At 33.3% G+C, this 72,089-nt stretch overlaps 2 protein-coding genes across 2 annotated transcripts; both read right to left on the bottom strand.

The window, feature by feature from the left end:
• Positions 1–35,950: 35,950 nt before the first annotated feature.
• LOC110699120 lies at positions 35,951–36,340 on the bottom strand. The gene has a single exon (XM_021876612.1). It carries the CDS (start codon positions 36,338–36,340, stop codon positions 35,951–35,953), a length of 390 nt encoding a protein of 129 aa, XP_021732304.1.
• Positions 36,341–39,069: 2,729 nt separating this feature from the next.
• Positions 39,070–41,015, bottom strand: LOC110699119. Its single transcript, XM_021876611.1, has 2 exons — positions 40,644–41,015; positions 39,070–39,609 (listed from the first exon to the last, which is right to left on the bottom strand). The coding sequence occupies exons 1-2, from the start codon at positions 41,013–41,015 to the stop codon at positions 39,070–39,072; spliced, it is 912 nt and encodes a 303-aa protein (XP_021732303.1).
• Positions 41,016–72,089: the final 31,074 nt, after the last annotated feature.

The raw sequence follows: 72,089 nt of genomic DNA, 5'->3' as shown, positions 1-72,089 counted from the left end.
CTTTAATCATTGCCAGATTGCTAATCAGTAGAATTGTATCACTATTACTCTTGTTCCAAAAGTGCAAAACCCTTCTTATGTTAAAGACTATAGGCCAATTTCTTGTTGTACTATGGTTTATAAATTTATTTCCTAGGTTATGACTAATAGACTTACTCATGTTGTTGGTTCTATGATTGATGATTCCTAGGCTGTTTCATTCCTGGCAATCATATTGGTGATCACATCGTCCTTTCAACTGAGCTTATTAAGGGGTATCCTCATGTTCACATCACTCCTAGATGCATGTTCAATATTGACTTAAGGAAGACCTATGATTCTGTTGAGTGGAGTTTTTGCAAACTGTTCTTGCAGATCTTGGTTTCCCTAACATGGTGATTGGGTGGATTATGAAATGTGTTACTTCTGTCTCCTACTTAGTTATGGTGAATGGCTTTCTCACTAAGACTTTCCATGCTAAGAAAGGGCTTAGACAAGGTGACCCTATGTCTCCCTTTTTGCTATTTGTATGGAATATCTATCTAGAAGCTTATTGGAAATGATTGTGAATCCTGATTTTAACTTTCATCCCAGATGTGAAAAACATAAGATTACTCACATGATGTTTGTTGATGATTTACTTCTCTTTGCTAGAGCTGATCCCATCTCTATTCATCTTCTTTTTCAAGCCTTTCAGAAATTTCTAGTGCTTCTAGTTTGGCTGCTAATCTTAATAAAAGTGAGGTCTACTTTGGTGGTATTCTTAAGGCTAACAAAATTATCTTGCAGAATATCCTTGGAGTGGCTAGGGGTTCTCTTTCTTTTAGATATCTTGGTGTCCCTCTGTCTTCTAAGAAGTTGACTACTGTTCAATAAAGGCCTTTGGTTGAAAGAATTACTTCCAGAATTGAGTCCTGGACTGCCAGGAATCTCTCTTATCATGGATGGCTTCAGCTTATTAAAAGTGTTTTGTTTGGCATTCAATCTTATTGGTCTTAGATTTTTATTTTTCCTAAAAAGATCCTTAAGGAGATTGAGTATAAATTTAGGGTCTTTCTTTGGACTGGTAAGAGTGTCTATTCAAATAAAGTCCTTGTATCTTGGCAGCAAATGGCTCTTCCTAAGGTTTGTGGTGTCTGGAATATCACTATGCTCGGTGATTTGGATAAGGCAGCCATTTACAAAGTTCTTTGGGATTTGGCTCAAAAATCTGATAATATGTGGGTCAAATGAGTTCATATTTACTATTTCAAGAACAAAAACCTATGGACTACTCGTCTTCCTAATAATTGTTCCTGGGTTCTTAAGAAGATTTTGGAGTGTAGAGAGCTTATTGATAGCATTGGTGGATGGGATGCTTTTATGCATATAGGGAAGATTAGTATTGCCAAGTTGAATGCTAAGATTAGACCCCCAAGCTCCTAAAGTGCCTTGGAGACTCCTAAGAGTCTTTTCATTGCTTGGTTAGCTTTGATGAATAGGCTAGTTACTAAAGACAGATTGCTTTGTTGGCATATTCAATGTGATCTAGTTTCCTTTCTTTGCTAAGCTCCGAATGAAAGTGTCTCTCGCCTTTTCTTTGACTGCTTTTTTCTAGCAGTATTTGGCAGCAAATTTTGAGGCTTCTGCAGTGCCAGAAATCTTGCTAGCAGTTTGAGGTGGAGCAACAGTGGGTTCTTCAGTTTTGCAGGAAGCTACTAAAAAAAGGAAGGTGTATCTTATGTGCTTTACTAAAGCTGTTCATTACATTTGGTTGAAGAGGAATTCAATGATGTTTACAGGAAGTTGTAAAACTGTTGCTACTTGTTTTAGGAATATAATTTTCAATGTTGCATGTAGATGTAGTTATGAAGAGAGAAAATTTCCCCTCCTGTAAACTAGTTTTTGTTGTTTTACCTCTTTGTCTTGTCCTGCTGTTTTTCTACAGCCGAGTCTAGGAGAAGGCTTTTGTTACTGTTGCTGTTGCAGTCTGTCTGTTGTTTGTATGCAGGTTGCAGGTTGTTGTTCCTGTTTCCTTGCCTTGTTCTATTGTTGTCTGGTCCTGGTTTCCATAACCCTTCCAAGAAGGTGGCCAGAAGCCTGAGTCCAGTTTGTTCCTGTTTCTCTCTTGAACCCTTCCTAGAAGGTGGCTAGGGTAGTTACTAGAACTGTTTTTTATGTTTGTTTGGCCCGTTTTCTTCAGTTCTTGTGGTGTTTTGTGCTAGTTATAACCTAGATTTTCTAAGTTGTAACTTTTCTCTTTGGTAATAAAATCATTTGTTTACCAAACAATAAAAAAAGTCAAACACCTTCAAATAAATCGTTTTGAGTAAACTGAAAGTCAAACACATTCAAACAAAACTTTTTGAATCAAACGTAAGACAAACATATTTAAAAAAAGCGTTTTTAATCGAATGAAAGTCAAACGCATTAAACGAAGCTAATTAATTCAAATGAAAGTCAAACACATTAAAACAAATCATTTTTAATCAAATGAAAGTCAAACATATTCAAACAAAGCTTTTTTAATCGAATGAAAGTCAAATGCATTCAATGAAGCTAATTAAATCAAATCAAAGTCAAACACATTCAAACAAAGATTTTTAAACCAAATGAAAGTCAAACACATTCAAACAAAGTTTTTTGAATCAAATGAAAGTCAAACAGATTCAAACAAAACTTTTTAAATTAAAAACAAGTCAAACACATTAAAACAAAGCTTTTTAAATCGAATGGAAGTCAAATGCAACAAAGCAGAATGAATCATATGAAAGTCAAAAACATTCAAACAAAACTTTTTGAATCAAATAAAAGTTAAACAAATTTAAAAAAAAAGTTACACACATTTGAACAAAGTTTTTTGAGTAGAATTAAAGTTAAATGCATTCACCGAAGCTAATTGAATCAAATGAAAGTCAAACACATTCAAACAAAGTTTTTTCAATTATATAAAACTCAAAGACATTCAAACAAAGTTTTTTCAATTATATAAAACTCAAAGACATTCAAACAAATCTTTTTCAATCGAATGAAAGTTAAAAGTATTCAACAAGCTAATTGAATAAAATGAAAGTCAAACGCATTCTAAAAAATCTTTTTTGAATCAAATGAATATCAAACACACTCAAACAAAGATTTTTAAATCAAATGAAAGTCAAATATATTCAAACAAAGCTTTTTGAATCAAAATTAGTGAAACACATTCACTTTTTGAATTGAATGAAAGTCAAATACATTCAATAAAGCTAATTGAATCAAATTAAAGTCAAACACATTTAAACAAAATTTTTTGAATCAAAGGAAAGTCAAACACATTCAAACAATGGTTTTTGAATCAAATGAAAGTCAAACATATTTAAAAAATACGTTTTGAATCAAATTAAAGTAAAACACATTTAGATAAAACTTTTTGAATCAAATGAAAGTCCTATGCATTCAATGCAGCATTTTGAATCAAATGAAAGTAAAACTCACTAAAACAAAGCTTTTTTAATTGAATGAAATTCAAATGCATTCAATGAAGCTACGATCCAATTTTCATGGGCAGTGAGGGTTGCCTGGCCTTGAAGTTTTGCTAAGCATGGGCATCACATTCTTCAGGCGATGGGAATCCAAGTTTAGTTGAGTGTTGTCCTGGTCAACCGCCTCAAGAAATGCTTTGTTGAATGCTTTTGACTTTTTGTACGATTCAAAAAGCTTTGTTTGAGTTTGTTTTACTTTCATTTATTTAAAAAAATTTTGTTTGAATGTGTTTAACTTTCATTTGATTCAAAATGTTTTGTTTGAATGTGTTTGACTTTCATTTGATTAAAAAACCTTTGTTTGAATGTGTTTGACTTATATTCGATTTAAAAAGATTTGTTTCAATGTGTTTGACTTTTATTTGATTATAATTTTTTTGTTTGAATGTGTTTGACTTTCATATGATTCAATTACTTTCGTTGAATGGTTTTTACTTTTATTTGATTCAAAAAGATCTGTTTGAATGTATGTGTTTGACTTTCATTTGATTCAAAAAGATTTGTTTGAATGTGTTTGACTTTCCTTCGATTCAAAATGCTTTGTTTGAATGTGTTTGACTTTCGTATGATTCATTTAGCTTCGTTGAACACTTTTGACTTTCATTCGATTCAAAAAGCTTTGTTTGAATGTGTTTAACTTTCATTTTATTTAAAAAGCTTTGTTTAAATGTGTTTGACTTTCATTCGATTCAAAAAGCTTTGTTTGAGTGTATTTGACTTTCATTTGATTCTTAAAGCTTTGTTTGAATGTGTTGACTTTCATCAGATTTAATTAGCTTCGTTGATTAACTTTCTTGTGAATAAAAAAGATTTATTTGACTGTTTTTTACTTTCATTTGATTCAATTAGCTTTGAATTAAATTTGTTTGACTTTCATTTGATTCAAAAATCTTTTTTTTTCGGTAAATAGAGATTTTATTACCATAAGGAGAAGAAAGTTAAAACCTACATCAAGCTAATTTGTAACAACCCCAACACCAATAGACCGCAAAGGCCACCAAACACCAAAACCAATCCCTAGCTCTAACCTAGCCATATTTTAGGAAGGGTTCTAGGAAGAACTAGAAACAAAAATACTGGACTCAAGAACTTAGGCACCTTCTAGAAGGGTACTAAGAACCAGGACCAGACAAAGAAACTAAACATAATACAAAAAGAATCTATCAGCACTATTACACCTACAAGCAACAAGGAAAATAATATCCTAATCAAATCAGTTCCAGTTTTGCAACTTCCCATAAACATCAAAGCATTTCTCTGCAACCAGATGTTGTAAACTGTTTCATAGAAACACATAGCCATAATTCTGCTTCTACTGTCAGTCTTCCTGCAATGTTTAGCAATCGAGTTCTGCTTCTCATAAAACCTAAGCACAGGTCTAGAGAAATCCAGAATCTGTAGCAGTGAAGACCAAATTCCATTAGAATACATGCAATCAAAAAATAAATGCTTCACTGTTTCATTATCTGCAGCACAGAAAAAACAGTAAGGGTCACAAGTAATCTTCCATGAAAGCAGTCTGTCTTTAGGGACCAATCTGTCTAGAATAGCAAGCTTGGTGATAAATAAGCTCTTTGGTGAAGCCTGGTTGTTGCAAATAACTCTCTTCCAAGGAACTCTAGGTCCCTTAGGTTTGATGATACAGTACAACTTCTTCATTTGTATTTTTCTATTAACAATGACATTATTCCAACCACCAATATCATTCACAAGCATTCTTGAGGCAAGAATTTTCTTCAAAATCCATGAAGCTTTCTTAGGAATAGGAGTAGTCCAAATATCCTTTTCTGCAAAATAGTAGATATGCACCCATTTTACCCAAGGATCATCAGACTTACTAGCCAGATCCCAAAGAATCTTAGTTGTAGCTGCCTTGTTCCATTCTTTAAAGGAAGCAATATTCCATCTCCCATAAGACCTAGGTACGTAAGCATAAAAATTTCCAAGCAACTAAGGCTTTCTTAGTGGGGTTACTTTTCCTAGTCCATAAAAAACATCTAAATCTGGACTCCATTTCCTTTATAATCTTCTTTGGCAAAATGAAAATCTGAGCCCAAAAGTCTCGAATGCCAAAAAGAACACTTTTAATCAACTGTAATCTACCAGAGTAGGAGAGATGTTTGGTAGCTCAAGTATCAAATCTACAAGTAACTCTTTCAACTAAAGGCCTACACTCATAAATAGTAAGCCCTTTAGAAGAAAGGGGGCCACCAAGGTACTTAAAAGGCAAGGAACCATTAGCCATTCCCAGCACATGCTCAAGATAAGTTTTCTCCTGTTCCAAAACACCCCCAAAATAAGCATCACTTTTATCTAGATTTGCACACAACCCAGAAGCTCCAGAAAATTTCTGGAAAGCTTGAAAAAGAAGCGTAATAGACTCCAAATCAGCACTAGCAAAGACCTGCAGATCATCAGCAAACATCAAATGAGTAATCCAAGTTTTCACACCTAGGATGAAAATTAAAGTCTGGATTCTTAGTCATGTCCTGCAAACATCTTAAAAGATACTTTGTACATAGAGCAAAGAGGAAAGGGGACATAAGATCACCTTTCCTTAAACCTTTATTAGCCTAGAAAGGGACAAAAGGGTAGCCATTAATCATAACTGAGTAAGAGACAAAAGTTATACATCCTATTATCTAGTTTATGACCCTATTAGGAAACCCCAACTCAGCAAGCATTACGTACCTCTAGAAAACTCCATTCCACAGAGTCATAAGCTTTCCTAAGGTCTATTTTCAACATAAATCTGGGAGTGACAAACTTGTGAGAATAGCCTTTTATCAACTCTGTAGCTAACAGAATATTATCATCTATGTGTTTGCCTGGGATAAGCCCTGCTTGATCTTCATTGACAATAAGTCCTATAACCTTTGCCAATCCAGTAATAATGACCTTAGAGATCAGTTTGTAGACTAGTGTACAGCAAGCTATAGGCCTGTATTCCTTCACATAAGAGGGGTTCTGAACCTTTGGAACAAGGGTAATAGTGGTGCAGGTCCAGGACATCTCTAACACACCATTATCAAAGAACTCCAAAACAGCTTTATACACATCAGTTTTAATATGGTTCCAAGCTTGTTTGAAAAACACAACATTGAACCCATCTATACCAGGGGCTTTGTCATCACCAATACCAGCTAATGCAAGATCAATTTCAGAGTGAGAGACAAGGGCAGTAAGAATATTAATATCATAATAGGATAACTAATTCCCAGCCCTAATAGCAGCAATGTCAACAGCTGGTAATGTATTAGCAGCAGAACCTAAAAGATTTTTATAAAAACTGAAAATTTCAGCTTAAACCAAATCAGGATCTTTGAGAAAAGCATCATCATTCGTGTAAATGGATTAAATTCTATTCTTATTCTGTCTTTACTTAAGAATAGACAAGAAGTAGTGAGAATTAGAGTCTCCAAGCTTGATCCAATCCACTATTGATTTCTGTTTCAAGATACTCTCATAAGTATTCATCCAATATTTCACCTTCTCAATTCCAACAGATTCTTGAGTTTGAAGTGAAGCATTAGTAATATCATCAACTAATTGAGATTGAACCTCAGCCAAAGAAAGCCTAGCCTCTTCTAGCATGTAAGTGACCTTAGCAAAATGCTTAGTATTCAAGATTTTAAGACCAGTCTTGACATATTTTAGCTTCTTCCAAACCTGCAACATAGAGCTACCAGTAACAGGAACATCCCAATGAGAAGACACAACCTCTTGAAATTATTTTTGAGACGCAAGGCAATTCAAAAACCTGAAAGGTTTGCCTTTCCCACCAACAAAATGAACTATGTCCACAAGAACATGGCAGTGATCAGAGAGAGAAGGAGGAAGATAGACAGCCTTAGTTTGACCATATGTCCTCAACCAAGCCTCATTAACCAAACCTCTATCAATTCTGGAAGCAGTCCTATCCATACCATGACCATTATTTTTCCAAGAGTAGAATGAACCTTTACTCTTGATCTCAACAAGTTCTAAGTCAAACACAAAGTACTTGAAATGCTTAACCTCATAATCAGTAACTGGATTTCCATTGAACCTATCCTTAGAAGCCAAAATAGAATTAAAATCACTAATACAATGCCAAGGCAATTGAATATTACCTAAAGCCTTAATGCCACCCCACATAGGAGACCTATGCTGAATAGAGTGAAGACAATACACAGAGGTACTAGCAATTTGGTGTTGTTGATCCTTAGCAGTGATAACAACATGAATAAATTGCTCAGCAACTGTTATTACATCAAGAGAGACATCATCAGGTTTCCAGCCAACCCATATCCTTCCTTTAGGAGAGAAAGAATAGTTGCAAATCTAACTCCAAGCCTTACCAATTTTTTTTCCCACAACTTCAAACTTATGCTGTTTAACTTTAGTTTCTAGAATAGCAATAACATCAGTTAAGTGATCACTAAGAGACTGCCTAACTGCAGTTACTTTATTAGGGTCATTAAGGCCCCTAATATTCCAGGTTGTAATAATCATGGTACCAGAGGGGGATTACCATCACCCCTGATAGAAATAGAAGCCACCTCATCAGCCATTAAGACATTATAAGCATTAACCCTAGTAACCACATGTTGTGATTGCCTAGAAGTCTGAGACTTGGTCTTTTTTCCCACTAATCTCCACCCGTCATCAGAATTGACCAATTGATTGTCTTGAGCAGGAGTAGTCATGGGTGGATCAGCAGGTTTAGTTCCATTTTGTTGAGTAGTTACAATAGCAGACTTAGTTTTAGGCTTCAAAAATTGCTTTTGTATCTGAGCAGCTTCTTTTGAGTAGGAGTAGCTTGTTTCTTAGTAGCCTTAGGAGCAGAGCAATCATGGCCAACCTCATCATATTTCTTACAAATTGGAGGCCTCCATTCAAACTGAACCTTTAGCTCAATAGTATCACCGGTTGGTCCCTCAACCCAGACAGAATCAGGCAAGACCTTAGTCACATCAATTTCAACAAGAATCCTATCAAATGACACCCTAAGGTTCCTAGAAGTACACTCATCTGCACAAATGGGCACACCTAATAAACTACCAATTTTACTTAGGGTATTAGTTACCCAGCAGTTCAAGGGCAAATTTGGGAGCTTAACCCATAGAAGGATTGTTCTGAGCACTTCAGAGTGAAAATAAAACTTCTCACTCCATGGTTTCATAACAACTGGTTTCCCATAAAACATATGTGGCACAGAGCTCAACAATGTATTTACATTAGCTGCAGAATGCAAATTGATGATAAAATAACCATCATCATGCCAAGAGATTTCTGGTTTTTCAAAATCACTCCAATTCTAAGCTATAAACCTATGAACAACAGCAATGGTTGGGTAATACCCCACAACATAGAATATTAGAACATTACACCACTTCTTATTACAATCTAGCAAATCAGCAGTAACCAATTTAGCAACAGGCTTACCTTCTTTAAGAATAGAGGCAACATAGGATAAAGCAGATCCTTTTGCAGCAAGTTTCCCTCAAAACAAAGCCACCCATCTTGAATCAGGAGGTGCCACATAATCAGGATGTTCATGCATATCAGTATTTGGTATGGAAACACTCGATTTTGGTAACAAAGTATTATCGAGATTAGAATCCAATGGAACATTAATCGGAGAAACCCTAGGTGTACTGTTCGATTGGGTTCCTTTAAAATCGAGCCAAAATTGATACCCTAAGCTGCAACAATGATTCAACATCACTACGGGGTAACATTCCAGCACATGGATGAACTAACCCAGGAGCTGGGGTAACAAGCTCTTCGGTTTCATCAATCAAAATTGGGTTAAAAGTAGTTCTAGAATTCCTTAAGCTTTCCAAAATTTTATCAATAGGAGCTATATGAGTCTGTTTTGCAGCAGTTTGGGGGATAGGAGTAGCTTGCTTGTTTTTTCTTTCCATTGTTAATGACCTCAAGGAAGAAAAACCAACAAAATCACAAAACAATGTAAGAGAGAGAAGAGAGAAAATTCAACGCAAAGATAATGCTTCTACTCCTCTTAGTTAATGACTTTGACTTTCATTCGATTCGATTCAAAAAACTTTGTTTGAAGGTGTCTGAATTTCCTTTGATTCAAAAAGATTTGTTTGAATCTGTTTGACTTTCGTTTGATTCAAAAATATTTGTTTGAATGTCTTTGACTTTAATTTGATTTAATTAACTACATTAAATGCATTTGACTTTCAATTAATTTAAAAAGATTTGTTTGAATGTGTTTGAATTTCCTTTGATTCAAAAAGATTTGTTTAAATGTGTTTGACTTTCATATAATTCAATTAGCTTTGTTGAATGTATTTGACTTTCATTCGATTTAAAAACCTTTGTTTGAATGTGTTGACACCTAAAAATGTCTCCCCAAAACCAAACCCGACGATGAAAAACGTTTCACTGCCATTATTGGTCAGGTTGATTATTTAATCTCTGGAGTGCTTAAATCCATACTTACATTTAATACATTTCATAAACCAATCCATTTCCTAGCTCATTTCCGTACACCATAACTTGTTTTTCTTTTTTTGTGTCCACATCATAAAACTGAGAGAAATTGATTTGTTTTCCTAATAATTTTTACCTGATTATTATTTGGTTGGATAGACCCTGAAATAAGCTTTTCAACCATATATCAGAAGCCCAATTTCGATTTAAAAAGAAGAAGGTATGAGCAAAATACTACACTCGGCCTAAAACCGACACCCTTCTTCTAAAATTGTCATATCTTAAAATATACAAATGATTTGACTTGATTCAAATTGGGTTGGAAAGTAGACTTGATATTATTTCCTATGATATATTACATTCCTTATTCCAATTTACGGATCAAAAGTTATCATGGTTTTATAAACGCATAAAAAAACTAGAATTACCGTGCACAGTGTAAGAACGCCGCGTCACAACAAAAACTAATGTGTCCCGGTGCCTATTGTCGTGACATGGTACGTGTTGCCGTGACACAGTATTTCTTAACGTGTCACAGTGCTTTTTCCGTGTATTATCCACGTTTTCTCGCGCGGTTATGAATCTGGACACGATTTGAAAATACTGTACACCGCTACACGGCATCGTGTACCATGCCACGGTGGAAAGTACCGTGTCACGGTGCCCATCCTGTGACACAGGATTACTCTGTGTAATCCCTAAATGCGTTTTATCTTATGTAGTCTGTTTTCTGTCCCGCGTCACACTAATTTTCCCCGTCTCACGGCATATTTTGCCGTGTTCCGGCGTCCTCTTCCATTTCGCATCAACTTCTGCTGTGTCACGGTGCCCAAAAACTAGGGTTTTATCTTTTGTAGGGTTCCGTGTGAGCCCCTACTTATTTCCTTTATGAATACCTTTCTCCTTCCTGTAGTTTGGGGAATCAACTAATTCTCTCTTCCACTCCTTTAACCAAAAAATCATTATCTTCTCTCTCTCTCTCATATTCTAAGCCTTAAACCTATATTCTTAATTACACCATTCTTCCCTTAAGCACTCCAAGGAGTCCATACTCGACCTGAGGTTCAGTCCTTAAACCAAGGTGTAAAAGGTACAAATAACTAAGGGTTTGGACAAAATCAACTCTACATTTATTTAATTTAATTTCCATTTGATTTATATTTTTATTGAAGTTACTAATAATTTATTCATGATGTAGAAATTTAAAGGAACGCGCGGAATGTGAGTAATTAATTTATTAATTACTTATTTTATTTTAACATTGCTAGTATCATGATTAGGTTTATTATTATTATTTTAATTTGACTAACGATATTATTGTTGAATTGCTTCCATTATTAATATTTATTCTATTATTATTATTGATCACCATATTGAATGTTTAAAGGGAATATGTAATTGAAAATCATGCCTCATAAGATAATTTGGACGACCGATTTAAGTTTCTTTTTAATCTTACTATTAATTCAAGTGATAACGATATTTTAGAATTATGTGTTGCATTAATATTCAAATAATGTAGCATACTATTAGTTTGGAGAAAATTGAATCTTTGTTTGCATGCCATTGAGATCGCAAGAATAACTTTTCATTAAAAGAATTGAGTAGAGGCCAATACGGGCGAAATTGACTCCATGGCTCACTTCGTACCATCACCCCCGATCCTCCTTTCGTGGTTCCAAACCATATGAAGTTAGTATCTCATGAATTATGAATGGGGTGTAACCTTTACGGGCTAATTGTCGTTGCCTTTAGTTGTCTCGTATCGTAGTTTCCTTTTTATAATTCGTTAACGGTTTACAAGTTCCTTAAAAAAACTTGTTGGCGGCTCCCTACTTTTCTTGTCCCTAAATCGTGTCCCTAATCGTATGTCAATTCCCACTTCCTATGAGTACCAAACATATTCACCACATGCTTTAACGTAGGAACATTTCAAACGACGCCTATAGTTTGGCGACTCCATTAGGGAGGATTATCGGTTTGAGTGATCGGTATTTAATTAAGATGAGTGGATGAGACTTGAAAAATTCTTGAAAAGTATTCTTGTGATTAATTTGGCATTTTTGCATATGTATAGACGTTTTAACGTTGTATTTCAGGTGTATCCAGTAGGAAAAATTGGATAACCTAGTCATGGACGAAGAAAATAGAGGCATCAGTTACAATTCCTAACTTTTGCGCCATGCTAGAGTTTTCCGTGTCACAGTGCTGGGCACCGTCACGCGGTGTTTGGCAACGTGACATGGTAGATTCTGCCGTGTCGCAGTAGTCTTGAAATCCTTCAAGTGGCTTTATTTCTCTTTTCACAGTCAGCTTCCTTTGATTTTTCTAAAAAAATGTATGTTGTAGATACGTTATAGCCCCGGGGGATTTAATCTCTATCAACCCAAAAACTCTCATGGCAATAAGGGTTCGTCCGAGTTTTTAAATTAACCCAAACCATGGAGTTGAGTTTGATTTTATCATGAACTCGCGAAGTCGCCTGCTGGCATACACCCTCATGAAAGGCTGCCTTGCTAACGTGTCCAAACTTTTAACCATGGTACCTATTTGACACCAAATAAAACTTGACCATAGTGGAACATAGAACTAGACCTTAGGTTGTGAACTATTCTTCGCATCATTGGTGTGCCTCAGTCGTATGCAACCAAAAATATCACAACTAAGCTAACTGCAAATAAACGTAGTTAGGGAAGTCGAGTTCGAATCCACAGGGAAAAAGGGACAAATAACTGGAAACCTAAGTGGAAATACTCTAGGACGGTAGTAACCTAAGTAACGAGGGGGGTTTTCACGAGTAATGATGATAAATGAACTAAGTAAGAACAACGAACGTAATGAATAGGTAATCAATGAGAAGAACGGTCTTGGTTATGCGAAATCCACTAATGAACATACAAATTGATCATAGAAGTCTCCTCAATCAAGCTCTATTGAACACCTTGTTGTAGAATTCCTAGATTCTAAATTCTCATAAATAGTTAGAAATAGCAAAGCGCTCCTTTCTAACCCTTTCCAATGCACAATTCAAGACAAGCGCTCTAAATTATCCACAAGAAGAAAATAAACGGAGAAATCAACAAGGATTGAATAAATTAACACAAGCGGTCTAATTTCTTCAATAATATTATTCCCTCTTCAAGTTATCAACCAAAAGCATGCATCAATAACCTAAAGTTGCTACTTTGGAAAGATTAATTAGATGCAAGCGAATCCAATAATTCTAACCTAGCAATTGATTAAAGCAAATCATGAAATTAATTCAAGGAACAATATATATTCAATAGATATTAAGAGAAGAAAGATCTCACAATTCGTAGCTAAAAGCTTCAATCTTTAACCAAGAATCCGGAAGATTAAGCTTCCATGGATTCTAATTCCAAAACAAAGAATTCTGAAAATTCCAAGAAAACCCTAGAAAGCTTTTTTTTTCTCAAGACTTAATTCTCCTTTTCTCTCACTTCAAACTTAATTAAAACTAAGCTATTTATATGTTTCTATATTTTAATAACATAACACAATAATAATAATAAAATAATATCCAAAACACGAGCCAAAACAAAGCCAAATTGCTGAAAATTAACCAAAACAGCCCGAATTTCTGCCAGAGCCGCTGCCAGCTGCTCTGGACCCGCTGGCAGCTGCTCTGGCAGCCCCTCACTCTGGTATACCCGCTGCCAGCGGCTCTGGCCAGCTGCCAGCGGCCCTGGCAGCGGTTCCTGCTGTTTTCGCCTTCTTTCCTTGCTTCTTCTTCTTGCTTTGCTTCACCTTTTCCTCAAGCTTTCTTCCTTGCTCTTCCATGCTCCATCACAACTCTCAAATCACGAGCCAAGGTCCATCCTTCTTACATAACTCTTCATTGGTTCCCGAGCTCACTCACTCACTTATACTCATAAATCCCGCCTTTTGCACATAAGTGAGATCACAGCCCAAAACTCACAAAAGCTAACAAAAGTACATATAAAGCATCAAAACACACCCTAAAATGCTTCTCTCAACCCATGATAAGAAGGCTTATCAATCATTTTGCCTACGTGTCCTATGTGTGTATATTTGATCACTTTAATCCTAACCTTAACGATCTTTATTTATCTATGGTGGATTATTTTATGACTTCCAATGGACCGTACTCAATTACAAATTAGCGCAAACTCTAAAATTGTCAAAAAAAACCTGGTAAAATCACATAAAAACCTGGAACTAATTACCGTGCCATGGCAAAAAAGCAGCGTCACGGCAATCAATACCGTGTCATGGCGCCCTGTACCATGCCACATTGTAGGTTTGCCGTGTCACAAAAGTTGCGCCGCGACACGGTGCCTAAGTTTAAGTCCAGTCAACCCCTATTTTGGTCTTCCGTGCTAATTTGGTCCGCGTGCCAGTCATTTTGGTTACTGTTCACATTACTAGCCATACGATCAAACCAAAAGTCTTATAACATCACCTACTCACTCACGAGTCAAGTATAGTCCACACACTGTCTATATGTTCCGACTCGAGTAGTGCACCATGTCGTTTATGATCTTATACTAGGTTCATGCACCCTTTTTTTTCATCGTAATAAAAAAAATGAGTGGAGTTTCTCTCTCCTTTTTTCAAATGTCTTTTTTTCCCTTCCTTTTGTATCTTGAGCAATGAGTCCAACAATTAAATGAATTGTTTTTCACAATACTTGGTGAAGGATCAGGGGTAGATTAATAGGGTTTGAGTCATTACCGCAACAATCTCTTAAATCCAAGAGGCGTTCAAAGAGAACTTCGCCATCTCCACAGTACTTATCACCTTTCAATGGCCACTAAGGAAGATTTAGAGAATATCAGCAAATCCATCGAGGCATTGTCTTCCATAATGAAAACCCTTTCCACTAGGGTCACTACCACGGAACAAAACAAGGTTACTGTTTCTACCCTTGGCAAATCGAAGGAACATATGAGTAAGATTTATGAGGATTTCACTTATGTGAAACAGCCTCCCACTCCTTTGGATGTGAAAGACAGACTCCCTGAAAAGTTCTCCACTTCTTATATTCCAAAGTTCAAGCCTACTGACAATCCAATATTCTATTTGAAGGCGTTCCATCCAATCATGACTCTTAAGGGATTGGACGTAACACTCTTTCCTACGGTGTTCCTTCTCTCCTTAGAAAATGCTTGCCAACAATGGTTTTATTCCCTAGATGTCAAGCGTACTACGAATTGGCAAGATGTCACTAACATTTTCATGAAACGTTACAAGTGTAACATTCAAACTAAAACTTCTTAACGTGAACTCTCCATTCTCAAACAGAAAAAGAATGAAGACTTCACTACTTATCTGAACAGGTGGAGGGAAAGGGCTTTACTCTTGGTAGATCCTCCCAAAGAAAGGGAGATGGTTCGCCTTTTTATTCAAAATCTGACTCACAAGTATACGGAAAATCTAAAATTTCTTCCACTGAACACTTTCAAAGTTGTATACGACATCAACATCAATATCGAGGATAAGCTAGTAAAGACATATGGTAGTAAAAATAATAACACTTGGAAAAACAAGAAGAACGACCATCCTTCTTCTTCGTCTTTTAAGCACGAAAATACTACCAACAATATAAGCCAAGTTAATCTCAATGAAGTGTTAGCTCTTGATGTTCCATTGCTGAAGAAAAAGAGAACTTCCACTCTTGTAGGAATGACTTATGATGCGGCCTTTGATCGCCTTTACGGTGAAGGCTTGATCACACCTATTAGGCCATTTCTAGAGCCAAACCTGAAGAAAGGGGCGCCAAATGGAATCCCAATGCCCATTGTAAGTACCATCAAGGAAGGGGCCACACTACCGAGCAAGGATGGAATTTGAAGGACGTCATTCAAGACTTGGTGGATGCAAATGAACTTCATGTCCCTCTAAGCGGCAAGAAGTAATGAAAACAAGGCGCATAGCAGATCCTTTGTGCAAGATTTCATGATTTCTTTTTTTCTTTTTTTTTTTTTTTAACATTCATCTTCATTCCCCCATTCTTGTCTAGCATAGGTTTTCCAAGCCGAATTTCTATATGTTTCATGTGTTTCGTTCACCTTTTCCATTAATAAAATTAGAATATTTCCTTTACATATCGATCATAGCATTTTTCATTCATTTTAAAAAAAATAAAAGTCAATTTTCGAACAGAACACAAGGTATACCAATGATTTGAGGTACCATTGCAACCTATTCATTCCCCATTAACCACTCAATCACATATGCATTTCTTCATCAACCGCTTTGAGCGTCGTCTACCGATTGACCTTGTTTATTCAACCCACATTCACTTAACTTGCATGGATCGCATGATCTAAGATTGTCTATATTTATTCAAAAGAATAAAAAAAATGAAAAGAAAATAAATCAAAATAAAAAAATATATGAAAAATAAAACTTGCAAAGTCCAAATTTTCAAATACACAATTGCATATCTTGGGGGCTTCACTCGGGTCTTGAGCCTTTTACCCTTTTCTTCCTTAAACCTTCAGCTTAACCATATTACAACCCTTGAAAGAACACCTTGAGGTGTACATTCACTTGTGCAAAGTTCGGTTCGAGCTACGTTCGACCTGATTCCTAACGGATACGTAGGCAACCTCACATCGAGGTGCGGCCACATTCCTATTCATATCCATGCATGATCAAGTCAAAGAATATCCAATGTTTGCCCCATACCTATTTAGATCTATACTTGGGGGCTTGAACCCACATCACATTAGCTTACCCAACCTAAAGAGTCATCATCTTTGACTCTTCTCACATTTCTTTCCATCACTATAACCCCTGCAGCAGCCTTAGTATCACATTCACACACTTCACTCACACATCCATATCCATATCGTCCTTCCCTTTAAGAACCCTTTATCATGAAATCTTGTTTTAACACTGTGCATGTCATCATCTTTCAAGACATCATTCATTTGAAGAAACATTGTATACTTGCTTAGCTTCCTGACTCGAGCAATGTTCGTTGTTTCACGCATCTCATAATGTGTTGAGCAGCATATATATATCAGTGATTTTTAATCATTGAAAGCATATCATGCTTAGCTCCTTGACCTAAGCAACGTTCATTATGCAATAATCACTTCATCTATATACGTGCTTCGCTTCCAGACCTAAGTGACGTTTAAGATCGCTTCTTCATACCATATATGATTCTTAACTCCATGACCTAAGTTTATTCATATATCGTGTCACATGATGTAATTGTACTTAGCCTCCTAACCTAAGAGCATGCATCATGCATACATTATTTTCAAGACAAGCAATTCAATCCATGCGGATCATTTTGTCTTGCTCAACAATGAAGTTGAAAACTTTTCCCCTTTTTCATGTCTTTTCTTTTGGGGAAATTCAAAATAATTTTCAAAATTTTCTCATCAAGGGAATTTTGAAATAAAAACTTTTTTTCACTCCTTTCTTTTTCGGGAGAAAGTCGGTACCCTCCACTCATGACAAAAATGACGGAAAATTTTTGCTTTTGCATTTTCATTTGCTTGTGTCTGTGGACACAGTCACCCAATACACATATATACACAATCACAAGTCATACACATGTCATGTCATGTGAAGTCAAGCTTGGTCAAGTGAATTGGTCAAGTCAATCGCAGTCTATACGGGTGCTTCGGCAAATTTCATTTTGCAGGTCTTATCTACAGCCCACGTTCAAGGATAAGAGAACCATCTACAACCCACGTTCGGGGACAAGTGAACCAATTACAGCCAACTACATCCCACGTTCGGGAACAAGCGGACCATCTAGAGCCCACGTTCGGGGACAAGCGAACCATTTATAGCCCATGTTCGGGGACAATCGAACCAACTATAGCCTACGTTCGGGGATAATCGAACCACCATCATTTAATGGCGCATGGTCCTCGATACACAAAGACTTGCAATCTTATTAGATAAGTTTTTCCTCAAGCATGGAAAATTTTCGGTCGTTGTCATCTCTCAAAGCGAAGAAGTCAGCAATTGCATCATATGTCGACTTTCCTCAAGCATGGAAAGTATCTCAATCGGTGGGTTTCTTCAAGCATAAAAAACTGTCAAAATCATCTGTTGACTTTCCTCAAGCATGGAAAGTATTATTCGGTGGGTTTCTTTAAGCATAAAAAATCATCAATTCATATGTCGATTTTCCTCAAACATGGAAAGTATCATCCGGTAGATTTCTTCAAGAATAGAAAGCTACCAAAGTCATCAGTTGACTTTCATCAGGCATGGAAAGTATCTCAACGAAACATCATCCAATGGATTCCTTCAAGCATAGGAAGCTACCAAACACATTTGTCACCGATACACTGGTGTCAGATACTCATTTTATCCCTTTACTCTTTTATCCATGGAACTAACATTTTTCTGCAGGTATCGTCGTATATAGAGTTATTTAGGATCGCAAAACATCTTAAATCATTCTCCATCCTTATTGACTACTTTGACTAATGTTTTTCTAACTAACGTTTCTACAAACTCAGTCAAACTGGGGGATTCTATAGGCACCTAAAAACGTCACCCCAAAATCAAACCCGATGATGAACAACCTTTCATAGCCATTATTGGTCGGGTTTAGTAATTAATCTTTGAAGTTCTTAAATTCATACTTCCATTCAATAAATTTCATAAACAAATCCATTTCCTAGCTCATTTCCCTACACCATAACTTATTTTCCTCTTTTCGTGTCCACATCAAAAACTAAAAGAAACTGATTTTTTTTCCTAATAATTTTGATCTGATTATATTTGGTTGGATAGTAATTGAAATAATATTTCCAACCATATATCATAAGCCCAATTCAAATTTAAAACGAAGAAGATATGAGCAAAATACTACACTCAGCCCAAAACCTGATTAGAATTAGATTAAAAAGCAGACTTAATAATCTTTCCAATGATGTATTATATGCCTTATTCGAAGTTAATGATCAAAAGTTATCATGATTTTAAAACATTTAAAAAACTACAATTACCGTGTATGGTGTAAGAACGCCGCGTCACGGCAAAACCTTACGTGTCACGGTGCCTGTTGCCGTGACACGATACTAACGTGGGGAAAACTAGGTCGTTATCTAATCTTCCCTCGGTCAAACTAAATTTATAAACACTTAACAAACCTAAATACGAGTATAGAGGCAAGTCAAGGGTCGAACCCAAAGGAACGGTAATGTTCAAGCACTTTCAATTATGCGCCTAAGCTAGGTCGAAGAGGAAGGTAAGAGAGAATACTAACAACTAACAAAACAAGCAACCAAGGAAATAAAACACTAGGAATGGGGATCAACAAGTAATCATGTCAATTGGAACAACTTGGGAAGAGCATGCCAATCAAAGGTTGTGAAGACTAAATGATAAGAGCAATCAATAGGAATCAAAGAGCTATCTCCTAATTGTTAAGCTAGGGTTCACTATGAATAACAAACTAAGAGAATCACAATCAAAACCAATTGATAATTGCAATTCCTAAATCAATTGTTCATGTCATTAGCAATTACAATGCAATCTAGCGTAATTCTCAAGGCCAAATTGAATTACACACATGCAAACCTTCACTAATCACTTTAATCTCAACAATTAATCAACACAATTCCAAAATTAATCACAATTAATCAATCATACAAGTTTCACCCAATTCCTAGCCAACAACTACTCAAACAACATCATAAAATCAACTATCAACTATAGAGAACAAGAATCAACAAAATATCAAGAACAATTACTCTAATCAAACATTAAATATCAAAATCAAACCAACCAAACATCAAATTAAAAAAAGCAATTGAATGAGATAGAGTTTAGAAATGCTCATTGATAATTAAGAAGATCTCCAACACAATTGTCACACTTGCATCTTCAATCTCTCAATCACCATTTAAATTCCTCACTTTTTCTCCCTAAAACTACTCCTAATCTAGCCTAATCTAGAGAGAAAAGCTCTCAACCTAAGAGAGAGAAAACTATTCTAAAACTAAAGAATTACATGAATCAAGAATAAAGGAAACCAAAAACTATATAAACAAAAGGAGAAAAGAAGCTTAAAATCGTAAAAGACCCAGAAACCCGCGCCCGCAGATAAATCGTCCGCGCCCGCAGAGGGGAACAGACACCCCAATAGCCGCGCCCGCTGGGCCAAGGCCCGCGTCCTCAGGGAGCCCTCAGGACAACCGCGGGTGCTTACTGCCCAAATACGGCAGTTTTGGAGCTGCAACAACCCCGCGCCCGCAGGTACTGTAGCCCGCGCCCCCGGCAGTTTTCCAAGGCCAACTTCAGAAGGCTGTCACTTCCGATCTAAGAATCGTATGAAGGCGTGCGACTATCATTGGAAAGCTCTTCAAGTCTAGTTTCCAACCCAACTTGAATTACCCTAATCCGATCTGCAGACTTGAGATATGACTAAAACAATGCACAAAGGTCCTATTTGATACTTTGCAATCCTTCGTTTTCCTTTGTTTCAAACTCAAATTCAATTCCGAAAAGTGCATATTGATCCTAGTGGGTTCTATTTTCAATTCCCATGCATATAGCCCGCGACTTACCTACAAAACAAGACAAAGAAACGGAGAAGCAAGAGAAATAGCCGAGAAATGAATAAAATGATAAGAAAGCCATTAAAAGCATGTATTTCTCTAAACTAACACAAAAACACGCAAATCGAGCATTATTCTCTAAAAACACGACATAAACGCCTACAAAGGAGCATAGAAATATAAAGAAAACATAGCCAAAAGGTGCCATAAATGGCACGGATTAGGTACCTGTTGCTGTGACATGGTATTTCTCACCATGTCACAGTGCTATTTCCGTTTATTCTCCGCGTTTTCTCGTGCCCCTATGAATAAAGACGCGATTTGACATACTGTACACCGTGACACGACATTGTGTACCGTGCCACGGTGGACAGTACCATGTCACGGTGCCTAGTACCGTATCAAGTTACCCAAATCTTGACAGGGATTACTCCGTGTTTTCTCCATGTGATTCCTAAACGCGTTTCATCTTCTGTAGTCATTTTTCTGTCCTGCGTTACACTAATTTTCCCTATGTCACGACATATTTTGTCGTGTCGCAACGTCCTCTTTTGTGTCGCAGAACCCTTTGTTGTGTCACGATGCCCCAAAACTAGGGTTTTTATCTTTTCTAGGGTTCCGTGTGAGCCCCAACTCATTTTCTCTATAAATATCCTCCTCCTTTTTGTTGTTTGGGGCTTCAAATTAATCTATCTTCCTCTCTTTTACACCAAAAATCATTATCCTCTCTCTCTCTCTCATATTTTAAGCCTTAAACATATATTCTTAATTACAACATTCTTCCCTTAAGCACTCCAAGGAGTTCATACTCGACCCAAGGTTCCGTCCTTAAACCAAGGTGTGAAAGGTAAGAATAAATTAGGGTTTGGACCAAATCAACTCTACATTTATTTAATTTAATTTCCATATTATTTATATTTTTTTATTGGAGTTTTTAACAATTTATTCATGATTTAGCAATACAAAGGAACGCACAGAATATGAGTAATTAATTAATTAATTGCTTATTTTATTTTAACATTGTTAGTATCATGATTAGATTTATTATTATTATTTGATTTGACTAACAATATTATTGTTGAATTGCTTCCAATATTAATGTTTATTCTATTATTATTATTGATCAACATATTGCATGTTTAATGGGAATATGTAATTGAAAATCATGCATAATAAGATAATTTGGACGACCGATTTAGGTTCCTTTTTAATCTTGTTATTAGTTCAAGTGATCTCGATACTTTAGAATTATGTGTTGCATTAATATTCAACCAATTTAGCATTATATTAGTTTGGAGCAACTTAAATCTTTGTTTGCATGCCTGCGAGATCGTAGGAATCACTTTTAACTATAAGAATCGACTAGAGGCCAATACGGGCGAATGTGACTACATGACTCACTTTGTACCATCATCCCCAATCCTCCTTTCGTGGATCTGAACCATATGGAATTGGTAATCTCTTAAATTATGAATGGGGTGTAACCTTCACGGGTCAATCTTTGTTGCCTTTTGTTGTCCCTTATCGTGTTTAATCACCTTGAAAATGTAATGGTTGATCGTAGGGCCAAAGTCCGATTATTATTACATGAATAAAGGGTCTTGGAATCACTTAATTCGAGTTGGGATCACTTAAATTGAATAGAGTGTTTTAAAGTTGCCAAATTTAATTTGCTTTTGGCACTTTAATTTTTATTAAACATAATTGAATTTTGCGTTTACTTATAAGTAACATGTCGTTCTAACTTTATTATTATATATAATCTTCTCCATTGAAAATAAAGTTGAGAAAAGTTCTCAAAAGTCAAAAGGTAATCCATAAACCTATATTCTAATTTTGCTAACAAGGTTCTAAAAGGCAAGTTTTAAAAACCCATGTCAAATGTCTAAGGTTGGTTTTATTAAAAACGTTTGAGTAAAATGCCAACACATCTTCATTTTGAAAAGTGTTTCAAGGGATAATGAGATGGGAGGTATAACCCTCTAAAAGACAGGTATAGAAGTCCAATAAAATCTCTTATCTTTTATATGATTGAATATAAGAAAGACTTAGAAAAATCATGAAAAGTAGTTAAGCAAAGCATCATTTTGTACCAAAGAGAAGTGTTCTATGTGACTCAAATGGGAAAGGTTTAGGAATGAGGATTGCATTAAGAAGTTATAGGCCAAGAAATGCAAACAAGTTGCTACTTCTAAAACCTAGAACTACTTACATACTAAAACAACAAATGTTTTAAATTAAATGGACCAATTCCAATTGATTAGAAACTACCTCATATAGTTGGAAGGTAAAAGAATGAAAATGTTCCAATCTAAGAAGTATATTATAGAAATTGATTTAGCATATTGCTACTTCTTGGACATACGATGTCTTGTTCACTCATTAAACAATGTGGTGAACTAAAGGAAGAAGTTATGGCTAAGAGAGAAATAAATCTACGTGTTTTGAAGCAAATGTTACTACTTCACAAGTAGAATCTACAAATTTAGAAGCAAAAGTTGCAACTTTACAACTAGAAATTGTATTTCACCTTACCTAGTTATTGACTAGAATTAAATAAATGTTATTCATTCTTGTCAATATCATAACATACACATTCAATGTTATTAATGACTACGCATTAAAAATTCAAAAACATGGACTAAATGTTGTTCTATGCTTCATTGAGTCATAATATGTTTTCAATTGATAAATAGGTTTAAAATTTTATATTATAGAAATTATTAAACCATTTCTTTATATAAATTGTCTCTAATGTGTCAATTAATTCGAATGAAAAATGAACATTGCATGCAGAAGATCCAAGGGATGTAATTTCAATATCATTAGATTATGAATTAATTGATATATGTAATTATCATTCTAATTTGAAATTTTTACAAAGTCACCATTTAGAGAAATGATGATGTGAACTCAAGGTCGAATACATATCGATGTAAACAAACCAAAGGTTCTAAGGCTAGAGACGCATAATAAAACTTCATTTCTGATACGACCACTACTTGTGCTTAGTTGAAGCATAAGACTGAAAATTTTAAAAAGCTCAAAATGTTCAGTATGAAGTTCAGTATCAACTTGACAAGATAATGATTACATTACAATATGATGACAATTGTGAAAATTTAAGTTAGGACATGTACTTGGCAACACATTCACAATATTGCGATATGATCGTAATAATGAGAATTTAAACCAGACCCTTATAAACATCGAAGACTTGTGACATCTTTTTACAACAAAATCCAAAAGAAAACCTTGTGAAGTGCTTATGAAGGCAGCTATCAAACTATAAGAGATATATTTTGATAATGGATGAAAATTATCTATCTTCCAACCATTGTTAAAGGGATAAACTTTTAAGATAAGCTACAAAACTAAACAAAAGTACATAGGTCCAATCAAAATGTAGCAAAAGGTTTCATATATGATATGGCTAAGAAAAGCTCTTATAAAGTCTTTCTACAAATCAAGGAATAAAATTTGTAGTAAATCATTTAATGCACGATCAATTTCTATACGGAGCACAGGGTACTACTAGAAAAAACCATACTTAGCACAAAATGTTTGTTGGTCAAGTAGGTGCCCTTAAGGAATAGATTCAAAAGGTCAAGTGCGAGAAGTATAAATCTCAAAAGTGTTCGAGAAAAGAAACAAATAAACATGGTTCAAACAATGGTTGGTCCACCCAATGCTGAATATGCCTCTTTAAAAGGCAAGTGGGAGTATAAGAATCTCAAAAAGTTCAATAGCCTTGAAAGAGTTCAAGAAAAGCTAATTCAAAAATCTTGAAGATATTCAAGAAGTATTTGAATAAAAGCAACAATATGAGCATCTTTCACCTCATGTTATAAATGACAACGCGTAGTCTAATTAAGTGTAATGAGAATAATAACCATGTGTCAAAGGTAGTACATTCCAAGTGCATATCCTCAAATTGTCGTTTCTAATTGAAAGCTAAACAAATTGTTGTATGAGTTTCAATTGTTGCATAAAAACCCACAATGATGACCAGCATATGTAAAACTTAGTCAAAGAAATATGATATCATATTGATTAAGAGTTCCAGAATATTCATTTTGGAACATGATGATTATGCAAGTAACAAAGATGATCTGACAAGTCATAACTCCAAGTGGTTTTAAAACCAGGAAATCTGAAATAGATTCTAAGTCTGTAAGCAAGTGTATGACACTTGAATAATTTTCTTAATTGGGTGAGACCCATTTTAAGCAAAACATACAAGATAGAAAATGTTTTCTAACTAAAGCAAAGACTTGTTAAAGAAATCATTTAATTCATAGTATCACTATGACTACAATGAAACCTTTACATTAGTCATTTTGCAAAGATCTATTAAAGATATTTTAGTGATTTCTACCTTATAAGGTTTAGTAGATGGATTTCAAAACACTTTCTTGAAATTGTTCATGAAAATTGATTTGTATATGATACAATCAAAAGTTTGAAGATCCAATAATCCTAGGGATGCATATCATCATGGAGTGTTCTTAATTTTGTGATTTAATCAAATCGTTTGATGTTATCATAAAATGAATAAATGGTCGTGTTTGTGCAAGATGTTTAGTGGGAGCTATACAGCCTTCTTGGTCTAGTATAAAGAGTGATAATTCATTTCTTGAACATTCAAGTGATGGTTAATGCATTTTGTATGAAAAACCTAGAAGAGGAAGATGAGTACAGTTGGGATTCAAGATCTATAAAGATAGGTTTTTAAGTATGTTTGAGCTTATTTAAGAAGATTTTATTGATAAGATTGTTATAAGGTTCAACATTATATTGAAATGAGTTTCAATGCCATTTAACATAGCCCATTTCTTAGTGATTCAATACTCTGAGAAAGGTTGATGAAATTAAGGTTTTGAGTGATGATCCTTATGCAATATTCAAAGGATGCATCATGCATGTCATGGACTATACTCGTCTATTTGATACACATGTTTAAGAGCAAGTGATGATAGATTTCAATCAAAATCAATTGTAACGTTAGAATACAAATTAGAAATTCCTAAATTCCTTGCGAAAGGGCGAAGGAAAATTCTTCGTGTATGGAGGTGAATATTATTATAAAATTTAGAATTTGCAAAATTCATGTTTATGTGAATGTCTCATGAACACTACTTACTAAACCCCTTCCATGACCAAGGTACATGAGTCATGCAAAGAATCTTGGATTAAAGCAAGTTATGTAATTTAAGTTGTGTATGTTTTGAGAAAACATGTCACATAAGTAATACATTAACTTGCAGAATTATGTTTATCAGTTGACACAAAGTTTCAATCTTATTTAATTATGGGTTTTATTATTAAATAAAATGTCCAAAATACAGGTGAACTAAATTCATATATTATTTAAGTTCCTAGTTCGGAATCATTAAACTTGACATAAATGATTTTAATTATGGACTAGCATGTAAGATTGATTGGATAGCACAGTTTCATGGGCTATATGAGCGTAGTGAAGCTTGGTCAATCACATGGGTATGCATGAATGATGCGTGATCGAACTATAGACGTACTTTGAACCTCAAGTATAGAGCTTTTGGATATATTAGTGGATTCCTTTGACATGAGTGGAACAATAATTTCAATCAATGATTGATGTAACTATGTATATTAAAATGTCTTCCCGTAACTGGAGATTATATAGGGTGTTTCCTTGCTACCTCATGATTTGAGTGGGAGCCTTTGTTGCCAAAAGATTGGATTAAGTTTACCTATTTAATTACAAATGTGTCTTTGCCTCTCGAGGAGGGAGAATTTAGAAAATGCACGGTCGTGCTCAAATGGATTACATAGTAATAATTTGTTTTGTGAATCTAACTAGTTTTCAAGAAAAGATTTGTAGATTAATGTGATCATGACATGAGATGCAATCTTATTATCAAATCGACACACATCGACTTATTATATTTGAATATTGCGCACTTGTCTCTGAAACAATGAAGCATTTATTTTTTGATTTTAGGTATTCTAATGGAATTTGGTCTTCACTGCTGCAGATTCTGGGTTTCTCTAGACCTGTGCTTAGGTTTTCTAAGGAGCAGAACTGGATTGCTAAATATTGCAGGAAGACTGACAATAGAAGCAGAATTGTGGCTATGTGTTTCTTTGAAAAAGTTTACGACATCTGGTTGCAGAGAAATGCTTTGATGTTTATAGGTTGTTGCAAAATTGGAACTGATTTGATTAGGATATTATTTTCCTTGTTTCTTGTAGGTGTAATAGTGCTGATAGATTCTTTTTGTATTCTGTTTAGTTTCTTTGTCTGGTCGTGGTTCATAATACCCTTCCTAGAAGGTTCCTAAGTTCTTGAGTCCAGTAGTTTTGTTTCTATTTCTTCCTAGAACCCTACCTAGAAGGTGGCTAGGTTAGAGCTAGGGACTGGTTCTGTTGTTTGGTGGCCTTTGTGGTCTGTTGGTGTTTCGGTTATTATAAATTAACTTGATGTAGGTTGTAACTTTCTTCTCCTTTTGGTAATAAAATTTCTATTTACCCAAAAAAAAGCTTTTTGAATCAAATGAAAGTCAAACAAATTCAATTCAAAGCTAATTGAATCAAATGAAAGTAAAAAACGTCAAATAAATCTTTTTTATTCAATAAAAAGTCATTCAACGAAGCTAAATAAATCAGATGAAAAATAAACACATTCAAACAAAGCTTTAAGAATCAAATGAAAGTCAAATACTCTCAAACAAAGCTTTTTAAATCGAATGAAAGTCAAACACATTTAAACAAAGATTTTTAAATAAAATGAAAGTTAAACACATTCAACCAAAGCTTTTTGAATCGAATGAAAGTCAAAAGTGTTCAACGAAGCTAAATAAATCATATGAAAGTCAAACACATTCAAAAAAAGAATTTGAATCTAATGAAAGTCAAACACATTTGAACAAATCTTTTTGAATCAAATCAAAGTCAAACACATACATTCAAACAAATCTTTTTGAATCAAATAAAAGTTAAAACCATTCAACGAAACTAATTGAATCATATGAAAGTCCATTGGCTAGGAAACAGTTTGCTAAAACTCACACTGCTAGATTCAACTTCTTAAAACAGAAAGCTAAAGCCCATTGGCTTAAGGATGGTGATTTGAACACTGCTTTTTTTTCATGCTATGATTAGGAAGAGAAGACTTCAGAATAACCTTAATTCTATTGTAACTGATGAGGGGGTTGTAATTTCAGATCCAGGGCAAGTGTGTGATGCTTTTCTTCAGTATTATCAAGCTTTATTGGGTACTGAGACTCAAATGAATGGTACTATCCATCATGGAGTCATTTCTGAAGGGAAAGTGGTTTTTGAGGACCAGGGCATCAATATTTGCAGGGAGTTTTGTGAGCAAGATGTTAAGAGAGCTTTGTAAAGCATTGAGGATGACAAAGCTCCTGGTCCTGATGGGTTTTCCAGCAAGTTTTTCAAGGCTACCTTGAGCTTGGTGGGTTCTGATATCACTAAAGTTGTTTTGGACTTCTTTAGTTCAGGTAAGCTCCTTAAGCAAATTAATTCTACCACTCTTACTTTGATCCCTAAAGTTGAGCATGCGAATAGGGTCATTCAATTTAGAACAATTGCTTGCTGTAATTTGGTTTACAAGATCATTTCCAAAATGATTTGTGATAGATTGAAGGAAGTATTACCTGAGCTGATTGATGGCTGTCAAGGTGCTTTTGTGTCAGGGAGATCTATATTAGATAATATTCTGATTTGCAAGGATATGCTTAAAGCTTACAGTAATAAGAGGAAGCCTCCCAGATGTACTATAAAGGTTGATCTAAGGAAAGCTTATGATTCAGTTAATCGGAGTTTTATTCATGAGATGCTGAGTGCTCTTAATTTTCCCACCATGTTCATCTCTTGGATCATGCAGTTGTGACCACTCCTTCCTTCTCATTGTTACTCAATGGTGGCTCCTATGGTTTTTTCAAAGGGAAAAAGGGTGTGAGGCAGAGTGATCCTATGTCCCCTCTCTTGTTTGTCATTGTAATGGAGTACCTAACCAGGCTTCTCAGGAAAATTGGTAAAAAGAAAGAATTCAAATTTCAACAGAGATGTGCCCATTTGGCTCTTTATCATTTGATCTTTGCTGATGATCTGATGCTTTTTTCTTATGGCAACATTGATTCTGTAAAACTCCTTATTAGAGCTTTGAAAACCTTTGAGACAAGATCAGGGCTTCAAGCAAACCTTGACAAAACAACAATTTACTTTGGGAATGTTCAACAGCAGGTTCAGGACAGTATATTGATGAATTCTGGTTTTGTTATTGGTGACATGCCTTTTAGGTATCTTGGTGTCCCTCTAAATGCCAAATACCTAAAAGTGAGTAATTATGATAGCCTCAATGATAAAATGTTGATGAGATTGCAATGCTGGAGTAGTAGAAACCTATCCTATACTGCTAGAGTTACCCTTATTAACTCTATTCTTATGAGTGTGCATACTTATTGGGCTCTGTGTGTTCTTCTACCTAAGAGAGTGGTGGATAGAATCACTCAGCTATGTAGAGCCTTCCTTTGGAGAGTTAATGTTGTACTGTCTAAGTCCCCCCCAGTTAACTAGGACTGGGTGTGCAGACCCAAGAAGTTTGGTGGGTTAGGTATTAGACATTGCAGAAACTGGAACAAAGCTGCCCAAGGAAGCTATGTCTGGAAAATTGCAAAGAAATCTGATTCTCTATGGGTTAGATGGGTTCATGTTCTCTATATCAAAAATGAGGATTGGTGGGAGTATAAACCAAAGAAAGATGCTGGTTGGGCTTGGAAGCTATTATGTAAGTGATAGGGATAAGATAGGTCGTTAAGCTACCACCCTAACCAAATTAATCATTTATAAAGCCTAAACCTACATTAAACTATTAGTGGCAAGTAAAGGGTCGAACGAATAGGGAAGCACGCTAATTCAACATCAAATATCACTAATGCAAGAGTGAAAAGGGGATTGTTTTGTTGGTAGAACACTAAAACTAGTTATCAATAGAAAATGATGATTAAAATCAATAGAAAATGACGCTAGGGGTTCGCGGGTTTCAAACATGATTAGAAAGAGGGGGACAATGATAGTTATCATGACGAACATGCCAAAGAACACAAGATTCTACCTACACAATTCATTCTCATGCAATAGTCTAGGCAAATCAGTGAAAGAAGTCTATGCTAATTAGGATCATTCTCATGCATCCTATTAGACACAAGCAAATCAAGAGAATAAAGAAGCACAATACATGAAACTCCATTTTAACAACTCATTCTCATGCAATCATTAAAATAGAGGTGATCTTAATCTAGTTCAAATCATTTCATGCATTTAAACTAGAAGGCAATAAAATAAAGTGCAACAATAATCTCAAGCCATTATAAATCATGTCTTTCATCAATTTAAGGCATGTAAAAACTATCATCATTCATCCACCTTTCAATGCATATCTTCCACCCCCTTCCCCTAGCTAAGAGTTTAGCCTAGAGAAGGGAGATTAAACATAATATCAAAACTAGAAATAAACACAAGAAACTTAAAACAAAACATGATTGAAATATATGAAATCAATAATAAGTAGATAAACTAATAAGGATAAGAGATTACTAAAGAAAGGATTGAAGAAAGATGAAAACTTGGATACTTGCTTGATTGATGGAAGATTAAAGCTTGAGCAAAGTTGATTACAATAAAGGAAGCTTGAATAACAATCTATTTTCTCTCTCTAGATTAGTCTAATGTTCTATGTAATTAGTACGAAGTGTCATCTATTACAAAGAGTCTCGTCCATATATATGTGGCTCCCCCGAAAAGAAAGAGACTTGGACAACAAGGCGCAAACAAATCAGAAACCCAGCCGTGCGCGCCCGCACAGATGAGCTGCGCGCCCCCACTGAATGTTTGTGCGCCCTCTAAGCGTAGTGCGCGGCCGCAACTTTGAGGGTACGGGGAAAATGAGCGCGCCTGCAATTGAGTCTTGCGCGCCCGCGCATCAGGTGTGTGCGCCTGCACACAAGTCGCGCGTAAGGTCGCACAAACTCTCTGGTTAGGCTTTGTTTCTTCAGTCTGGCTGTGCGGGTTGTGACAGGGTTGCGCGCCCGCATTGCCTCACATGTGCGCCCGCACAGAATCCGCACAACACCCCGCGCACAACAGTCAGCTTAGCTTCTTGATATCCTCTTTCTTTCGGCACATAATACCTACAAAACCAAAGCATGGAAATAAAAATAAAAACAAAGCTAGAAGACTAAGAGAAGGGAAGATAAGGGAGAAAAGGAAAGAGGAAGCAAAACTAAGTAAAAATGCTTAGAAAAAGGGTCAAACAAGCGCAAATGAGGGGAGAATCCTTAGAGAAAAAGGATAAAAGAGTGGCATAAATGCCACTCATCAAAATCCCCTAAATTTCCTCTTGCTTGTCCTCAAGCAAGGAAAACCGGAACGAAAAGACAAACACAAAAAACATAACATGTCAACGTTTTCGCAAAACCAATCAAACCTCAAGGTAATGGAATGCTCAATTTGGACTCATTTTCAAATAAATGCACCAAAGAATACTTATCTTTCTCAATTCAAGGAGGGAAAACACGTTCCAAGATGCTCAAGGTTGAAAAAGACAAACCTAAGCTAAGCGTAGAGAACTAATGATTTCATTCTCCGCCCTAGCCCCAACCAAGACGGTCCTCATTCTCTCCACTAGCTTCAATTCATCCCCTAGCTACCTCCTCATGGTTCCTCGAGGGAACCGGAAAAAGAAAATTTTATGTGGAGTCATAAGGTCATCCAGACATCTCAACTATATATATGCATACTCTCTCCATAGGGTTGAAATCTATCTCCCTCCACCGTCCTTTGACCACGCCATTCTAGAATCCAAGGGTCTTAAGTAGGGTTGTAATGTCATGGCTAGGGGTTATGGTTGGGAAACAATTTGAAAACTTTGGTGGCAATTCCTAATTGAAGCGTGAGAGTGGTCATCTCTCAAGAACATCCTAAGAATTGAACCTATTCTTCAAACTCACAACCTTTAAAAACAAACCCACCACATTACTTCAATCTTTTTCATTTTTTTTTTCATTTTTTTCATTTTTTTAATTTTTTTTTTGTTAAAACTTGGATTTCATGAGTTTCAAGTCCTTTCAACTTTCTTTCCAAGCCTTTTTGCGTACTCTTTTCATGAATAGCCTTTCAAAACCTTATTTGAATCAAATTACACAACTTTCTTGCTCAATTTAAACATTATCAAACTTGAACCTCACAAGCCAATGCTTCACTAACTACAAGGGTTGGTAGAACATAGGCCGATAGGTTTATAATATGGCTAAGTCAAGAAAGGGTAAATAAGGCTCAAATTGGTTAGCAAGAGGGTGAATGTAAAAATGAAAACCGAATTTGTAACAAGACACAAAGAAAACAAAGAAAAATGAGAAGAAATGCCCTCTTCCTCCTCTAGAGTTATATGGTCACGATCTTGGGAGCTATACGCCAACACAAATATAAAGACATGCATAGTTGAGGATCCTAAGTGCCGCTCACAAGAATGATGAAGGGTAGAACAAATGACGCTCACACGGGACAAGAAATATAGCAAATACTAACCAAGGGAATCCTATCCACCATAGAGAGCAACACCATCTTACCACTTTCCCGTGAACTAGGGGTTCAAACGTCCTCAAAAGTTCTAAACCGGGCTACCTTAGCTTACAATGTGTCTAAATCAGCCCAAAGTATTCTCAAACCGTGCAAACCCTCAACAATTAGGAAGATAAGCATTCAAAGACACATCGAGGCAAACCAATCCAAAAGAGTGAGCAAATTACCCTTCTTAAATCATTTTAAATTGTCATAATTATGCTTGTAACACAAAAAAGGGGAAAACAAAACAACAGAAAGAGGAAGAAAGCAAGAGGGTTCACATACGAGGCATATAATTCAATTAAATCAAATGAAGACAAGATAAATTATGCAATCTCACCGAGGGGGGCTCGAATTGCCCTTTGACTTCCTTTATCTCCATTTCCAAGCCTCAAAAGTAAGCCAAAATGAAAGAAACGACTGAGATGAAACAAAAATAAAATAAAAAGTTAAAAATCAAAGAAAGAAACTAAGAATTTAAACAAAAAGAAGAAAAAGAAATAAAATAAAATAAACTAAAAGAAATTTGGATTAAGGGAAGTTTGGACTATCGGGAGTTTGGATTTTTCCTCATGGGAGCACCATCACCTACACAAACACTTGAAAATTCATTAGAAAAACTTTATCAAAATCACCCAGGGACATAATCATCACAATAAAGCAGATAAATCAACATCAAAACATGATAAAGCCAGCCGAACCATGAGAGCTCTACCACCTACAACGAAATCCCCCCGACACTAGCATGAAGACAAGCCTTCCCCCACACTATAAAAAAAATCCCTTTGCCTCTTACACACCCCCCACAGTAAAACAATGCACCGTCCGCGGTGCGCCAAATTAAAAACATTGGGAGGGGACAAAGGGGAGAAATAAAGAACAAGGGGGCTAGTGGCCACTAGGGTCGGCTTCGTCATCATCTCCATCTTCCTTGGTGTCGTAAGAGAAACCGTCCGGAGGGATGCCGTGAGGGTCCCAACCACCGGAGTAACCCGGAGGCCAACCATAGTGACCTCGGAAGAGGACTTGTTACCATTGAGGCAACGGGTCAAAAGGGGCTGGAAGCTGAAGAGGGGAAGGGTGGGTAGGGTTAACATATGGATATTTGGGGTCACCCCGAAAATCGCTCCCCCCGGGGGCATGGTAATCTTACCCGATTTTTGTCGGGTAGTCTACCCGGGGAACACCGTTGGAGGACGGCCCTTGCCAATAGGGCCAAGTAGGTTGTGATCCCTGCCACCTAGGGACCGGCCCTTGTTGGGGTGGCCAATAGGGGTAGTTTACCGGGGGGGTGACCTCACCCCTATCCACGGCCGCACTATAAAGAGCTTAGGTTTGCAAAAACATACCCTGCTGGTTCTCCATTATGCTTTGCATGCCAAGTTGCATGCTCATCATTTGTTGTTGATGATGTTATTGTTGTTGTTGCTGTTGTTGTTGTTGCTGCTGCTGCTGCTGTTGTTGTTGTTGTTGTTGTTGTTGTTGTTGTTGTTGTTGTTGTTGTTGCTGTTGTTGCTGTTGTTGTTGGCCGACTTCAATATTCCTTAAGCCACCCAGAGCAGTGTGTAGCACACCATTATTTAGTGGAATCTTCCATACATTCCTTGCATTCCGCTCCAGGGATGTACGGCTGGGGTATGGCAAGATACAATGGTGCTCTCTGTCAACTATCCAGGCATGAAAATTGTTGGCATTTGAAGTTCCTTGAAGGAACCCCGACCTTCTCATCTGTTGTATGTCGATGAATAGATCTTTGTCGGCCCCAACTTGAGTGCACGAGGGGAAGAAGCGTTCATAGTTGAGCATCTTGGAAATCCTTGTAATCATCCCACCGAGGGCAATTTCTCCTGTCTTGTGGCCCGACTTGATTGCCTCGCAGCACAAGACGAACCAGTACTCCATATTGAGCCACCTTTTCAATTCCTCCCTAGTGGCTACCCACAATGTCAATAACTCCTCATGCGAAAGCTTGCTCAAGTCCTGCTTGCTAAACACCGCAAACCCCAGAATGCGGTGTAAAATACGGAGCACAGGGTGGATAATATTGTTGGCCACCGAATACCTGGTGTTGAACTCTTCAAAGTCGATAATCGTCTGCCACCATCTAAATTCATCGTACTCAGGGAACAGGCTCAACAAAGGGGCAAGGAGGTTCGCCTCGGGGTTCAAATCCAACAATACATTAAGATCACTTAGAGTCATAGAGTGCCGGTTGTTGAATAGTTGAAAGGAAATTTGGAAGTCGTTCCCAATAGGCTCTTTTTCAAAAGAGGCCAAGAATTCGAAGGTGGGTTCCTTATAAGTTCGGTATTGATGTTTGATCAACTCACTCATCCCCAAGTTATCAAGGAGCGACCTTATATCGTCGTCAATCCCTAAAGCTCTCATGGAGCGTTGATCATAGTGTCGGGAGGGATTTAACTTTCGTCCGTGAAGGTTGTTGAAGAACGTAGCATGGACCTTGTTCGAAAAACTCAATCTAGGGGGAACATTAGGCCCTTGAGCTTGAGTTTGTTGGGTACTCGGTTCTTCAACCGTTAACCTGGGCTCCTTTCTTCTTTTTTTTTTTGCTCATTATGTTCAACCAATACAAAAAACCCAACCAAAAGGAGAACTCCCTTTGAACTTAACCAACAATTGGAAAACAAAAACAATAACTCAAGTCTCAACAATCTGCAAAAGGGTTAGTGCTAACAACTAACCATACAAATATAACGCCCAAGACAACAAGAATCAACAACAAATCATTCAATCCAAACACATTATGATAGCAAGCCATTCTCATGAAATTAGTTGCATTAACAACAATACAAACACCAAATTTCTCAACTTCATTTCATGAAAATGGCTTCCAAAACATTAGTATTAACAACAATGTCCCCAAAATCACTAAATTACACACTAATAACCAACAAATCCCTCGCAAAGAAAACCAAAATCACATGCAATTCACTCAAGCTAATTCATGTTTAATAACTAAAATTTTTTCATAAATAAGTAAAATTAAGTAATAAGATAGCAAAATTTAGAGTTATACCACTTTTTAGAAGCATGAACACCACTAAGCGCCTTCAAGAACACCACCTTCAATGAAGCTTGCAAACCATGGAAATGGGGGGATTTTTGGGTATTTTGAAGAGAGAAAGTGGATGAATTTGTGAGTAGAGTGAAAGTTTTTGATGGATTTGAAAGAAAATCAATGGAATTTGTGAAAAATGGGTGAAATTTGAAGGTTAGGGTTTTGGTTTGTGAGGAGAGAGAAGAGAGCATGAAAATTGGGTTTCAAAAATATGAGAATGAAATCGAGAAGAAGAGGGTTAAAACCCGATTTTCCTGCTCTGCGCGCCCGCACAGGTGAGCTGCGCGCCTGCATATATGAGATGTGCGCCCGCACAGAAGTCGCGCAAACTCTTTGTCTGGAACCTCAACTTTTGATTAAATCTGTGCGGGTTCTGACTGTGAACGCCCGCACGCACAGAAACCATGCGCGCCCGCACATAGGTCGCGCAGCAAGTAGCGCAAACTTTCTGCTTCGAGCTTCAATTTGTGAATAAATCTGTGCGGGTTCCGACAGTGCCTGCGCGCCCGCACATATCACACTGTGCGCCCGCACAGATGGCGCGCAAAGTGTCGCACATAGTAATTTCGATTTATCCTCACATCTTCGAAATAGAAAATCCTTGTTCCTTCATCATCCAAACTCCTATTAAGCAAAAAGGTGAAAAAAAATAATCAAATTCAAATTCAAATTCAAAAAGGAGAAAGTGAAATCGGAATATTCTATAAAAAAATTAGAAAGGAGTTAGAAACTCAGGTTGCCTCCCGATAAGCGCTTCTTTATGAGGTCACTAGCTTGACCATGAGAAAAATCCTTCAAGTGGGAGGCTTGGGATCCAAAGGATCAAGCAATATACATTCGATGATACCAACTTCTTCCTTGCAAAAGTAATGCTTTAGACGATGACCATTAACCATAAAATTGTTACCATCCGCATCTAACTCATAGGAGCCATAAGGAGTAGTCTTTGATATCACAAAAGGACCCGACCACTTTGACTTGAGTTTACCCGGAAACAAACAAAGCCTTGAGTTGAAAAGCAAAACCTTGTCTCCAACCTTAAAGTTCTTGTTTCGAATATGTTGGTCATGCCACTTTTTGGTCTTCTCCTTATATAACCTTGAGCTCTCATAAGCATCATCTCTAATCTCTTCAAGTTCATTGAGCTTAAGCAATCTCTTCTCACCGGCCAACGATAAATCCATATTGAGCTCTTTGATGGCCCACCAAGCCTTGTACTCGAACTCAACCGGCAAGTGACAAGCCTTTCCATAGACCAACCTATAGGGGGTCGTGCCGATTGGAGTCTTGTACGCCGTCCTTAGAGCCCATAGCGTGTCATCAAGTTTGAGAGACCAATCTTACCTTGATTTGTTCACCATCCTTTCAAGAAGATTTTTGATTTCACGATTCGAGACCTCCACTTGTCCTTGCGTTTGAGGGTGGTAAGGTAATCCAACCTTGTGATGAAAGCCATACCTCTTGAGAAGAGCTTCAAATTGCTTTTTGGCGAAATGGGAGCCTCCATCACTAATTAGCACCCTCGGAACTCCAAACCTAGGAACGATGATCTTCTTTAGGAGCTTAAGCACAACCTTGTGATCATTGGTAGGTGAGGGTATGGCTTCAATCCATTTTATCACATAATCGACCGCTACTAAGATATATAGATTCCCACAAGAAGAAACGAAAGGACCCATAAAATCCACCCCCCAAACATCAAAGGGTTCCACTTCTAGAATACTTTGTTGGGGCGTTTCGTCCCTCTTGGTAATGCCTCCGCTCCTTTGACATCTATCACATTGCGCAAAGAATTGGTGGGCGTCTCTATGCATTGTCGGCCACCACAATAAGGATTGAGAGATTTTTGCCACTATTTTGTAAACACCACCATGTCCTCCACATGGTAGTGAGTGGCAATGCTCAAGAACACCTTGAATTTCATGATCCGGAACGCACTTCCGATAAAGGCCATCTCCACATTGCTTGAATAGGTATGGGTCATTCCAAAAGTATCTTCTCATCTCCTTGAAAAACTTCTTCTTTTGTTGAGAAGAGTACTCCGGGGGAACGACTCCACACGCAAGATAGTTGGCTATATCCGCGTACCAAGGGGTAGAAGTTGACACCAAATCCATGAGAGCCTTGAATCCTATCTCATCATTAATCGGTACATCCTCCTGGTTCTCAAATGGTAGCCTAGACAAATGATCCGCTACATAGTTCTCTGCTCCCTTCTTGTCCCTCATTTCCATGTGAAAGTCTTGGAGAGAGAGAACCCAACGGAACAAGTGAGGCTTTGCTTCTTTCTTGGTCATGAGATACCGCACCGCGATGTGATCCGTGTACACGATAACTTTTGAGAATATGAGATAGGACCGAAACTTATCGAATGCAAACACTACCGCTAACATCTCTTTCTCCGTTGTTGTGTAATTCCTTTGAGCCTCATCTAGAGTCCGACTTGGGTAGTAGATGACACATGATTTTCCTTGTTTCTTTTGACCAAGAACGACACCTACTGCAAAGTCACTAGCATCGCACATTAGCTCAAAAGGCAAGCTCCAATCCGGAGCTTGCACAACGGGAAAAGAAATGAGAGCTTCCTTGAGCTTACGAAACGCCTCAAGGCAAGCCTCATTAAAGTAAAAAACAACCTTTTTTTGAGTAATTCGGTCAAGGGTTTGGCGATTGAAGAAAATCTTTGATAAACCTCCGGTAAAAACCGGCATGCCCAAGGAAAGCCCATACCCCCATTATGGAAGTAGGAGGGGGCAACTTTTCAATCACAGAAACCTTGGCCAGATCTACTTCAATGCCATTTTTTGAAACCTTATGGATGAGGACAATTCCCTCCTCAACCATAAAATGGCACTTTTCCCAATTTAAAACCAAACTCGTGTCTTGACACCTTTTCAAAACTTTTTCAAGGTTAAAAAGACAAGTGTCAAAAGACGAGCCACCAACACTAAAATCATCCATGAAAACCTCAATTTCTTTTTCAAGCATCTCAAAGAAAATAGAAGTCATGCATCTTTGAAAAGTAGAGGGAGCATTGCATAATCCGAATGGCATTCTTCGGTATGCAAATGTCCCATATGGACATGTGAAAGTAGTTTTCTCTTGATCACTTGGATGGATAGGGATTTGGAAAAATCCTAAATACCCATCCAAGAAACAAAAGAAAGCATGTTTAGAAAGCCTTTTAAGCATTTGGTCCTTGAAAGGGAGAGGAAAATGATCTTTCTTGGTGTTTTTGTTCAATCTCCTATAATCAATGCACATTCTCCACCCGGTCACCGTCCGGGTGGAGATTTCCTATCCCTTTTCATCCTTTATTATGGTCATTCCACCCTTCTTTGGAACTACATGAACCGGGCTAACCCATTTGCTATCGGAGATAGCACAGATGATGCCCGCCTCACGTAGTTTCAAAATTTCTTTCTTCACAACCTCTTGAAGGTTGGGGTTCAACCTTCTTTGAGGTTCAATGGAGGTGGAATGATCATCTTCAAGATAAATAAGATGCATGCATAAAGAAGGGCTAATACCTTTAATATCATCAATGCTATACCCTATCACATCCCTATATTCCTTAAAACATCAAGAAGTTTTTCCAAATTAAGACCATCTAGGGTAGCATTGACAATAGTAGGGTATTTTCCCTCCTTATCAAGAAAAGCATATTTCAAAGAAGGGGGAAGGGGTTTGAGTTCTACCTTGGGAAGAGGCTTAGAACTGTCCTCCAATTTCTCCTCCTTGGACTCAAGCTCGACCTCAACTTGTTGTTCAACTTCCTCCTTTGAGGATTCCTCCATTGCCATGACAAATTCTTTAGCCTCTTGAGAGTGGAACTCTTCCTTGCATGTAAGGGCTTCAATCATTGGATCTTGAGGCCTCATCACGAACCTCCCCAAGAGATCTAGCTCCTCATTTACAACATCAACTCTAAAGAGTTTTCAACCATGGGGGTCATGAGAAACTTTGAAAATTCAAAGACGATCTTTTCATCGGCCACTTCACAAGTGATGGTGTTGTTCTTGCAATTGATGACCGCCCCCAAAGTTTTAAGAGCTTCACGTCCCAAAATCAAATTAGTATTAAAATCTTCCTCCATATCCATCACTACAAAGTCACAAGGCACGTAGATGTGTCCCACTTGAATTGGAACATCCTCAAGCTCTCCACAAGGTAATTTCACCGATTGATCGGCCAATTGAATTGTCTTCCTTGTAGGGATCATCTCAATATTGAGTTTTTGAGCAATTGATAGAGGAATTAAACTAACACTTGCTCCAAGATCGACTAAGGTGCCCCTAGCTTCCATGTTCCCAATTTCCACCAGCAAAGTGAAACTTCCCGGGTCTTTTTCCTTCTTGGGCACCTTATGTTGGACAAGAGCACTCACTTGATGTGGAAGGGTGATAAGCTCGTCATTGAGCTTCCTCTTGTTGGTGAGAATATCTTTGAGGAACTTGGAATAACATGGCATTTGTGTCACAACTTCAAGAAAACGGAGGTTGATATGCAAATTCTTCATGACACTAAGAAATTTTGTGAACTTGTCATTCAACTTCCTCTCCGCAAGCCGACCGGGAAAAGGAACCAGTCCATTAAGATTCCTAGCCTCACTAGGAATTGAAGTTGTCTTCTCATTGTCTATCTTCTTCTTCTCCGAACCTCCTTCTATCTCATCACCTTTTTCTTTCTCACCTCCCTTGTTTTCATTCACACTCTCCTCTCCTCCCTTCTTTTCCTCTTTATCCCCTTCATTTGGTCCTTCGAAGGAAGTTCCCGACCTTAATGTGATCGCCTTGCATGTATCGGGTTTTGGATTGTGAGATGGGTTAGGTTGTGGTTGTCCGGGTAGAGTGGATGGTGAATTAAAAGGAGTTCTCTCGGCCAATTGAGCTAGTTGTGAATCAACCGTCTTTTTGTGGGCTCTTATCTCTTGCATTTGTTGCCTTTAAGATTGCATTTGCGCATGCATGGCTTGGAGGAGTTGAGTTTGAGTTAGCTCCGCTTGAGGTGCTTGGGTTTGATTAATATATTGGTTGTTCTTTGGATAGCTTCCTCTTGGGTTTTGGGGTTGAGATGAAGGTGGGTTTTGATATTGAGGATTGGAGTTATAGGAAGGTTCATCTTGTTGGTTCCATTGTTGAGGTTGAGGTACAAACCCGGGTGGTGGTTGTCTCCAAGCTACTCCACCGCCGCTTCCTCTAAATCCCTCTTGCCTTGTGTTATATGCCGCTACATGTTCGGGGCTTAAACCTACACAATAGGATGTATCATGGTTCGTTCCTCCAGAATTTTGACAAGAGAAAGAGTTACTTTGAGAGGAGCTTGCTCCACCACTTGAAATTGCATTCACACTCGTGTTCAATTTGGAAAGCCCTTTTGTTAGTTGATCAATTTGATGTTGTAATTGATCAACTTTCTCCAATTCGTAAATACCACCTCTCTTTGGAGCGTTTCTTTTTTGGCCCCCCAAGAGTAATTCTTTGCTACCTCTTCTATTGTGGCTTTAAATTGATTTTGAGGGATCTTGATTAATTGACCACCTGCCCCCGCATCCAAATTGGCTCTTGACATGGGCTCCAATCCGTCGTAGAAAAACCGCATGAGCAACCCTTGATTGTACTCATGGTGGGGACATGCTGGCACCAACTCTGTGAATCTCTCCCATTCTTCACCAAGACTTTCATCGGCCTCTTGCTCAAATGATGCAATTTTCCTTCTCATTTCGGCGGTCTTCTCTTCGGAGATAAAGCGTTTCAAGAATGCCTTTACAACCTCCCTCCATGGTGTGAGAGAGTTAGGCTTTACTTGCTTTAGCCATTTCTTTGCTCGTCCGGTGAGAGATTGCCGGAAAAGGTGCATACGAATTTAGTCTTGACTCACTTCATTGGTTTGCATCGTTGCGCACAATTCCAGGAATCAGTCCAAATGTTCAATAGGGTCCTCACTAGCGCTTCCGGAAAATTGCTCCGATTGGACCATTCGAGTATGTTGTGGATGGATTGAGAAGTTGGTTTCCGTGACGGGTAGCAAAATCCCTCCCGTGAGCTCATAATTCTCCGGATTTCCGAACTCACAAAACAAGACATCATTCTCTTGTCCCGCCATTGATTCGTGTGGTGAACTTGAAGAGTAAGTATCACTCTCACTATAAACTATATCACCAAAACCTATTCCCTCGTCTTGATAAAGCATACGGACTTGTCTTAAGGTTCGGTTGATAAAACAAAAAAAAAAACTAAAGAAAAGAAAGCAAAATGACTCTAACAAAAGCAATAAGATTCGCTAAACAAGCCGCTTCCCCGGCAACGGCGCCAAAATTTGATAGGGATAAGATAGGTCATTAAGCTACCACCCTAACCAAATTAATCATTTATAAAGCCTAAACCTACACTAAACTAGTTAGTGGCAAGTAAAGGGTCGAACCACTAGGGAAGCACGCTAATTCAACATCAAATATCACTAATGCAAGAATGAAAAGGGGATTGTTTTGTTTGTTTTGTTAAGTAGAACACTAAAACTACAAGTAAGCAATAAAATGATGATTAAAATCAATATAAAATGATGCTAGGGGTTCGGGGGTTTCAAACATGATTAGAAAAAAGGAGGACAATGATAGTTATCATGATGAACATGCCAAAGAACACAAGATTCTACCTAAACAATTCATTCTCATGCAATAGTCTAGGCAAATCAATGAAAAAATTCTATGCTAATTAGGATCATTCTCATGCATCCTATTAGACACAAGAAAATAAAGAGAATAAAGAACCACAATACATGAAACTCCATTTTAACAACTCATTCTCGTGCAATCATTAAAATGGAGGTGATCTTAATCTAGTTCAAATCATTTTCATGCATTTAAACTAGAAGGCAATCAAATAAAGTGCAACAATAATCTCAAGCCATTAAAAATCATGTATGTCATCAATTTAAGGCATATAATCCATCCAACTATCATCATTCATCCACCATTCAATGCATATATTCCACCCCCTTCCCTAGCTAAGAGTTTAGCCTAGAGAAGGGAGATTAAACATAATATCAAAACTAGAAATAAACACAAGAAACTTAAAACAAAATATGATTGAAATATATGAAATCAATAATAACTAGATAAACTAATAAGATCGACAAAAATAAGTAACAATAAAACAAATAAATAATATTAAAGGAAAGGGGAAGAGATTACTAAAGAAAGGATTGAAGAAAGATGAAAACTTGGATACTTGCTTTATTGATGGAAGATTAAAGCTTGAGCAAAGTTGATTACAATAAAGGAAGCTTGAATAACAATCTATTTTCTCTCTCTAGATTAGGCTAATGTTCTATGAAATTAGTACTAAGTGTCTTCTATTACAAAGAGTCCCGTCCATATATATAAGGCTCCCCCGAAAAGAAAGAGACTTGGACAACAAGGCGCAAACAAATCAGAAACCCAGCCGTGCGCGCCCGCACAGATGAGCTGCGCGCCCCCACTGAATGTTTGTGCGCCCTCTAAGCGTAGTGCGCGGCCGCAACTTTGAGGGTACGGGGAAAATGAGCGCGCCTGCAATTGAGTCCTGCGCGCCCGCGCATCAGGTGTGTGCGCCCGCACACAAGTCGCGCGTAAGGTCTTGCAAACTCTCTGGTTAGGCTTTGTTTCTTCAGTCTGGCTGTGCGGGTTGTGACAGGGCTGCGCGCCCGTACAGCCTCACATGTGCGCCCGCACAGTACCCGCGCACAACAGTCAGCTTGGCTTCTTGACATCCTCTATCTTTCGACACATAATACCTACAAAACCAAAGCATGGAAATCGAAATAAAAACAAAGCGAGAAGACTAAGAGAAGGGAAGATAAGGGAGAAAAGGAAAGAGGAAGAAAAACTAAGTAAAAATGCTTAGAAAAAGGGTTAAACAAGCGTAAATGAGGGGAGAATCCTTAGAGAAAAAGGATAAAAGAGTGGCATAAATGCCACTCATTAGTAAGGTTAAAAATGAACTTAGAGAGGGGTTTGAGACTGAGGATTGGTTAAATAAAAGATACAGAATCAAAGATGGCTACAAGTGGCTTCAAGGTAATATGGAAAAAGTAAATTGGTATGGCTGGGTTAGGAATCACTTCAACATTCCCAAGCATACCTTTATTAACTGGCTCTTAGCTTTGGACAGGCTCTGAACTAGAGATAAACTTGTTCAATTTGGGGTATGTGACTCTAGTGATTGTCTTCTTTGTGGTGAGGATGCTGAGACCAGTAATCATCTGTTCTTTGGCTGTAGCTATAGTGAAAATATTATTGATGATGTTGCTCATTGTATTGGCCTTCATAATTCCCTTTTGCATTCTCTTAATAATTGGAAGAATTGGAAACAAAGAGGTAAAAACTGTATTCAGCAGAAGGTGGCTCTAGCTTTCTTGTCCGCAGTTGTGTACAATATCTGGATGGCTAGGAATCATGCTCTCTGGTATAAAGTTGTTCTAAGGCCGGATTCGCTTTCAAAAGGGGTAAAGAGAGAAGTGGTGACTAGATGTCAGCAAATGATCAATCATACATGGAAGATTGAAGACTGTAAATGGTTGCAACACCTTAAGTCCTGCATTTAATTGTTTTTGCTGTCTTTGCTGCTGTTTATTATTTTGTAGATTGGTTGTATGGGCTATTGGATGTAGGTTTTCTTGCTTTTGCAGGTCTAGGTTTCCTTAAGACCTTCCTAGAAGGTACCAGGGGTCTCTTTGACCTAGTTTTTGTTTTTGTTCATTCTTTAAACCCTTCCTAGAAGGTGGTAAGGCTGAACTTAAAACCATGGTGATTGTTTTCCTTCATTATTAAGGCTTGTGTAGTTTCGGTTCCTGCTTGTCAGGATTGTACATTATTCTTTTGTACAGTTTTTTTTTTATCAATATACTTTTCTTACCTTCCAAAAAAAAAGAATCATATGAAAGTCAAACACATTCAAACAAAAAAAATTTAATCGTTTAGTGTCATTCATTCAAAAAGAAGGTTTGACTTTGCGTTGACTTTTCTCTCTTCTCTTTCCTCCCATGGCGATTTGAGTTTGCTGGTTTTCCTTTAGCTTAGTTGAGTCTCAATGGCAAAGAAGAAGAAGCAATTTACTCCTAAACCTTCAAATTACTTGAATCACGTACCCTTCTAAATCTTCTTTATCTTTGTTGAATGATGGTGTTAATCGATTGAATGTTTCTAGGTTTTCTGGCTCTGCTTTGATTCCAGAAGTTGATGAGGACCCTGATGAACTTGTCACTCCACCTTCTCATTTGAGTCAATTCTTGACTGAGAAGATTACTAGAGCTGAGCTGAAAGCTCTTGAGGATTTCCATGGCCGATTCATCAAAGCTAATAAAACAGTACCCCAATCTACTTTTCCATTGGATTTCAGAGCTACCCCTTCTGGTTTAATGCAGACAGTGCTTCGAAAGATGATTCTAAGATGGCTGAAAGTAATCCTGTCCTCAATTGTGGATCAGTTCCTCGAAGCCCAGACACAACAGTACCTAGGTTTCTGAACGTACTGTTCCATTGATTTTTAAGCTCCATTCTGCTCCAATTGCTGAACCAATTACTTTGGAGACTGATGTGGTGCCTCCTAGTCTGATAGTATTCCTGCTGCTAAGCCAGGGTCTGCTAAGCTCACAGCTAAGGGTTCTGCCCTCTCTTTTGTAGCTCCTGTGCTCAAAGATGGCAAGTCTGTTGCTCAATTACAGCAAGCTGAAATTAATGAAGGTAATCTCAAGTGGAAGAACTCTGTAGTTTTTTATGTAATAGGCTATTATCCTACTATTGCTGCTGTTCATAGATATATTGTTGAGAATTAGAGTGCCATAGCTAAACCTGATGTGTTTTGGCATGATGATGGCTACTCTCTGATTAAAATGCAAAACTCTCATGATATGAATGTTGTTCTTAGTGCTAGTCCACATATGTTCTTTGGTACGACGGCCATTGTTAAGCCTTAGTTTGAGAAATTTTATTTTCATGCTAAGGTTTTAAGAATTGTTCCTATACGGGTTAAGTTACCTAACTTACCTTTGAATTGCTGGGGTGTGGACACTTTAAGCAGACTGGGAAGTGTCTTAGGAGTCCCTTTAAATGCTGATGAATGTACTTCAAAATAGTTGAGGGTCTCTTTTGCTAGTTTGCTTATTGAAGTTGATGTAACCAAGGCTTTGTCCAAGACTATCTGGTTTGAGAGTCCATATGGTGTTTTGATTGAACAAAAAGTTGTTTTTGAATGGACACCCCCCTTTTGTAGCAAATGTAACAAAGTGGGCCATGATTGTACTATTCCTAGGAAGATTCAACCTCAGAAGAAAAAGGTGGCTTCTTTGGAGCAGCCTAAGCAGCAAGTGAAAGGTTTGGGTTGCTAAGGCCCAACCTGCCACTGTTCCTACACCTGAACCTAGTGTGCCTGAATCTAGGGGTAATGGTACTATTCATAGTGCTGGTGTTTTCACTGCTGCCCCATCTACTTTGCAAGCTAATTCTGATAATGATTGGAGAGTGGTGGGAAGGAAACATAGAAGTCATAGTAATCCTCATGTCTTTACTAATGTTCCTAATTCTAATACTTATGCTGCTTTGATTAAGGATGGTGCTGGTGCTGGAGATCTTATTTCTATCGGGGGTGATGGTAATCCCCCTCTTGGGTCATGATTATCCTATCATGGAATATCAGGGGTCTTAATGATCCCTGCAAAGTAGTTTCTGTTAAGAAACTGCTAGCTGAACAGTCTGTGGATGTTATTGGTATCATGGAAACTAAGGTTAAATGTGATAAGAGTGTTAAGCTTCAGAAGAAATTTGGGCCTGCTTGGTCTTGGTTTTGTAACTACTCATCTTCTCATAGGGGTAGACTCTGGGTTAGCTAGTTGCATGACAAGGTTAATCTTTCAGTCCTCTCCTCTCATGAGTAGTTCATTCATGTCCAAATTAGCTCTAAAGATCTTCAGCATCAGATTTTCTGTACCTTTGTGTATGGCTTGCATTCTATTCATGACAGGTTACCTCTTTGGGATGGTATTTCTAGTCTTGGAGCTATTTATGGGCCTTGGCTTATTACTGGTGATTTTAATTCTGTTCTCAATTCTTATGATAGAATTAATGGTAAGGCTGTCACTGATTATGAGGTTAATCATTTCAAAAATTTTGTTGACAATCTTGATCTTTGTGAAATCAAGAGAAAAGGTTCTTTCTACTCTTGGTCTTATAAGGGACATGGTGCTACTAGAACTGCTACAAGGATTGACAGGGGGCTAGTGAATCAGGCTTGGTTGAACAAGCATGCTCATGTTGAATCCATCTATCTTCCTCCTCTTCTTTCTAATCATAATCCTCTCTTGGTTGAAGTCTGTAGATTTGTTCCTACTAAAGGGAGACCTTTTAGGTTTCTTAATTGCCTAGCTGATCATGTTGATTTTTGTTCTATTGTGGAAAACAGCTGTTATAGTGTTACAGATTCTTCTGCTGTGGAGACTATTTGGCAGAATTTAAAAACTTTCAAAAAGAACCTGAAAGATCTGAACACTAAGTATTTTGCTAATGTTGATGAGAAAGTTGATGTGGCTCTTGCCTCTTTGAAAGATATTCAAGACCAGCTTGCTGTGGATTATTCTAATTCTGAGCTTCATGTTAAAGAGGCTAAAGTTGTAAATATGGTGAAGCATTGGATGTATATCCAGGAGTCCATTTATAAGCAAAAATTTAGGGTTGATTGGATTAAGCTGGGGGACTATAGTTCTCACTACTTCTTTACTGTTATGAAGCACAGGCAAGGTAGAAATAGAGTTGATTCTATCTTCACTACGGATGATGTCCTTTTGAAAGATCCCGTGCTTATTGAAAATGAGTTTGTGGGATTTTACAAAAGACTCCTTGGTTCTAGTGCTAGTTCTTTCCCTGCTGTTGATCTGGCCACTATTGGGAGAGGTTCTCAACTCAGTTCTGGCTCCATTGACATTTTGACTGCTGTTGTTACTACTTCTGAGATTGATAATGCTCTAGCTCAGATTGGAGATGATAAGGCACCTGGTATTGATGGTTTCAATGTTCAAAACTGATATTTATGTTGCTATCTTCTCTTTCTTTGAGACTGGTGTCATTGCTAAATAGTGGAATTGTACAACAATCACCTTAGTGCGTAAGGTTTAGCATCCTTCTTATGTCAAAGAGTTTAGGCCTATTGCTTGTTGTACCATGTTGTACAAGTTGATCTCTAATGTTCTCACAAATAGGATCTCTAAAGTGGTGGGGACTGTTATTAATGATGCTCAAGCTAGGTTTATCCCGGGTAAGCACATTGGTGACAATATTCTTTTGGCTACTGAATTGATCAAAGGCTACTCTCATAAGTTTGTTTCTCCTAGGTGCATGATCAAGATTGACTTGAGAAAGGCCTATGACTCTGTTGAATGGCCCTTTTTACAGACTGTTTTAGAAGAGCTTGGTTTCCCTCATAATGTTGTGAAGTGGATTATGGCTTGTGTCTTTTCTGTTTCTTATTCTGTGATGATTAATGGTTTTCCGCTAAGCCTTTTCCTGCAAAAAAGGGTCTTAGACAAGAAGATCCTATGTCTCCTTTTCTCTTTGATCTATGTATGGAGTACCTATTTAGGTGCCTTAAGGAAACGACTGGGAATCCTAATTTCAATTTTCATCCTAGATGTGAGAAATTAGGTATTACCCACATGATGTTTGCAGATGATCTTCTCTAATAAAGATCAGATGCAAACTGTTCTTGGCATGAGTAGAGGTAGCTTGCCTTTTAGATATCTTGGGGTGCCTTTGTCTTCTAAAAAGCTTAGTGTTGCTCAGTGTAGGCCTTTGGTTGAAAGGGTTACTGCTAGGATTGGATGCTGGACTTCTAGAAACTTGTCTTATGCTGGTAAGTTACAGCTTAACAAAAGTGTTCTTTTTGGTATTCAAGCTTATTGGGCTCAGATTTTCATCTTACCTAAGAAGATTCTTAGGTAAACTGAATCTAAGTTCAGGATTTTTCTTTGGACTGGGAAGAACACTTATACCAAAAAGGCCCCTGTCTCCTGGCATCATATGACTTTTCCTAAGGTGTGTGGTGGCTGGAATATCACCTCTCTTGGTGATTGGAATAAAGCTGCTATTTGTAAGATTCTTTGGGATCTTGCTCATAAAGCGGACAATATGTGGGTGAAATGGGTGCATACCTATTATTTCAGCAATAGAAATATTTGGACTGCTACTATTCCTAAGAAATGCCCTGGGTGTTGAAGAAAATCTTGACTTGAAGAGATATTATTGATGATATTGGTGGTTGGTCATCTATTATGAAAAATGGGAAAATGAGTATTGCTTAACTTTATGCTCGGATTCGACCTCAGAATTCTAAAGTAGGGTGGAAATGAATTGTTTGCAATAACCAAGCTGCTCCTAAGGATATTTTCATTACTTTGTTAGCCTTGCTTGATAAACTTGCTACTAAGGACAAAATTGTTAAGTGGAATGCAAGTTGTGATCCTATTTGCCTTTTTCTGCCAGAACTCTTGTGAAACAGTTTCTCACATGTTCTTTTGTTTTCCTTACTCTAAGACTATTTGGGAACACATTTTGAAGCTTCTGGATGTGAGAAAATCAGTTCAACCTTTTCACATTGAGCAGCAATGGATAGTTAAGAATTGCAGGAAGTCTAGCAGCAAGGGAAGGGTATACTCTGTGTGTTTTGCTGAGGCTATTTACAGTATATGGCTGCAAAGGAATAGTTTGATGTTTACAGGTGACAGTAAACGTGTAAAAACTGTTTTTAAAGACATTGTTTTTCATGTTGCTATTAGGTGCAATGGAGCAGACAGGAAACTGCTACTGCTTCACTGATTTTGTGGTTTGTAACAATCTGATTTTAGATCTGCCAGGTTGTTGATGCTGTTCTGGTTTTCTGAAGTCTTTAGCAGCTTGGTTCTGCTGTTTCTGTTTGCTGCAGCTTGGTTTTTGGGTGGCAGCTGGTTTTCAGGTCAGGTTGCTGCTATTGCTCCCCTGGTTTTGGCTCTGTGTCTGCTGTTCTATCTGCAGTCTACAGCAGCTTGGGTTTCCTTATTTGGCAGTTGGTGGTTTTGTTCTCTTTTCTGGCAGCTGTTTTTGTTTTTTTGGGTGCTGATCTGGTTTTAGTTTGCAGCTTACAGTTTCTGTTCAGCTTTTGTTTTGTTTTGCTTGCTGGCTTAGTTGTTCTTGTCTGGTCTTGGCTCTCAAGCACCCTTCCTAGAAGGTGGTTTGGGCAGATTATTTGACTTTTGGTGTTGTGTGGCCTATTTTTGTATGTGGTGTTTGGTGTTTGTTACAGCTTAGCTTTTTGTAAGTTTGTAACACTCTCTATTTTTGGTCATAAAATCATATATTTACCAAAAAAAAAATTCATTTTTAATCATATTAATGTTAAAATAATTAAACAAAGCCTTTTTAATCTAATGAAATTCAAACACATTTAAACAATGATTTTTTAATCAAATGAAAGTCCAACACATTCAAACAAAGCTTTTTGAATCAAATGAATGTTAAACCCATTCAAACAAAGCTTTTTGAATCGAATGAAAGTCATACGCATTAAAAGAAGTTAATTGAATCAAATGAAAACTAAACACATTAAAACAAAGATTTTTGAATCAAATGCAAGTCAAACATATTCAAAAAATGATTTAAGAATCAAATGAAAGTAAAAACATTCAAACAAAATTTTTTAAATCAAATGAAAGTCATATAAATTATAACAAAGCTTTTTTAATCGAATGAAAGTCATTTGCGTTTAAAGAAGCTATTTAAATCAAATGAAAGCCGTAGACCTCTCGGTAAAACCGATCAAACTTTGTATTCTCAAAATGATTTGAACTGTCCGACTACATTCAAACGAAGCTTTTTCAATTGAATGAAATTGAAACACATTCAAACAAAGCTTTTTGAACCAAATGTAGTAAAAAAAAATTCAAACAAAATTTTTTGAATCAAATGAAAGTCATACACATTTAACCAAAGCTTTTTTAATTGAATGAAAGTCATATGCATTTAAAGAAGCTATTTGAACCAAATGAATGGCGAACACATTCAAAAAAGTTTTTTGAGTCTAATGAAAGTCAAACACATTCAAACAAAGCTTTTTCAATCGAATGAAAGTCATATGTATTCAAAGAATCTAATTTAATTAAATGAAAGCTGAATACATTAAAACAAACCTTTTTCTAAATTAATTGAAAGTCAAACACATTCAAACAAAGCTTTTTAAATCGAATGAAACTCAAATGAATTCAAAACAAAGCATTTTGAATCAAATGAATGTCAAACACATTCAAACAAAGTTTTTTGAATCAAATGAAAGTAACACATTCAAACAAAGTTTTTTTAATTAAACGAAAGTAAAACACATTTAAACAAAGCATTTTTATCAAATTAAAGTAAAAAAATATTCAAACAAAGCTTATTGAATCAAATGAAAGTCAAACACATTTAAACAAAGATTTTTGAATCAAATCAAAGTCAAACACATTCAAGCAAAACTTTTTGAATCAAATGAATGTCAAATATATTCAAACAAAGCTTTTTGGACGAACTAAAAGTCAAACACATTCAAACAAAGCTTTTGGAATGGAATAAAAGTGAAAAGCATCAACAAAGCTAAATTAATTAAAGAAAGTCAAACACATTCAAACAAACCTTTTTGAATCAAATGAAAGTCCTCCACATTAAAACAAAGCTTTTTGAATCGAATGAAAGTCAAATGCACTCAAACAAAGCATTTTGAATCAAATGAAAGTCAAACACATTGAAACAAAATTTTTTAAATCAAATGAAAGCCTTACACATTCAAACTAAGCTTTTTGAATAAAAGGAAAGTCATATGCATTCAAAGAAGCTAGTTGTATCAAATGAAAGTTTTAGACATTACAAAATATCTTTTTGAATCAATTGAAAGTCAAACAGATTCAAACAAAGCTTTTGAATCGAATGAAAGTAAAATGCATTCAAACAAATATTTTAGAATCAAATGAAAATCAAACATATTCAAACAAAGGTTTGTTAATCAAAAGAAAGTCAAACACATTCAAACAGAGGTCTTTGGATGTAACGAAAGTCAAACACATTCAAACAAAGGTTTTCAAATATAATGAAAGTGATATGCATCAACAAAGCTAAATTAATCAAAGAAAGTTAAACACATTCAAACAAAGTTTTTTGAATCGAATGAGAGTCATATGCATTCAAAGAAGCTAATTGAATCAAATGAAAGCTGAACACATTAAAACAAATCTTTTTGAATCAATTGAAAGTCAAACATATTCAAATGCATTTAAACAAAGGTTCTTCAATCAAATGAAAGTCACACACATTCAAACAAAGTTTTTTGAATCAAATGAAAGCCTAATACATTCAAACAAAGCTTTATAAATAAATAAAAGTCTAACACATTCAAACAAAGCTTTTTTATTAAATTAAAGTCAAACACATTCTAACAAAGCTTTTTGAATCAAATGAAAGTCATACACATGCCAACAAAGCTTTTTTAATCGAATGAAAGTCATATGCATTTAAAGAAGCCATTTGAATCAAATAAAAACCAAACACATTCAAACAAATCTTCTTGAATCAAATGAAAGTCAAACACTTTCAAAAAAAGCTTTTTGAATCTAATAAAAGTCTAACACATTCAAACAATGCTTTTTAAATCAAAGGAAAGTCAAATACATTCTAACAAAGCTTTTTGAATCAAATAAAATTCATACACATTCCAACAAAGCTTTTTTAATCGAATGAAAGTCATACGCATTTAAAGAAGCTACTTGAATAAAATGAAAGCCGAACACATTCAAACAAAGCCTTTTGAATTAAACAAACGTCAAACAAATTCAAACAAATCTTTAATCTAATGAAAGTCATATGCATTCAAAGATGCTACTGGAATCAATTGAAAGCTGAACAAATTAATACCAATCTTTTTGAATCAATGAAGGTAAAATACATTCAATAAAAGCTTTTTGAATCAAATGAAAGTAAAAAACATTCAAACAAAGCTTTTGGAATCTAATGAATGAAAAACACATTAAAATAAAGCTTTTTGAATCAAATTAAAGTCATACGCATTCAAAGAAGCTAGTTGAATCAAATGAAAGCTGAACACATTAAAAAAAATCCTTAGGAATCAATTGAAAGTTAAACACATTCAAACAAAGCTTTTGAATCAAATGAAAGTTAAATACATTCAAACAAAGCTTTTTGAATCAAATGAAAGCTTTACACATTACAAAATATCTTTTTGAATAAATTGAAAGTCAAACACATTCAAACAAAGCATTTGAATCGAATGAAAGTCAAATGCATTCAAATAAAGATTTTTGAATCAAATGAAAGTCAAACATATTCAAACAAAGTTTTCTTAATTAATGGAAAGTCAAACACAGTCAAACAAAGCTTTTTTAATCAAGTGAAAGTTAAACACATTTCAACAAAGATTTTTAAATCAAATGAAAGTCAAACACTTTTAAATAAAAGTTTTTGAATCTAATGAAAGTCAAACACATATAAACAAAATGAATCTAATGAAAGTCAAATGCAATTAAACAAAGCTTTTTGAATCAAATAAAAGTCACACACATTCAAACAAAGTTTTTTGAATCAAATAAAAGTCTAACACATTCAAACAAAACATTTTTAATCAAATAAAAGTCAAACACATTCAAACAAAGATTTTTTATTCAAGTTAAAGTCAAACACATTCAAACAATGCTTTTTGAATCAAAGGAAAGTCAAATACATTCTAACAAAGCTTTTTAAATCAAATAAAAGTCATACACATTCCAACAAAGCTTTTTTAATTGAATGAAAGTCATACGCGTTTAAAGAAGCTACTTGAATAAAATGAAAGCCGAACACATTCAAACAAAGCCTTTTGAATCAAACAAACGTCAAACAAATTCAAACAAATCTTTAATCTAATGAAAGTAAAAAACTTTCAAACAAGATTTTTGAATCAAATGAAAGTCATATGATTCAAAGAGGCTAATGGAATCAATTGAAAGCTGAACAAATTAATACCAATCTTTTTTAATCAATGAAGGTAACATACATTCAATAAAAGCTTTTTGAATCAAATGAAAGTCAAATACATTCTAACAAAGCTTTTGGAATCTAATGAATGATAAACACATTAAAATAAAGCTTTTTGAATCAAATTAAAGTCATATGCAATCAAATAAGCTAGTTGAATCAAATAAAAGCTGAACACATTAAAAAAAATCCTTAGGAATCAATTGAAAGTTAAACACATTCAAACAAAGCTTTTTAAATCAAATGAAAGTTAAATACATTCAAACAAAGCTTTTTGAATCAAATGAAAGCTTTACACATTACAAAATATCTTTTTGAATAAATTGAAAGTCAAACACATTCAAACAAAGCATTTGAATCGAATGAAAGTCAAATGCATTCAAATAAAGATTTTTGAATCAAATGAAAGTCAAACATATTCAAACAAAGTTTTCTTAATTAATGGAAAGTCAAACACAGTCAAACAAAGCTTTTTTTAATCAAGTGAAAGTTAAACACATTTAAACAAAGATTTTTTAATCAAATGAAAGTCAAACACTTTTAAATAAAAGTTTTTGAATCTAATGAAAGTCAAACACATTTTAACAAAATGAATCTAATGAAAGTCAAATGCAATTAAATAAATCTTTTTGAATCAAATGAAAGCTTTACACAATACAAAATATCTTTTTGAATAAATTGAAAGTCAAACACATTCAAACAAAGCATTTGAATCGAGTGAAAGTCAAATGCATTCAAATAAAGATTTTTTAATCAAATGAAAGTCAAACATATTCAAACAAAGTTTTCTTAATTAATGGAAAGTCAAACAAAGCTTTTTTAATCAAGTGAAAGTTAAACACATTTCAACAAAGTTTTTTTAATCAAATGAAAGTCAAACACTTTTAAATAAAAGTTTTTGAATCTAATGAAAGTCAAACACATATAAACAAAATGAATCTAATGAAAGTCAAATGCAATTAAACAAAGCTTTTTGAATCAAATAAAAGTCACACACATTCAAACAAAGTTTTTTGAATCAAATAAAAGTCTAACACATTCAAACAAAACTTTTTTAATCAAATAAAAGTCAAACACATTCAAACAAAGATTTTTTATTCAAGTTAAAGTCAAACACATTCAAACAATGCTTTTTGAATCAAAGGAAAGTCAAATACATTCTAACAAAGGTTTTTGAATCAAATAAAAGTCATACACATTCCAACAAAGCTTTTTTAATTGAATGAAAGTCATACGGGTTTAAAGAAGCTACTTGAATAAAATGAAAGCCGAACACATTCAAACAAAGCCTTTTGAATCAAACAAACGTCAAAAAAATTCAAACAAATCTTTAATCTAATGAAAGTAAAAAACTTTTAAACAAGATTTTTGAATCAAATGAAACTCATATGCATTCAAAGAGGCTAATGGAATCAATTGAAAGCTGAACAAATTAATACCAATCTTTTTTAATCAATGAAGGTAACATACATTCAATAAAAACTTTTTGAATCAAATGAAAGTCAAAAACATTCAAACAAAGCTTTTGGAATCTAATGAATGATAAACACATTAAAATAAAGCTTTTTGAATCAAATTAAAGTCATATGCAATCAAATAAGCTAGTTGAATCAAATAAAAGCTGAACACATTAAAAAAAATCCTTAGGAATCAATTAAAAGTTAAACAAATTCAAACAAAGCATTTTAAATAAAATGAAAGTTAAATACATTCAAACAAAGCTTTTTGAATCAAATGAAAGCTTTACACATTACAAAATATCTTTTTGAATAAATTGAAAGTCAAACACATTCAAACAAAGCATTTGAATCGAATGAAAGTCAAATGCATTCAAATAAAGATTTTTGAATCAAATGAAAGTCAAACATAGTCAAACAAAGTTTTCTTAATTAATGGAAAGTCAAACACAGTCAAACAAAGCTTTTTTTAATCAAGTGAAAGTTAAACACATTTAAACAAAGATTTTTTAATCAAATGAAAGTCAAACACTTTTAAATAAAAGTTTTTGAATCAAATGAAAGTCAAATACATTCTAACAAAGCTTTTGGAATCTAATGAATGATAAACACATTAAAATAAAGCTTTTTGAATCAAATTAAAGTCATATGCAATCAAATAAGCTAGTTGAATCAAATAAAAGCTGAACACATTAAAAAAAATCCTTAGGAATCAATTGAAAGTTAAACACATTCAAACAAAGCTTTTTAAATCAAATGAAAGTTAAATACATTCAAACAAAGCTTTTTGAATCAAATGAAAGCTTTACACATTACAAAATATCTTTTTGCATAAATTGAAAGTCAAACACATTCAAACAAAGCATTTGAATCGAATGAAAGTCAAATGCATTCAAATAAAGATTTTTGAATCAAATGAAAGTCAAACATATTCAAACAAAGTTTTCTTAATTAATGGAAAGTCAAACACAGTCAAACAAAGCTTTTTTTAATCAAGTGAAAGTTAAACACATTTAAACAAAGATTTTTTAATCAAATTAAAGTCAAACACTTTTAAATAAAAGTTTTTGAATCTAATGAAAGTCAAACACATTTTAACAAAATGAATCTAATGAAAGTCAAATGCAATTAAACAAATCTTTTTGAATCAAATGAAAGCTTTACACAATACAAAATATCTTTTTGAATAAATTGAAAGTCAAACACATTCAAACAAAGCATTTGAATCGAGTGAAAGTCAAATGCATTCAAATAAAGATTTTTTAATCAAATGAAAGTCAAACATATTCAAACAAAGTTTTCTTAATTAATGGAAAGTCAAACACAGTCAAACAAAGCTTTTTTAATCAAGTGAAAGTTAAACACATTTCAACAAAGTTTTTTTAATCAAATGAAAGTCAAACACTTTTAAATAAAAGTTTTTGAATCTAATGAAAGTCAAATACATATAAACAAAATGAATCTAATGAAAGTCAAATGCAATTAAACAAAGCTTTTTGAATCAAATAAAAGTCACACACATTCAAACAAAGTTTTTTGAATCAAATAAAAGTCTAACACATTCAAACAAAACTTTTTTAATCAAATAAAAGTCAAACACATTCAAACAAAGATTTTTTATTCAAGTTAAAGTCAAACACATTCAAACAATGCTTTTTGAATCAAAGGAAAGTCAAATACATTCTAACAAAGGTTTTTGAATCAAATAAAAGTCATACACATTCCAACAAAGCTTTTTTAATTGAATGAAAGTCATACGCGTTTAAAGAAGCTACTTGAATAAAATGAAAGCCGAACACATTCAAACAAAGCCTTTTGAATCAAACAAACGTCAAAAAAATTCAAACAAATCTTTAATCTAATGAAAGTAAAAAACTTTTAAACAAGATTTTTGAATCAAATGAAACTCATATGCATTCAAAGAGGCTAATGGAATCAATTGAAAGCTGAACAAATTAATACCAATCTTTTTTAATCAATGAAGGTAACATACATTCAATAAAAACTTTTTGAATCAAATGAAAGTCAAAAACATTCAAACAAAGCTTTTGGAATCTAATGAATGATAAACACATTAAAATAAAGCTTTTTGAATCAAATTAAAGTCATATGCAATCAAATAAGCTAGTTGAATCAAATAAAAGCTGAACACATTAAAAAAAATCCTTAGGAATCAATTAAAAGTTAAACAAATTCAAACAAAGCATTTTAAATAAAATGAAAGTTAAATACATTCAAACAAATTTTTTTGAATCAAATGAAAGCTTTACACATTACAAAATATCTTTTTGAATAAATTGAAAGTCAAACACATTCAAACAAAGCATTTGAATCGAATGAAAGTCAAATGCATTCAAATAAAGATTTTTGAATCAAATGAAAGTCAAACATAGTCAAACAAAGTTTTCTTAATTAATGGAAAGTCAAACACAATCAAACAAAGCTTTATTTAATCAAGTGAAAGTTAAACACATTTAAACAAAGATTTTTTAATCAAATGAAAGTCAAACACTTTTAAATAAAAGTTTTTGAATCAAATGAAAGTCAAATACATTCTAACAAAGCTTTTGGAATCTAATGAATGATAAACACATTAAAATAAAGCTTTTTGAATCAAATTAAAGTCATATGCAATCAAATAAGCTAGTTGAATCAAATAAAAGCTGAACACATTAAAAAAAATCCTTAGGAATCAATTGAAAGTTAAACACATTCAAACAAAGCTTTTTAAATCAAATGAAAGTTAAATACATTCAAACAAAGCTTTTTGAATCAAATGAAAGCTTTACACATTACAAAATATCTTTTTGAATAAATTGAAAGTCAAACACATTCAAACAAAGCATTTGAATCGAATGAAAGTTAAATGCATTCAAATAAAGATTTTTGAATCAAATGAAAGTCAAACATATTCAAACAAAGTTTTCTTAATTAATGGAAAGTCAAACACAGTCAAACAAAGCTTTTTTTAATCAAGTGAAAGTTAAACACATTTAAATAAAGATTTTTTAATCAAATGAAAGTCAAACACTTTTAAATAAAAGTTTTTGAATCTAATGAAAGTCAAACACATTTTAACAAAATGAATCTAATGAAAGTCAAATGCAATTAAACAAATCTTTTTGAATCAAATGAAAGCTTTACACAATACAAAATATCTTTTTGAATAAATTGAAAGTCAAACACATTCAAACAAAGCATTTGAATCGAGTGAAAGTCAAATGCATTCAAATAAAGATTTTTTAATCAAATGAAAGTCAAACATATTCAAACAAAGTTTTCTTAATTAATGGAAAGTCAAACACAGTCAAACAAAGCTTTTTTAATCAAGTGAAAGTTAAACACATTTCAACAAAGTTTTTTTAATCAAATGAAAGTCAAACACTTTTAAATAAAAGTTTTTGAATCTAATGAAAGTCAAACACATATAAACAAAATGAATCTAATGAAAGTCAAATGCAATTAAACAAAGCTTTTTGAATCAAATAAAAGTCACACACATTCAAACAAAGTTTTTTGAATCAAATAAAAGTCTAACACATTCAAACAAAACTTTTTTAATCAAATAAAAGTCAAACACATTCAAACAAAGATTTTTTATTCAAGTTAAAGTCAAACACATTCAAACAATGCTTTTTGAATCAAAGGAAAGTCAAATACATTCTAACAAAGGTTTTTGAATCAAATAAAAGTCATACACATTCCAACAAAGCTTTTTTAATTGAATGAAAGTCATACGCGTTTAAAGAAGCTACTTGAATAAAATGAAAGCCGAACACATTCAAACAAAGCCTTTTGAATCAAACAAACGTCAAAAAAATTCAAACAAATCTTTAATCTAATGAAAGTAAAAAACTTTTAAACAAGATTTTTGAATCAAATGAAACTCATATGCATTCAAAGAGGCTAATGGAATCAATTGAAAGCTGAACAAATTAATACCAATCTTTTTTAATCAATGAAGGTAACATACATTCAATAAAAACTTTTTGAATCAAATGAAAGTCAAAAACATTCAAACAAAGCTTTTGGAATCTAATGAATGATAAACACATTAAAATAAAGCTTTTTGAATCAAATTAAAGTCATATGCAATCAAATAAGCTAGTTGAATCAAATAAAAGCTGAACACATTAAAAAAAATCCTTAGGAATCAATTAAAAGTTAAACAAATTCAAACAAAGCATTTTAAATAAAATGAAAGTTAAATACATTCAAACAAAGCTTTTTGAATCAAATGAAAGCTTTACACATTACAAAATATCTTTTTGAATAAATTGAAAGTCAAACACATTCAAACAAAGCATTTGAATCGAATGAAAGTCAAATGCATTCAAATAAAGATTTTTGAATCAAATGAAAGTCAAACATAGTCAAACAAAGTTTTCTTAATTAATGGAAAGTCAAACACAGTCAAACAAAGCTTTTTTTAATCAAGTGAAAGTTAAACACATTTAAACAAAGATTTTTTAATCAAATGAAAGTCAAACACTTTTAAATAAAAGTTTTTGAATCTAATGAAAGTCAAACACATTTTAACAAAATAATTCTAATGAAAGTCAAATGCAATTAAACAAATCTTTTTGAATCAAATGAAAGCTTTACACATTACAAAATATCTTTTTGAATAAATTGAAAGTCAAACACATTCAAACAAAGCATTTGAATCGAATGAAAGTCAAATGCATTCAAATAAAGATTTTTGAATCAAATGAAAGTCAAACATATTCAAACAAAGTTTTCTTAATTAATGGAAAGTCAAACACAGTCAAACAAAGCTTTTTTAATCAAGTGAAAGTTAAACACATTTAAACAAAGATTTTTTAATCAAATGAAAGTCAAACACTTTTAAATAAAAGTTTTTGAATCTAATGAAAGTCAAACACATGTTAACAAAATGAATCTAATGAAAGTCAAATGCAATTAAACAAAGCTTTTTGAATCAAATAAAAGTCACACACATTCAAACAAAGTTTTTTGAATCAAATAAAAGTCTAACACATTCAAACAAAACTTTTTTAATCAAATAAAAGTCAAACACATTCAAACAAAGCATTTTTATTCAAGTTAAAGTCAAACACATTCAAACAATGATTTTTGAATCGAAGTAAAGTCAAATACATTCTAACAAAGCTTTTTGTATCAAATAAAAGTCATACACATTTTCTACAAAGCTTTTTTAATCGAATGAAAGTCATACGCATTTAAAGAAGCTACTTGAATAAAATGAAAGCCGAACACATTCAAACAAAGCCTTTTGAATCAAACAAACGTCAAACAAATTCAAACAAATCTTTAATCTAATGAAAGTAAAAAACTTTCAAACAAGATATTTGAATCAAATGAAAGTCATATGCATTCATAGAGGCTAATGGAATCATTTGAAAGCCGAACAAATTAATACCAATCTTTTTGAATCAATGAAGGTAAAATACATTCAATAAAAGCTTTTTGAATCAAATGAAAGTCAAAAAACATTCAAACAAAGCTTTTGGAATCTAATGAATGAAAAACACATTAAAATAAAGCTTTTTGAATCAAATTAAAGTCATATGCATTCAAAGAAGCTAGTTGAATCAAATGAAAGCTTAACACATCAAAAAAAATCCTTAGGAATCAATTGAAAGTTAAACACATTCAAACAAAGCTTTTTGAATCAAATGAAAGTTAAATACATTCAAACAAAGCTTTTTGAATCAAATGAAAGCTTTACACATTACAAAATATCTTTTTGAATAAATTGAAAGTCAAACACATTCAAACAAAGCATTTGAATCGAATGAAAGTCAAATGCATTCAAATAAAGATTTTTGAATCAAATGAAAGTCAAACATATTCAAACAAAGTTTTCTTAATTAATGGAAAGTCAAACACAGTCAAACAAAGCATTTTTAATCAAGTGAAAGTTAAACACATTTCAACAAAGATTTATTAATCAAATGAAAGTCAAACACTTTTAAATAAAAGTTTTTGAATCTAATGAAAGTCAAACACATTTTAACAAAATGAATCTAATGAAAGTCAAATGCAATTAAACAAAGCTTTTTGAATCAAATAAAAGTCACACACATTCAAACAAAGTTTTTCGAATCAAATAAAAGTCTAACACATTCAAACAAAACTTTTTTAATCAAATAAAAGTCAAACACATTCAAACAAAGATTTTTTATTCAAGTTAAAGTCAAACACATTCAAACAATGCTTTTTGAATCAAAGGAAAGTCAAATACATTCTAACAAAGCTTTTTGAATCAAATAAAAGTCATACACATTCCAACAAAGCTTTTTTAATCGAATGAAAGTCATACGCATTTAAAGGAGCTACTTGAATAAAATGAAAGCCGAACACATTCAAACAAAGCCTTTTGAATCAAACAAACGTCAAACAATTCAAACAAATCTTTAATCTAATGAAAGTAAAAAAACTTTCAAACAAGATTTTTGAATCAAATGAAAGTCATATGCATTCAAAGAGGCTAATGGAATCAATCGAAAGCTGAACAAATTAATACCAATCTTTTTTAATCAATGAAGGTAACATACATTCAATAAAATCTTTTTGAATCAAATGAAAGTCAAATACATTCTAACAAAGCTTTTGGAATCTAATGAATGAAAAACACATTAAAATAAAGCTTTTTGAATCAAATTAAAGTCATATGCAATCAAATAAGCTAGTTGAATCAAATTAAAGCTGAACACATTAAAAAAAATCCTTAGGAATCAAATGAAAGCTGAACACATTACAAAAAATCCTTAGGAATCAATTGAAAGTTAAACACATTCAAACAAAGCTTTTTGAATCAAATGAAAGCTGTACACATTACAAAATATCTTTTTGAATAAATTTAAAGTCAAACACATTCAAACAAAGCATTTGAATCGAATGAAAGTCAAATGCATTCAAATAAAGATTTTTGAATCAAATGAAAGTCAAACATATTCAAACATAGTTTTCTTAATTAATGGAAAGTCAAACACAGTCAAACAAAGCTTTTTTAATCAAGTGAAAGTTAAACACATTTAAACAAAGATTTTTTAATCAAATGAAAGTCAAACACTTTTAAATAAAAGTTTTTGAATCTAATGAAAGTCAAACACATGTTAACAAAATGAATCTAATGAAAGTCAAATGCAATTAAACAAAGCTTTTTGAATCAAATAAAAGTCACACACATTCAAACAAAGTTTTTTGAATCAAATAAAAGTCTAACACATTCAAACAAAACTTTTTTAATCAAATAAAAGTCAAACACATTCAAACAAAGCATTTTTATTCAAGTTAAAGTCAAACACATTCAAACAATGATTTTTGAATCGAAGTAAAGTCAAATACATTCTAACAAAGCTTTTTGTATCAAATAAAAGTCATACACATTTTCTACAAAGCTTTTTTAATCGAATGAAAGTCATACGCATTTAATGAAGCTACTTGAATAAAATGAAAGCCGAACACATTCAAACAAAGCCTTTTGAATCAAACAAACGTCAAACAAATTCAAACAAATCTTTAATCTAATGAAAGTAAAAAACTTTCAAACAAGATATTTGAATCAAATGAAAGTCATATGCATTCATAGAGGCTAATGGAATCATTTGAAAGCCGAACAAATTAATACCAATCTTTTTGAATCAATGAAGGTAAAATACATTCAATAAAAGCTTTTTGAATCAAATGAAAGTCAAAAACATTCAAACAAAGCTTTTGGAATCTAATGAATGAAAAACACATTAAAATAAAGCTTTTTGAATCAAATTAAAGTCATATGCATTCAAAGAAGCTAGTTGAATCAAATGAAAGCTTAACACATCAAAAAAAAATCCTTAGGAATCAATTGAAAGTTAAACACATTCAAACAAAGCTTTTTGAATCAAATGAAAGTTAAATACATTCAAACAAAGCTTTTTGAATCAAATGAAAGCTTTACACATTACAAAATATCTTTTTGAATAAATTGAAAGTCAAACACATTCAAACAAAGCATTTGAATCGAATGAAAGTCAAATGCATTCAAATAAAGATTTTTGAATCAAATGAAAGTCAAACATATTCAAACAAAGTTTTCTTAATTAATGGAAAGTCAAACACAGTCAAACAAAGCATTTTTAATCAAGTGAAAGTTAAACACATTTCAACAAAGATTTATTAATCAAATGAAAGTCAAACACTTTTAAATAAAAGTTTTTGAATCTAATGAAAGTCAAACACATTTTAACAAAATGAATCTAATGAAAGTCAAATGCAATTAAACAAAGCTTTTTGAATCAAATAAAAGTCACACACATTCAAACAAAGTTTTTCGAATCAAATAAAAGTCTAACACATTCAAACAAAACTTTTTTAATCAAATAAAAGTCAAACACATTCAAACAAAGATTTTTTATTCAAGTTAAAGTCAAACACATTCAAACAATGCTTTTTGAATCAAAGGAAAGTCAAATACATTCTAACAAAGCTTTTTGAATCAAATAAAAGTCATACACATTCCAACAAAGCTTTTTTAATCGAATGAAAGTCATACGCATTTAAAGGAGCTACTTGAATAAAATGAAAGCCGAACACATTCAAACAAAGCCTTTTGAATCAAACAAACGTCAAACAATTCAAACAAATCTTTAATCTAATGAAAGTAAAAAACTTTCAAACAAGATTTTTGAATCAAATGAAAGTCATATGCATTCAAAGAGGCTAATGGAATCAATCGAAAGCTGAACAAATTAATACCAATCTTTTTTAATCAATGAAGGTAACATACATTCAATAAAAGCTTTTTGAATCAAATGAAAGTCAAATACATTCTAACAAAGCTTTTGGAATCTAATGAATGATAAACACATTAAAATAAAGCTTTTTGAATCAAATTAAAGTCATATGCAATCAAATAAGCTAGTTGAATCAAATAAAAGCTGAACACATTAAAAAAAATCCTTAGGAATCAAATGAAAGCTGAACACATTAAAAAAAATCCTTAGGAATCAATTGAAAGTTAAACACATTCAAACAAAGCTTTTTGAATCAAATGAAAGCTGTACACATTACAAAATATCTTTTTGAATAAATTTAAAGTCAAACACATTCAAACAAAGCATTTGAATCGAATGAAAGTCAAATGCATTCAAATAAAGATTTTTTGAATCAAATGAAAGTCAAACATATTCAAACATAGTTTTCTTAATTAATGGAAAGTCAAACACAGTCAAACAAAGCTTTTTTAATCAAGTGAAAGTTAAACACATTTAAACAAAGATTTTTTAATCAAATGAAAGTCAAACACTTTTAAATAAAAGTTTTTGAATCTAATGAAAGTCAAACACATTTTAACAAAATGAATCTAATGAAAGTCAAATGCAATTAAACAAAGCTTTTTGAATCAAATAAAAGTCACACACATTCAAACAAAGTTTTTTGAATCAAATAAAAGTCTAACACATTCAAACAAAACTTTTTTTAATCAAATAAAAGTCAAACACATTCAAACAAAGCATTTTTATTCAAGTTAAAGTCAAACACATTCAAACAATGCTTTTTGAATCGAAGTAAAGTCAAATACATTCTAACAAAGCTTTTTGTATCAAATAAAAGTCATACACATTTTCTACAAAGCTTTTTTAATCGAATGAAAGTCATACGCATTTAAAGAAGCTACTTGAATAAAATGAAAGCCGAACACATTCAAACAAAGCCTTTTTAATCAAACAAACGTCAAACAAATTCAAACAAATCTTTAATCTAATGAAAGTAAAAACTTTCAAACAAGATATTTGAATCAAATGAAAGTCAAATGCATTCATAGAGGCTAATGGAATCAATTGAAAGCTGAACAAATTAATACCAATCTTTTTGAATCAAGAAGGTAAAAATACATTCAATAAAAAGCTTTTTGAATGAAATGAAAGTCAAAAACATTCAAACAAAGCTTTTGGAATCTAATGAATGAAAAACACATTAAAATAAAGCTTTTTGAATCAAATTAAAGTCATATGCATTCAAAGAAGCTAGTTGAATAAAATGAAAGCTTAACACATTAAAAAAAATCCTTAGGAATCAATTGAAAGTTAAACACATTCAAACAAAGCTTTTTGAATCAAATGAAAGTTAAATACATTCAAACAAAGCTTTTTGAATCAAATGAAAGCTTTACACATTACAAAATATCTTTTTAAATAAATTGAAAGTCAAACACATTCAAACAAAGCATTTGAATCGAATGAAAGTCAAATGCATTCAAATAAATATTTTTGAATCAAATGAAAGTCAAACATATTCAAACAAAGTTTTCTTAATTAATGGAAAGTCAAACACAGTCAAACAAAGCTTTTTTTAATCAAGTGAAAGTTAAACACATTTCAACAAAGATTTATTAATCAAATAAAAGTCAAACACTTTTAAATAAAAGTTTTTGAATCTAATGAAAGTCAAACACATTTTAACAAAATGAATCTAATGAAAGTCAAATGCAATTAAACAAAGCTTTTTGAATCAAATAAAAGTCACACACATTCAAACAAAGTTTTTTGAATCAAATAAAAGTCTAACACATTCAAACAAAACTTTTTTAATCAAATAAAAGTCAAAACACATTCAAACAAAGATTTTTTTATTCAAGTTAAAGTCAAACACATTCAAACAATGCTTTTTGAATCAAAGGAAAGTCAAATACATTCTAACAAAGCTTTTTGAATCAAATAAAAGTCATACACATTCCAACAAAGCTTTTTTAATTGAATGAAAGTCATACGCGTTTAACGAAGCTACTTGAATAAAATGAAAGTCAAACACATTCAAACAAAGCCTTTTGAATCAAACAAACGTCAAACAAATTCAAACAAATCTTTAATCTAATGAAAATAAAAAACTTTCACCCAAGATTTTTGAGTCAAATGAAAGTCATATACATTCAAAGATGCTAATGGAATCAATTGAAAGCTGAACAAATTAATACCAATCTTTTTGAATCAATGAAGGTAAAATACATTCAATAAAAGCTTTTTGAATCAAATGAAAGTCAAAAACATTCAAACAAAGCTTTTGGAATCTAATGAATGAAAAACACATTAAAATAAAGCTTTTTGAATCAAATTAAAGTCATATGCATTCAAAGAAGCTACTTGAATCAAATGAAAGCTGAACACATTAAAAAAAAATCCTTAGGAATCAATTGAAAGTTAAACACATTCAAACAAAGCTTTTTGAATCAAATGAAAGTTAAATACATTCAAACAAAGCTTTTTGAATCAAATGAAAGCTTTACACATTACAAAATATCTTTTTAAATAAATTGAAAGTCAAACACATTCAAACAAAGCATTTGAATCGAATGAAAGTCAAATGCATTCAAATAAAGATTTTTGAATCAAATGAAAGTCAAACATATTCAAAACAAAGTTTTCTTAATTAATGGAAAGTCAAACACAGTCAAACAAAGCTTTTTTAATCAAGTGAAAGTTAAACACATTTCAACAAAGATTTATTAATCAAATGAAAGTCAAACACTTTTAAATAAAAGTTTTTTGAATCTAATGAAAGTCAAACACATTTTAACAAAATGAATCTAATGAAAGTCAAATGCAATTAAACAAAGCTTTTTGAATCAAATAAAAGTCACACACATTTCAAACAAAGTTTTTTGAATCAAATAAAAGTCTAACACATTCAAACAAAACTTTTTTAATCAAATAAAAGTCAAACACATTCAAACAAAGATTTTTTATTCAAGTTAAAGTCAAACACATTCAAACAATGCTTTTTGAATCAAAGGAAAGTCAAATACATTCTAACAAGCTTTTTGAATCAAATAAAAGTCATACACATTCCAACAAAGCTTTTTTAATCGAATGAAAGTCATACGCATTTAAAGAAGCTACTTGAATAAAATGAAAGCCGAACACATTCAAACAAAGCCTTTTGAATCAAACAAACGTCAAACAAATTCAAACAAATCTTTAATCTAATGAAAGTAAAAAACTTTCAAACAAGATTTTTGAATCAAATAAAAGTTATATGCATTCAAAGAGGCTAATGGAATCAATTGAAAGCTGAACAAATTAATACCAATCTTTTTTAATCAATGAAGGTAACATACATTCAATAAAAGCTTTTGAATCAAATGAAAGTAAAAAAACATTCAAACAAAGCTTTTGGAATTTAATGAATGAAAAACACATTAAAATAAAGCTTTTTGAATCAAATTAAAGTCATATGCAATCAAATAAGCTAGTTGAATCTAATGAAAGCTGAACACATTAAAAAAAATCCTTAGGAATCAATTGAAAGTTAAACACATTCAAACAAAGCTTTTTGAATCAAATGAAAGCTTTACACATTACAAAATATCTTTTTGAATAAATTGAAAGTCAAACACATTCAAACAAAGCATTTGAATCGAATGAAAGTCAAATGCATTCAAATAAAGATTTTTGAATCAAATGAAAGTCAAACATATTCAAACAAAGTTTTCTTAATTAATGGAAAGTCAAACACAGTCAAACAAAGGTTTTTTTTATCAAGTGAAAGTTAAACACATTTAAACAAAGATTTTTTAATCAAATGAAAGTCAAACACTTTTAATAAAAGTTTTTGAATCTAATGAAAGTCAAACACATTTTAACAAAATGAATCTAATGAAAGTCAAATGCAATTAAACAAAGCTTTTTGAATCAAATAAAAGTCACACACATTCAAACAAAATTTTTTTGAATCAAATAAAAGTCTAACACATTCAAACAAAACTTTTTTAATCAAATAAAAGTCAAACACATTTCAAACAAAGATTTTTATTCAAGTTAAAGTCAAACACATTCAAACAATGCTTTTTGAATCAAAGGATTGTCAAATACATTCTAACAAAGCTTTTTGAATCAAAATAAAAGTCATACACATTCCAAACAAAGCGTTTTTTAATTGAATGAAAGTCATACGCATTTAAAGAAGCTACTTGAATAAAATGAAAGCCAAACACATTCAAACAAAGCCTTTTGAATCAAACAAACGTCAAACCAAATTCAAACAAATCTTTAATCTAATGAAAGTAAAAAAACTTTCAAACAAGATTTTTGAATTAAATGAAAGTCATATGCATTCAAAGAGGCTAATGGAATCAATTGAAAGCTGAACAAACTAATACCAATCTTTTTGAATCAATGAAGGTAAAATACATTCAATAAAAGCTTTTTGAATTAAATGAAAGTCAAAAACATTCAAACAAAGCTTTTGGAATCTAATGAATGAAAAACACATTAAAATAAAGCTTTTTGAATCAAATTAAAGTCATATGCATTCAAAGAAGCTACTTGAATCAAATGAAAGCTGAACACATTAAAAAAAATCCTTAGGAATCAATTGAAAGTTAAACACATTCAAACAAAGCTTTTGAATCAAATGAAAGTTAAATACATTCAAACAAAGCTTTTTGAATCAAATGAAAGTTTTACACATTACAAAATATCTTTTTGAATAAATTGAAAGTCAAACACATTCAAACAAAGCATTTGAATCGAATGAAAGTCAAATGCATTCAAATAAAGATTTTTGAATCAAATGAAAGTCAAACATATTCAAACAAAGTTTTCTTAATTAATGGAAAGTCAAACACAGTCAAACAAAGGTTTTTTTTTATCAAGTGAAAGTTAAACACATTTAAAACAAAGATTTATTAATCAAATGAAAGTCAAACACTTATAAATAAAAGTTTTTGAATCTAATGAAAGTCAAACACATTTTAACAAAAATGAATCTAATGAAAGTCAAATGCAATTAAACAAAGCTTTTTGAATCAAATAAAAGTCACACACATTCAAAACAAAGTTTTTTAAATCAAATAAAAGTCTAACACATTCAAACAAAACTTTTTTTAATCAAATAAAAGTCAAACACATTCAAACAAAGATTTTTTTATTCAAGTTAAAGTCAAACACATTCAAACAATGCTTTTTGAATCAAAGGAAAGTCAAATACATTCTAACAAAGCTTTTTTGAATCAAATAAAAAGTCATACACATTCCAACAAAGCTTTTTTAATTGAATGAAAGTCATACGCGTTTAACGAAGCTACTTGAATAAAATGAAAGTCAAACACATTCAAACAAAAGCCTTTTGAATCAAACAAACGTCAAACAAATTCAAAACAAATCTTTAATCTAATGAAAATAAAAAACTTTCACACAAGATTTTTGAATCAAATGAAAGTTCATATACATTCAAAGATGCTAATGGAATCAATTGAAAGCTGAACAAAATTAATACCAATCTTTTTGAATCAATGAAGGTAAAATACATTCAATAAAAGCTTTTTGACTCAAATGAAAGTCAAAAACATTCAAACAAAGCTTTTGGAATCTAATGAATGAAAAACACATTAAAATAAAGCTTTTTGAATCAAATTAAAGTCATATGCATTCAAAGAAGCTACTTGAATCAAATGAAAGCTGAACACATTAAAAAAAATCCTTAGGAATCAATTGAAAGTTTAAAACACATTCAAACAAAGCTTTTTTGAATCAAATGAAAGTTAAATACATTCAAACAAAGCTTTTTGAATCAAATGAAAGCTTTACACATTACAAAATATCTTTTTATATAAATTGAAAGTCAAACACATTCAAACAAAGCATTTGAATCGAATGAAAGTCAAATGCATTCAAATAAAGATTTTTGAATCAAATGAAAGTCAAACATATTCAAACAAAGTTTTTCTTAATTAATGGAAAGTCAAACACAGTCAAACAAAGCTTTTTTTAATCAAGTGAAAGTTAAACACATTTTAACAAAGATTTATTAATCAAATGAAAGTCAAACACTTTTAAATAAAAGTTTTTGAATCTAATGAAAGTCAAAACACATTTTAAAAAAATGAATCTAATGAAAGTCAAATGCAATTAAACAAAGCTTTTTTGAATCAAATAAAAGTCACACACATTCAAACAAAGTTTTTTTGAATCAAATAAAAGTCTAACACATTCAAACAAAACTTTTTAATCCAAATAAAAGTCAAACACATTCAAACAAAGATTTTTTATTCAAGTTAAAGTCAAACACATTCAAACAATGCTTTTTTGAATCAAAGGAAAGTCAAATACATTCTAACAAAGCTTTTTGAATCAAATAAAAGTCATACACATTCCAACAAAGCTTTTTTTAATCGAATGAAAGTCATACGCATTTTAAAGAAGCTACTTGAATAAAAATGAAAGCCGAACACATTTCAAACAAAGCTTTTGAATCAAACAAACGTTCAAACCAAATTCAAACAAATCTTTAATCTAATGAAAGTAAAAAAACTTTCAAACAAGATTTTTGAATCAAATAAAAGTTATATGCATTCAAAAAGAGGCTAATGGAATCAATTGAAAAGCTGAAACAAATTAATACCAATCTTTTTTAATCAATGAAGGTAATATACATTCAATAAAAGCTTTTTGAATCAAATGAAAGTAAAAAAACATTCAAACAAAGCTTTTGGAATTTAATGAATGAAAAAACACATTAAAATAAAAGCTTTTTGAATCAAATTAAAGTCATATGCAATCAAATAAGCTAGTTGAATCTAATGAAAGCTGAAACACATTAAAAAAAATCCTTAGGAATCAATTGAAAGTTAAACACATTCAAACAAAGCTTTTTGAATCAAATGAAAGCTTTACACATTACAAAATATCTTTTTTGAATAAATTGAAAGTCAAACACATTCAAACAAAGCATTTGAATCGAATGAAAGTCAAATGCATTCAAATAAAGATTTTTGAATCAAATGAAAGTCAAACATATTCAAACAAAGTTTTCTTAATTAATGGAAAATCAAACACAGTCAAACAAAGGTTTTTTTAATCAAGTGAAAGTTAAACACATTTAAACAAAGATTTTTTAATCAAATGAAAGTCAAACACTTTTAAATAAAAGTTTTTGAATCTAATGAAAGTCAAACACATTTTAACAAAATGAATCTAATGAAAAGTCAAATGCAATTAAACAAAGCTTTTGAATCAAATAAAAGTCACACACATTCAAACAAAGTTTTTTGAATCAAATAAAAGTCTAACACATTCAAACAAAACTTTTTTAATCAAATAAAAGTCAAACACATTCAAACAAAGATTTTTTATTCAAGTTAAAGTCAAAACACATTCAAACAATGCTTTTAAATCAAAGGATTGTCAAATACATTCTAACAAAGCTTTTTGAATCAAATAAAAGTCATACACATTCCAACAAAGCTTTTTTAATTGAATGAAAGTCATACGCATTTAAAGAAGCTACTTGAATAAAATGAAAGCCAAACACATTCAAACAAAGCCTTTTGAATCAAACAAACGTCAAACAAATTCAAACAAATCTTTAATCTAATGAAAGTAAAAAACTTTCAAACAAGATTTTTGAATCAAATGAAAGTCATATGCATTCAAAGAGGCTAATGGAATCAATTGAAAGCTGAACAAATTAATACCAATCTTTTTGAATCAATGAAGGTAAAATACATTCAATAAAAGCTTTTTGAATCAAATGAAAGTCAAAAACATTCAAACAAAGCTTTTGGAATCTAATGAATGAAAAACACATTAAAATAAAGCTTTTTGAATCAAATTAAAGTCATATGCATTCAAAGAAGCTAGTTGAATCAAATGAAAGCTGAACACATTAAAAAAAATCCTTAGGAATCAATTGAAAGTTAAACACATTCAAACAAAGCTTTTGAATCAAATGAAAGTTAAATACATTCAAACAAAGCTTTTTTGAATCAAATGAAAGATTTACACATTACAAAATATCTTTTTAAATAAATTGAAAGTCAAACACATTCAAACAAAGCATTTGAATCGAATGAAAGTCAAATGCATTCAAATAAAGATTTTTGAATCAAATGAAAGTCAAAACATATTCAAACAAAGTTTTCTTAATTAATGGAAAGTCAAACACAGTCAAACAAAGGTTTTTTTAATCAAGTGAAAGTTAAACACATTTAAACAAAGATTTTTTAATCAAATGAAAGTCAAACACTTTTAAATAAAAGTTTTTGAATCTAATGAAAGTCAAACACATTTTAACAAAATGAATCTAATGAAAGTCAAATGCAATTAAACAAAGCTTTTTGAATCAAATAAAAGTCACACACATTCAAACAAAGTTTTTTTGAATCAAATAAAAGTCTAACACATTCAAACAAAACTTTTTTAATCAAATAAAAGTCAAACACATTCAAACAAAGATTTTTTTATTCAAGTTAAAGTCAAACACATTCAAACAATGCTTTTTGAAACAAAGGAAAGTCAAATACATTCTAACAAAGCTTTTTGAATCAAATAAAAGTCATACACATTCCAACAAAGCTTTTTTAATCGAATGAAAGTCATACGCATTTAAAGAAGCTACTTGAATAAAATGAAAGCCGAACACATTCAAACAAAGCCTTTTGAATCAAACAAACGTCAAACA

The sequence above is a fragment of the Chenopodium quinoa genome, unplaced genomic scaffold, assembly GCF_001683475.1.
Source record: "Chenopodium quinoa cultivar QQ74 unplaced genomic scaffold, ASM168347v1, whole genome shotgun sequence".
NCBI lineage: Eukaryota > Viridiplantae > Streptophyta > Magnoliopsida > Caryophyllales > Amaranthaceae > Chenopodium > Chenopodium quinoa.
The sequence above is the reverse complement of the archived record's forward strand: the minus strand, read 5'-3'. Positions and strand labels throughout refer to the sequence as shown.

Excerpts from the sequence above, each read along its gene's own strand:
- LOC110699119 (XM_021876611.1), bottom strand. The coding sequence starts at position 41,015 with ATGCACCTTTTCCGGCAATCTCTCACCGGACGAGCAAAGAAATGGCTA. Across the intron at positions 39,610-40,643 it reads TTAAAGCCACAATAGAAGAG|TTCCTCAAAGATATTCTCAC; the intron begins GTAGCAAAGAAT and ends TGTTATTCCAAG.
- LOC110699120 (XM_021876612.1), bottom strand. The coding sequence starts at position 36,340 with ATGGATTTATCGTTGGCCGGTGAGAAGAGATTGCTTAAGCTCAATGAA.